At 51.6% G+C, this 61,145-nt stretch overlaps 4 protein-coding genes, 1 long non-coding RNA gene and 3 other non-coding genes across 9 annotated transcripts in view; 6 read left to right on the forward strand and 2 right to left on the reverse strand.

Moving 5' to 3' along the window:
- The window catches only part of PLXDC1 (plexin domain containing 1), a 22,693-nt gene extending 22,517 nt beyond the window's left edge, over window positions 1-176 (forward strand). Inside the window, exon 13 of the mRNA XM_041462946.1 lies at window positions 1-176. Within this exon, the coding sequence (XP_041318880.1) occupies window positions 1-176 (176 nt within the window).
- An 11,991-nt stretch (window positions 177-12,167) lies between these two features.
- On the forward strand, window positions 12,168-24,789 carry FBXO47 (F-box protein 47). Its single transcript, XM_041463016.1, has 10 exons — window positions 12,168-12,339; window positions 12,786-12,953; window positions 17,944-18,020; window positions 19,273-19,350; window positions 20,214-20,322; window positions 21,040-21,216; window positions 21,975-22,121; window positions 23,122-23,264; window positions 24,169-24,328; window positions 24,671-24,789. Exons 1-10 carry the CDS (start codon window positions 12,168-12,170, stop codon window positions 24,787-24,789), a joined length of 1,350 nt encoding a protein of 449 aa, XP_041318950.1.
- Window positions 24,790-28,116: 3,327 nt separating this feature from the next.
- LOC121351124 lies at window positions 28,117-29,744 on the reverse strand. Its single transcript, XR_005954759.1, has 3 exons — window positions 29,628-29,744; window positions 29,111-29,386; window positions 28,117-28,509 (listed from the first exon to the last, which is right to left on the reverse strand). It is a non-coding gene; the product is annotated as an uncharacterized LOC121351124 (long non-coding RNA).
- Window positions 29,745-29,996: 252 nt separating this feature from the next.
- Window positions 29,997-54,315, reverse strand: LASP1 (LIM and SH3 protein 1). Of its 2 annotated transcripts, XM_041462948.1 has the most exons (7): window positions 54,159-54,315; window positions 48,342-48,436; window positions 39,363-39,447; window positions 35,583-35,690; window positions 33,261-33,411; window positions 32,744-32,841; window positions 29,997-32,235 (listed from the first exon to the last, which is right to left on the reverse strand). In XM_041462948.1, exons 1-7 carry the CDS (start codon window positions 54,225-54,227, stop codon window positions 32,062-32,064), a joined length of 780 nt encoding a protein of 259 aa, XP_041318882.1. In that variant the 5' UTR covers window positions 54,228-54,315; the 3' UTR covers window positions 29,997-32,061. The 2 variants fall into 2 exon arrangements, with proteins under 2 accessions (XP_041318882.1, XP_041318883.1); XM_041462949.1 differs by lacking the exons at window positions 39,363-39,447; window positions 54,159-54,315 and having other exon boundaries at window positions 48,342-48,422.
- A 301-nt stretch (window positions 54,316-54,616) lies between these two features.
- On the forward strand, window positions 54,617-54,688 carry TRNAC-GCA. The gene has a single exon. It is a non-coding gene; the product is annotated as a tRNA-Cys (tRNA).
- Window positions 54,689-54,873: 185 nt separating this feature from the next.
- TRNAC-GCA lies at window positions 54,874-54,945 on the forward strand. Its single transcript has one exon. It is a non-coding gene; the product is annotated as a tRNA-Cys (tRNA).
- Window positions 54,946-55,114: 169 nt separating this feature from the next.
- RPL23 (ribosomal protein L23) lies at window positions 55,115-57,572 on the forward strand. The gene is made up of 5 exons (XM_041462950.1): window positions 55,115-55,268; window positions 55,487-55,570; window positions 55,859-55,987; window positions 56,803-56,916; window positions 57,439-57,572. The coding sequence occupies exons 1-5, from the start codon at window positions 55,256-55,258 to the stop codon at window positions 57,519-57,521; spliced, it is 423 nt and encodes a 140-aa protein (XP_041318884.1). The 5' UTR covers window positions 55,115-55,255; the 3' UTR covers window positions 57,522-57,572.
- Window positions 57,573-59,681: 2,109 nt separating this feature from the next.
- On the forward strand, window positions 59,682-59,753 carry TRNAC-GCA. The gene has a single exon. It is a non-coding gene; the product is annotated as a tRNA-Cys (tRNA).
- The last annotated feature ends 1,392 nt before the right edge of the window (window positions 59,754-61,145 follow it).

A 61,145-nucleotide genomic window follows, 5' to 3' on the forward strand; every position in this document is an offset into this window, starting at 1 on the left:
GAATTGGGGCACAGGGCCCTGTCCCAGCCGCTCACCTCCTCTGTTTGTGTCCCCAGCGGAGGCCGCACCGCTGGCCTGCCATGAAATTCCGCAACCACGGCAACCACGCCTCGTACGCCGAGGTGGAGGCGGCCAGCCAGGAAAAGGAGGGATTTGTGGAGGCCGAGCAGTGCTGAGCGCTTCTCCCGAGGGATCCCGAGGAATCCATCTCAAGGAATCCCTAGGAATTTATCCCGAGGAATCCCGAGAAATCCATCCCGAGGGATCCCGAGGAATCCATCTCAAGGAATCCTGATGAATCCCACAGAACCCATCCCAAGGAATCCATCCTGATGAATCCTGAGGAATCCATCTCAAGGAATCCATCCTGATGAATCCCGAGGAATCCATCCTGAGAATCCATCCTGATGAATCCCGAGGAATCCATCCTGAAGGGGATCCTAGGAATTTATCCGAGGAATCCCGAGAAATCCATCCTGAGGGATCCCGAGGAATCCATCTCAAGGAATCCATCCTGATGAATCCCGAGGAATCCATCCTGAGGAATTCTGAGGAATCCATCCTGAGGAATCCATCCCAACAATCCCAAGGAATCCATCCCAAGGAATCCCAAGGAATCCATCCAGAGGGATCCCGAAGAATCCATCCCGAGGGATCCCCAGGAATCCATCTCAAGGAATCCCGAGGAATCCATCCCAAGGAATTCCGAGGAATCCATCCCAAGGAATCCTGATGAATCCCAAAGAACCCATCCCAAGGAATCCATCCTGATGAATCCCGAGGAATCCATCCCGAGGAATCCATCCTGATGAATCCCGAGGAATCCATCCTGAAGAATCCATCCCAAGGAATCTCAAGGAATCCTGAGGAATCCATCCCAAGGAATCCCAAGAAATCCCAAGGAATCCCAAAGAATCCTTCCCGAGGAATCCATCCCAAAGAATCCCGAGGACAAAACCCTGCAGAGGATTCACCTCCAGGATCTGTGTGGCCCCATGAATCCCGAGGAATCCATCCCGAGGAATCCATCCTGATGAATCCCGAGGAATCCATCCTGAAGGATCCATCCCAAGGAATCTCAAGGAATCCTGAGGAATCCATCCCAAGGAATCCCAAGAAATCCCAAAGAATCCATCCTGAGGAATCCCAAGGAATGCTGAGCAATCCATCCCGAGGAATCCCAAAGAATCCTTCCTGAGGAATCCATCCCAAAGAATCCCGAGGACAAAACCCTGCAGAGGATTCACCTCCAGGATCTGTGTGGCCCCACGACTTTGCTGCTCTTTTGGGCGATTAATTAGTTTGCTAAATTGCTAATTGTGACTTTTGGCCCTGAAGGAGACAGAGAGAGGGGGGAAATAAATCTGAATTTCCACCAAAATTCGTCCTCTGCTGGCCAGTGGGAACAGAGAGGGGTTTAGGGACAAAACTCTGGGATAAATCCTGGACTAATCCAGGATTCAGATCCACGAGGAGCACCTGGACGTCACAGGAAACTTCAGAATCACCCCTTAACCTCATTATTTTTAGTTTTTTGCTAATTTTGCTTCCATTCCCCCCTGTCTGGGATGAGTCCCTGGCTTTGGATGGATATTGGGATACCCCAACACCAAGGGAGGCTTTGACTCGGGACCTCTCAGCGTTTTCTACTCCTTCTGTGCCATCAAAATTCAGGATTCACCTGCAAAATAATCCCACAAATCGAGCCCTAAACTAAGGGAAAAATAAATCCCAAATCCAGCAGGAGGTAAATTTTCATTCCCCCACCACAAATGCTGTTGGATTATGGATTTCACACCCCCCCCTTATTTTTAATTTTCTCCTGCTCTTCAGCTATTTATTCTGATAATCAAATTTTGGGTGTATTTTATCCCCTGGCTGGCTCAGCTGTCACTGCTGGTGATTAGTGCCAAAGGCAGGGTCTGTCTAATTAATATTTTCCTTCTCATCTGCTGAATTTATGGAACAATTACAGATAAGTATGGATGTTTGGTGGCACTCAGACCCCAAATTCGACTTTCTTTCAGCCCCTGGGGAGTTTTTTTGGCTGCATTTTTTGGCATAAAAGCACCAAAATGCTCGAGCTGAATCGTGGTCGTACCCCAGATTTGGAAGTTTTATTCCCAAATCAAGAATTTCCCTAAAAATTGGTTCTTTCCCCCAAGTGGGAAGAAAAAGGGAATTTATCATCCAGTTTTTACCCCAAGTCTGATCTCCTTTGTCATGGTGATGAGTTAATGTGGGTTTTTCTCTGGATTTCACTTTTTTCCAATGGTTAAATTTTGAATTATTAATTCCAATCATTTTAGGCCTGGTTTTTTTCCTGTTTTTCTGCACATGGGGACAGCAAGATTTTGGGTCCTTCTCTTCCCCCGCAGCCCCTGGAACTGCTGGGAAACATCCAAGAGTTCTGAAATGCCACAGATTTAAAGAAAAGTACATTTTAAAGAGCAAGAATTGCACCAAGCCCTGGGGTTTTGTGCTGCAGCTGGGATTTTGGGAGAAAATCCGGATTTAGGGAAGGATTCAGGTGAGGAATCCTTCAAATATAAAAAAAATCATTTCAAGGTCATTCATAATATGAGACCTCAGGGCATAATTTCACATCCAGGCTTCCTTTTCTTTTATCTGTTTATTCCCATTAGAAAAGTAAATAATAAATCCATTTTTTCCCATTTTCCCTTTCACCCTTTTCATCCCTTTTTTTCCTTCAGGCTGGGAGAAACTGTGCTAACAATACAAACAGGTAGGAGTTAATTTAATTTAATTTAATCAGGATTAAAGAATTCTCCCATCCTGGTGCCTTGTTCTATTTCTCTGAGTGGAGAAGCAGCAGATCTGCAATTAAAGATAGAAATATTCCATTTTTATATCAATATTCCATTTTTTTCAGTATATTCCATTAATATACACACTCCTAAATCACCAATTTTAATGGAAAATAAAGAACAAATTTTAAAGCTGTCAAAAAATTATTTCCACACCAAACAACACCCCCCAAAACAGGGGGAAAATCACCTCAGCCATGCAAATAAACACAGATTTTTACCCTGGAAATGCAACCCCAGGCCCAAAGCAGCATCTTGAGCCATAATTAACAGCACTGACAGCAAGGAGGGAGCAGATTGCTCCAGCAGGGCCCGTGGGTGGAGGAATAAAACCTCAAATAGATGCTCTGAATCTGCATTTTCCAGGCAGAATTCAGCTCTGGGTGCAAGTGGGAGCGGAGAATTTGGGTATTAAATGGATTTATTGTGCCTCACTCAGCAGGGAGGGATGGGAATGGTTTCATTTCTCGCAAAGAACCTGGGAATTCACTATTTTTGGGGGGATATTTGCAGGGAAAAGGTGTTTTTAAGGCAGGGTGGAATCACCTGGAGCTGCTTTTTCCCCTCCCAAAATGAAGGAATGGGATGAGGAGAGGGCAGAATCCCAGGGTGGGATAATTACCAACACAATCTCCCCCCAAAAAAAATGATTTAAAGGAGCAAGAAACACCTGCACATTTCCCTTCAGCTGCCACCAGAGGATCCTGAAATCACCTTCATCTCCCCCCACAACTTTCCCATTAAAAAAGCTGAGGAAAAACCCAATTCTGAACATTTTTCATTTATTTTTCTTCCTTTCCCCCTTTATTTTTCTTCCCTTTTCTCTTTTTTCACCCTGCAAATCCTATTGTTTAGCAAGTAGGTCAGGCCAGGCAGCAATTTCCCCCCATTTCCAGGAAAACTGAGCTAAATTTTCCTGGTCCCTTCCTCGATTTTCAGTCATCAAACATTGCCAGGTGGTTTTGCTAATTTTTAAAAAAAGCTGACAAAAATCTCCAGCGTGTGCTGGCAGAACTCATGTAAACCCTTTTTTTCCTCTGCAAAGGGATGACATCACCGAGGGAAAAGGAGGAAAAAAACCTTTGAAATTCGCTTTTTTAAGGGCTGCAAGGAGCAGGTTTGGAAGGATAATTGTGGGTTTGGTGCTCCGTGAGGAGCTGCAGGCAGGTTCCTCCCCGGAGCTGCCCTTGAGGGTTTTTTCCACGATTCCTCCTGGTTGATGGAGGATTTTTAACTTCTCCAGCTGAGGAAGGGACTTCCAGAATAAAGAGAAAACCCAGAATTCCAGAATAATGAGAAAACCCAGAATTCCAGAATAATTCAAAAAAATGGGTGAGGATTTCTGAGCTCCTTCACCTTTCCCAGCTGGAGGAGGTGAGGAAAAAAAATCAAAGGAACATCCAGGAGAAAATGAGGATCTGAGATGGCTTCTGGAAGGGTCTGACATCAAAAGAGGCACAAGTTTGGGTGGGATCCATGAAAAACAGAGGATTTGGCACTGGGAATTTGGGATTGCTGGGCAGGGGGCAGCAGGAGTGGGACCTTCATGACCTGGAGGGGCTGGAGCAGCAGGAATGGAGCTGGGAAGGGTTTGAAGCAGCGGGAATGGAGCTGGGAAGGGTTTGGAGCAGTGGGAATGGATCTGGGAAGGGTTTGGAGCAGTGGGAATGGATCTGGGAAGGGTTTGGAGCAGTGGGAATGGGGCCATCGGTGAGCGCTGGACTTCAGCACTGCTTTGACCTGGATTTGTTGTTTCAAAGCTCTTTTCCAGCCCAAACAATTCCATGATTCAACGATTCCATGATTCCAAACCAAAATCTTGAAGCAATTATCAGATTAATTCCGATTTTTTTTTTGCTTTTTTGGCATTTCCATAGCGCTGACCAGGCCGTTTTCCCTCCCTGACCACCACAGCAACTTCGGGAAGAATTTAACCCCTACCAAAACCAGGATTTCCAGGGTGCTTTTTCCAAGGGAAAATCTTTTCCAGGGAAGCTGAGAAGATCATAAAGCAGAGCTTCCCGTGGCTCCAGTGGGTGATTATCCCGTGCTGTGCTGACAGCTTCCCATCTGTTTGGGGCTGGATGCTGCATCTTAAAAAGCAGGAGAAAGGAAAGGCAGCAATTCCAGCAGGAGAAGATGGGCTTGGGATGCTCATGGATTGTCAGGAATAAACTGGTTTTTGGGGGGTCGGTCTCTGTTTGTGTGCACAGCTGGAATTGTCGGGAACACACTGATATTTTTGGGGGGCTAATCTCTGCAGATCTGGAATTCCCAGGAATACACTGATTTTTTGGGCGCTGATCTCTATAGAGCTGGAATTCCCAGGAATACACTGATTTTTTGGGGGGTGATCTCTATGTGCAAAGCTGGAATTCTCAGGAATACACTGATTTTTGGGGCTGATCTCTGTATAGAGCTGGAATTCTCAGGAAATCACTGATTTTTGGGGGACTGATCTCTGTAGAGCTGGAATTCTCAGGAAATCACTGATTTTTGGGGGACTGATCTCTGTAGAGCTGGAATTCTCAGGAAATCACTGATTTTTGGGGGACTGATCTCTGTAGAGCTGGAATTCTCAGGAAATCACTGATTTTTGGGGGACTGATCTCTGTAGAGCTGGAATTCTCAGGAAATCACTGATTTTTGGGGGACTGATCTCTGTAGAGCTGGAATTCTCAGGAAATCACTGATTTTTGGGGGACTGATCTCTGTAGAGCTGGAATTCTCAGGAAATCACTGATTTTTGGGGGACTGATCTCTGTAGAGCTGGAATTCTCAGGAAATCACTGATTTTTGGGGGACTGATCTCTGTAGAGCTGGAATTCTCAGGAAATCACTGATTTTTGGGGGACTGATCTCTGTAGAGCTGGAATTCTCAGGAAATCACTGATTTTTGGGGGACTGATCTCTGTAGAGCTGGAATTCTCAGGAATACACTGATTTTTGGGGCTGATCTCTGCAGAGCAGTAATTCTCAGGAAATCACAGATTTTTTGGGGCTGGAATTGTCCAAGTCCAGGTTGGACATTGGGGCTTGGAGCCACCTGGGATGGTGGGAGGTGGCACCAGATGAGATTTTGAGTTCCTCCCCAACCCAAACCATTCCAAGATTTTATTATTTAACCCCTCTCACCCCTCCTGGCGGTGGCAGCTGCACCAAAAATGGGAATTTCCAGCAGAACTCCGAGCTGCTCCCGGGGGTGGATGAGACAAAGGAGTCCCCAAAACCTCAGAATTTGGGACAATTCGGTTTTGTGCCTTTTCCCCTCAGCCCAGCTCACAAACCCTGACTGGATTAAAAAGCAGAAAACCAAACTCCAGCCGTGACTCCTTCACACAAACACCAGGTAACGGTGTCACCCCTCCGACGCAATTAACCCGTGCTGTTAATTACCCCAATCACTGCAGTGTTGGTGTAGGTCCAGCTCTGGGTGTTAAACACAGGGTGAAAACTCAGGAAATCATTAAAATTCTCTCTGCTGTCCCAGGATACTCCAGGACATCTCTGTTTATTTGATTTTTTTTTAAATTGTTCCCCCCAATGGAATTTCTGGTGATTTCTAGAAATTACCGAATTTCTAGAAATTTCTATCATTGTAAATAAGCAATCTGGAATTCTCTGGGGATTTTTTTTTCGGGGTGGAATGAACCCAACAGGATTTATGGAGGTGGGATGCAATTCCAGGGAAATATTCAGTCCAATCCAAGATTCAGGGAAATGTTCAGTCCAATTTCCTCCTCCCAGGAGGAAAAAAAACCCAGGAACAGCCTCACTGAGGCTCTGCCTGCCCTGTGCTGCTCTGCTCCAAAGCACATTATTTTTGTGCATTTATCTAATTTAACTTTTCAGCAAAAATGTTGCAGTCATGGTAATGTCATCATGTTGTTAATTTAAGGAGCTGTTCTCAGACGATGCCATCTGAGGGTGATTTTTGTTTTGTTTCTATTTCAGCTTCTCTGAAGAGAGGTCTTTTAGTGAAATTACAAGGGAAAAAAAAAAGGAAAATTAAAAAAAAAACAAACAGCCAAGAATGAAAACAAACCTTGGGGGAAAAATAAAAATACTGAGGAAAAATTAAAATACTGGGGGAAAAAAATTAAAATACTGGGGAAAAAATTAAAATGCTGGGGAAAAAATAAAAATGCTGGAGAAAAAATAAAAATACTGCAGAAAAAAATAAAAATACTGGGCAAAAATTCCTTCAGAGCAGCTGCAGGCCTCTGCTGCCATCGTATGGGAGCTGCCTTTGGAGCAGCAAGGAAGGAAAGCTCTCCCAGGAGCTCCAGCTGCTGTCCTGGGAGAGCTCTGCAGTTACTCCGAGTCAGTCGCTCCCGCAGCAGAATTGATAAAAAAAGGCATTTTAGAGTTGTTTTAAGGGAAGTCTGAGCAGGAATGGGGGGATCTGGCAGAGGAACCTCAACGTGGTTTTCCTGAGATGGTGATCAGGATTCCTTCTAACAGCTGAGAGGGGACAATTCCACAAGCCTGGAATGGTTTGGGGTGGAAAGGTCCTTAAAGGTCCTCCCATTCCACCTCTTCCACCATCACAGGGTGCTCCAAACCCCGTCCAAGCTGGGCTCGGGCACTGCCAGGGATCCAGGGGCAGCCACAGCTGCTCTGGGAAGGATGAAAATTGGAGATGAAGGTTGGAGATGAGGGGTGGAGATGAGGGATGGAGATGAGGGATGGAGATGAAGGATGGATGAGGGGTGGGGATGAAGGTTGGAGATGAGGGTTGCAGATGAGGGATGGTGATGAGGGATGGAGATGAAGGCTGGAGATGAAGGTTGAAGATGAAGGCTGGAGATGAAGGTTGAAGATGAATGATGGAGATGAAGGTTGAAGATGAAGGATGGAGATGAAGGGTGGAGATGAAGGATGGGGATGAAGGCTGGAGATGAAGGCTGGAGATGAAGGATGAAGATGAAGGATGGAGATGAGGGGTGGAGATGAGGGTTGGTGATGAAGGTTGAAGATGAAGGATGGAGATGAGGGGTGGAGATGAGGGTTGCAGGTGAAGGTTGGTGATGAAGACTGAAGATGAGGGATGGAGATGGGTTTGGTGGCTCTGGGCTGAGGCAGAACCACGGTGCAGGATGTGGGGTTTTAGGTCCACAGGTTGGGGCCCTACAGAGAAACCCAGAGCCCTGCAGGTGCCTGGTGCTCCCATCCTAGAGTGACGCTCCTGTGGGATCACACCCCAAAACCCAGTGACACCCCAAAACCCAGTGACACCCCACACACAAGTGACACCCCAAAACCCAGTGACACCCCACAACCCAGTGACACCCCAAAACCCAGTGACGCCCCACACACCTGTGGAACCCCACACCTGTGGAACTCCATTCTGGCAGCACCCACACCTGTGGCACCCCATCCCTGCCGTACCCCACATCCGAGCTACCCCACACCTGTGGCACCCCACACACCTGAGCCTCCCCACCCCACGTCCCACGCCCTTGGGACCCCCGATGTCCCCTAGCCCCGCCGGACCCTCCCGCCAAATCGCAACAGATCCCTCATTGATTATTCATGTAGGGCGTGGCCACACGGGCGGGACAGCCTTCCTGTTATGGTGAGGGGGGCATGATTAATTTAAATATTCATGAGATGGGCGGGGACAGCGCGGGCGGGAAAAGCCGCTCTCGAGCCGCTCGCACCCCGCCCCCCTCCCCCTCGCGCCCAAAGGGGCCGCGGGCGAAAAGGCGGGAAAAATCGTTATTAGCCAAAATTCGCATAAATTCACTTAAAAAAAGGGCCGGAGTCGCCAATAACACGAAGGAAACACCGCTGAAGGAGCACGCTGTTGTTGGCTGTGGTCATTTCCTCCCTCCAAAACGTCTGAAAGCTACCAAATCGAAACTTACTGTGTTGGTTTTTAATATTTGCCAACATTTCTGCTCCCGGCTGAGGCTCCCAAACACAGCTGTGCTGCCTGTACACACCCGCCTCTGCTCCTGGGACCACAACCCCTTTTAACCCCAATAGGTAGCCACATCTGGCTGAACTAAGGTTTTGAAGAGCTGAATTTAAATAATTGTAATTTAAAAACGGCGGTTTGGGGTTTCTTTCCCCCTCAGGGACACGAGGTTCGGTGACCCCCCACACCCCCTGCTGCTCCCTCAGCTCGCTGTGGGCGCCGGGCTCTGTGGAGAGGGGGTTTCCCTGAGGTGAAAAACGGCTGATAAAGTGTTTTATGTGAGTACCATCACCTGTGAGACATCCTCTGTTAATTTTATGTAGGTTTTGGGGTGCAGATCCCCCATTTCAGCTCTTTAGCCATGAAGTTTGGTAGCTTTGGGGGAGAGGGGTCATGGCGGAGGACACAGCCTGGCCCATCCTTTGGCCTAAAGGTCATAGCCTGCCCAAATCTGACCCAAAACCACAGATAAAAGGCCAAAAATAAGCACAAATAACCCGTTTAATCAAATATTGAAGCCCGAGGAGCAAATCCAGGCTGGAGTGAGGGAAAAAGAGGCCATTTTTAGGGTTTTCCCCTCTGTTGGGAGCCAGTCCCCTCACACCACAACCCGGCCACCATCAACAAGGCCAGGAGCCCTCAGCTCTGCTTTATACTCACATTATTCTCCAGTTTAGGAGATTTTAGGACCAATTTGCACCATCAATCTTACATAGAGCCTTTATCATAAATAAACCCACTCTTTTTAAACAAAAATTTTCAGTGTGGGTTAGGTGTAACAAGGTAACTCCATGGGTGCACTCGGTGTTCTAAGGTTTGTCACCCTCCGCTTCAGTTTATGCTTGAAAATGATTCTTTTATTCACTTTTCTTCCACTCTATTTTATTTCCTTTTTATACCACAAAAGGCAAGAAAAAATCAGGAAAAACAAATGAAAACCCCCATGGAGTTAATATTCAAAGCCCCTGGGTTTATGCTCGTGGTGATGAGGAAGGGAAAGGGAAACATCCCAAACCAATCTCCAGAGTAAACACCTTTTTTGCAATAAATGTTTGCCAAATGCTAACACAGGGCTCCGAGAAATATCAGGACTAAAGTACATCCATTAGCAGGAGTTTAGCAACTGCTTAAGGCCAACATGGGTGGAAGTTGATGCATTCTGCCTTGTAAACAAATTAGTTTATAGCCACAAATAGGATGACCCTTCTTAGCTAATATTATGAGTTTAGCTTGTTAAATATTTAACATTTACCTTTCAATTTCCAGCGTGGATTAAGTAGTTCTCCAAACACTGGTGTCCCAGCAGCAGATGGAGATGCACAACCCATTGCCCCACTCTGGCTCAACTCCCTTAGAAATAAAAAAAAAACCACGTTAAGTCAAAGAGGAAGCAAATGGGAGCTTTCAGGAAAGGCTTTAAAACTGGCTGTTTGCACTCATTTTTATTTACATTAATTTTATCTAGCTCTGCTCCGCATTAAAACAACGATAATCAATTTAACTTTGACCAGATCGGACAGAAACAGGCAAATATTAGACAAACTCTTGCCAAAAACCTCTCTGGTGGCAAAGTATTTTTTCCTTCCACAACTGGAGAGCCAAGGTAAGATTTTTAAAAAATCACTGAAAGATCCCACAAATCCCCACAGCTCCAGACAGAAAGGAGAGTGGGAAGAGAAGAAAGTATCTTAGGATTGCAACTTTATTTCTAAAGCCTGGATCAGAAATCTGCACCAGATTTAGCCAAATTTAGTGGTGCCTGGTCATAAACAGGGAATAAGTTGATTTTTATATGGTACACAGGGGATTAATATGGAATCCACAATTCTTTGTGTAAAAATCTTTCCTTTTAGAAGATAAGCATTTTTAATATAATTTTAACTATAGGTGATTTTTCTTAAGGGTGTTTTGTCAATTTTCCCTCCTAAAATCCTAAACCCACTCATTTTAGCAGCAGTCACATTTCCTCCCAAGCCCTGTGAAAGTTTTCAGCTGCTTCAGCAAGCCAAAAATATCCCACAGCTAAATTAAAAACGTTCCCAGAGACATAAAAAATTCCTTAAATGCCCAATTCCCAGTCTCCCCAGATCCAAAATTCCCAAAATTCCCCCATTTCTCAGCACAAACAGAGCCCCCATTGTGCACAGGGACATTTCCCCTCGGGATATTAGAGAGTCTGGCTGGAGCTGTTTGATAATAAACAGGGAGGATGTTTGGAGTTTGTTGTCTGTCATTTTGTACATTTTTAATCCCGGGAACAATGGGGTCTGTTCTCTCTGCTGGTGGCTGGGATGTGGCACTGCAGCTTGGACAGGATCCAGGGATATTCCTGGAATCAGGGACCAGTGGGAAAAGTCTCAGAACAGAAATTTAAGACGCAGCAATTCCCAGTGTTGCCTGATATTGTCAAGTGTGGCTAGACACTCAAAACCCAGAAGGTGAAGCAAATAATCTCATTTATTGATCCTTTCCGAGCTCGTTTTCAGCCCTTCATGATTTTGGAAAAGCCTGAGGCACTGACATTTTCTCGGGGCATCGTCGCATCATTTATTTTTATATCATGTGTATAATTATTTTTACGTTATGTATTTTTATACATTATATTAAATTAAGCCTTGCACCGACTGGGTGTGCAGGAAAAGGAGAGTTTGAAGCATCACTTTGGTGCTTTTAACCTTTGGTTTGCTCCTGCACAATCAGTAATTATCACTCGAAAGGAACGGTGATCGTCCTTTCAATAACAGCCCTGGAATTTTGGTGTTCTGTTGATTAATGAGTGTGACAAATGAAAGCGATGTTGTTAATTACTGTAGCTTGTAGCCTCACATGGAATTCCCCAAGAATTCCCTTCCAGAGCTGTTTTCCTCAATTTCTGTGCCCTCAGAAATTGTCTCTTCCTCCCCCAAAATCAGCTGAGCCCTCCATTCCCCCAGACCTTATTTACACATTTCAACACACTAAATTATTATTCTAAAAAATTATTTTATATTTCATATAACTTATAATAGAATGTAATATACATTTACTACCTATTATTATTTAGGATATTATGCATTTGTGGTATCTATGCAATATATTATTATATATTATTGTGTTTTATATTATTTATACAAAAATATATTTGTTATTTATTAAATTATATATTTAAACATTCTTATTCTATATTATTATAAATTATTATTATTATAAATTAGTCAGAACATATTTTATTCTTTATGTACTAAAAGTTATTTCGCAAATTACTTTGAAAGCATCCAAGCTGTTTATCCCACACACAGACGAGATTTTCACTCTCTGTCTCCAAGGCAGTAACTCCCCCATTCTGGGAGCCTTTTCCTCCTCAGAAAACCAGACTTTAATATATATTTTTTTTGTTTTTTTTTTCTCCAGGTTAGGTTTATGGGAACACGGGGACAATGACCTCGGGCTCCGGGAGCAGCCGCACCTCGGTCCCCAGGCAGAAGCAGAGGCGGAGCCGCCGCCGCCCCGGCCACACCCCGGGCAGGGATTCCCCGGCCCTGTCAGCGCTGGGCTATTTCCAAACCCTTCCCTTAGAGATCTTCCAGATGGTGTTGAATTATCTCTCAGGTGAGGACCTGATCAGAAACGTCAATATCTGAAAATCACCACATATATGTCTTTTATTTTAAAATTTACGAAGCGTTATTATTTAAAATTTTGTCCCTTTTAAGTAGTTAAAATAATTTTGTGTGACTTCAGCTCTGAATTTTCAGCTTTTTAAGTACGGAAAAACAACTGACCAAAATTGCAATGATATTTGAACAATATATATTTGACAATCTATTTGAAGTTATTTTCTGCCTATCAAATGTGAAAATTATTCCTTAGATCTGCCAGTTTCTAATTACTCCAGTTCGCTGGCAAAGCAGATCAACATTAATTAATTTCTGTTTTATTTATAAATCTCATTTCTTGGCCTTGTTCTTTTGAAGCCAGAAGCAGCCATTGACTGGTGATCAGCATTTTTCCCTTGCAGAGGGGATTTAGGAGTGTCCTGGGCTTTGCTTTTGCAGTGAAGGACATCAGCATGCTGAGCATGGTGTCCAAAACCATCAGCGGCCGCCTGATTAATTACATCTCCACCTCATCAGGGAGCCGCCGGCTGCTGCTGCAGGACTTCCACCAGGAGCTCCCTGCCAGGAGAGAGGGAGCCTCCATCCTGGAGCACTACAGAGCTCTAGGTGAGAGCAAAACTCACTCCAGATCTGTCTCCTGGCATGTGTGTTAACAGGGGAATGCCAAAAAAATAGAGGGGCTAAAGAGTCGCTTCTAGTACCGAGGAATTTTGTGGAATTCTGCTGAAATTTCTGATTTATGGGGAAAAAAAAACCAAAAAACCTGCTTGTACTGCCTTCTCCAGGTGTCCCAAAAATTCTGATTTATGGAAAAAAAATACTGTGTGTTCCACCTCTTCTGGGCATCCCAAAATTTCTGAGTTATGAAAAAAAAACCCAAAAAACCACTGTGTGTCCTGCCTCTTCTGGGCATCCTAAAATTTCTGATTTATGGAAAAATATCCTGCTTGTCCTGCCTTCTCTAGGTGTCCCAAAATTTCTGATTTGTGGAAAACCGTGTGTGTCCCCCCTCATCTGGGCATCCCAAAATTTCTGATTTATGGGAAAAAAACCCCATGTGTCCCTCCTTCTCCAGGTGTCCCAAAACCTCTGAGTTAGGGAAAAAAATCCTGCCTGTCCTGCCTCTTCTGGGCATCCCAAAATTTCTGATTTATGGAAAAAAAAAAAAAAAAAAAAAATCCTGTGTGTCCTGCCGCTTCTGGGCATCCCAAAATCTCTGAGTTTTGGGAAAAAAAACAAAACCCTTTGTGTCCTGCCTCTTCTGGGAACCCCAAAATCTCTGAGTTTTGGGAAAAAGTCCCTGTGTGTTCCCCTTCTCTGGGTGTCCCAAAATTTCTGATTTATGGGAAAAAAAAATCTGTGTGTCCTACCTCCTCTGGGCATCCCAAAATCTCTGATTTATAGAAAAAAATCCTGCATGTCCTGCCTCTTCTGGGAACCCCAAAATCTCTGAGTTTTGGGAAAAAGTCTCTGTGTGTTCCCCTTCTCTGGGTGTCCCAAAATTTCTGAATTATGGAAAAAAACTCTGTGTGGTCCTGCCTCCTCTGGGTGTCTCAAAATTTCTGAGTTATGGAACCTGCTTGTCCTGCCCTTCTGGGCATCCCAAAACCTCAGAGTTTTGGAAAAAACCCTGCTTGTCCTGCTCTTCTGGGCATCCCAAAATTTCTGAATTATGGAAAAAAACTCTGTGTGGTCCTGCCTCCTCTGGGTGTCTCACAATTTCTGAGTTATGGAAAAAACCCTGCTTGTCCTGCTCTTCTGGGCATCCCAAAACCTCAGAGTTTTGGAAAAAACCCTGCGCGTCCCGCCCTCTTCTGGGCGTCCTTTTTCCCGGGAAGAGGCAGAGGATCAGCTCGCAGGAGGATGTTTTTTTCCAAATTCCCTCTTTTTTTTTGGAGCCCGGCGCTGGAAGTGCAGCGGGAACCGAGGCTCGCAGGCCCCGGGCAGCCGAGGGAAAGCCTAACTTAAGCCCGGCCTAACTCCGGGGAGGCCAGCACCGCCTGCCCTGCTGGTTTTTAAACCAGCTCCACGGCGTGATTTGCTCCACATCGTTCTGTGAGAGGAGGAAATGAAATTAAAACGTCATTGGGTCAGTTTTTACTGTTCCCTGTCTGGTAGAAAAATCTGTATTTGACAGAGAAATAAATGCCAGGGTTAGATGGAGAATTGTAAATAGGGGTTGAACTGCAGACATTAAGTAAAGCCATTAAATACAGTAAGTAAAGGCATTAAAGACATTAAATAAAAGCATTGAATCCATTAAATAAAGGCACTAAATACATTAAATAAAAGCACCAAAGACATTAAATAAAAGCATTGAATCCATTAAATAAAGGCACTAAATACATTAAATAAAAGCACCAAAGACATTAAATAAAGGTGTTAAAATCCATTAAATAAAGGCATTAAATACATTAAATAAAAGCACCAAAGGCATTAAATAAAGATGTTAAAATATGTTAAATAGAGGCATTAAATACATTAAATAAAAGCACCAAAGACATTAAATAAAGGTGTTAAAATCCATTAAATAAAGGTGTTAAATACATTAAGTAAAGGCACTAAAGACATTAAATAAAGACATTAAATACATTAAAGACATTAAATCACACAAGGAAAAGGAAAGCTGTTCAAACCATTTAGAATAAAAACCTATTGTAAGCAAACCATGGAGGTTTTGAGGTATCTTAAAATACATTTTAAAATTAATCTGAGCATTTCCTCTTCAAAACAAGGCCTGAAACCTTGTAATTCTTTAAAAGAAATCAGCATTGCTTTGGGTTTTGTAGTAATCTCACCCAAAATGGCACCTTGTTATTTAAATGTACGTGAGAGCCCACCCCTGCAGGAGCTGTAGGAGTAAAACACAAACCACATATTTTAAAAAATAAAATAAAAAAATAAATAAATAAAATAAAATAAATAAAATCCTTTGCTGTGTCACAGTGGGAGGCTCAGGGGAAGGTTCCTGGCAGGGCTGGCTGCAAAATCAATATTTACATTGCAACAGGAATAACCTGCAGGCAAAAATCACCTTTTGCTCAACCCTTTTTTTTTTCCTCCACCCATTTTCCCCTCATGGGTAGCTCCATCCTGGTGTGGAGCTGAGCTGTCCTAACAGCTGCTCCTCGGGGAGTGCTCTCCAAAGCCTGACCTAGTCAATAAAAAATGGGCTTGGCTGAGCTTTGGGGTAGATTTGAGGCTGATGAATAAATGATGGCTGTCTGCAGGAATGCTGACACGCTCTGAGCCAGGCAAGAGTCACTTCAGAACCACAGCAAATCCACTAAGTACTTTCTGACCTTGGGAAAAAAGGAGGTGTGTATAGGATTTTTTTTTTTTTTCTGGAGAAAAATTTCTTTTTTTTTTTTTGTTTCTTTCCCCTGGGAAACTCCAAGCTTTTCAGTGGATGCCTTGATTAATTAACAAGCAGTATATATGTTTTTTATTCTGGTGAAAGGCTTTGAGTGCAAGCTGTTAACCCACTTTCTGTCAGGAGTGTGGAAGAAATTCTGCTCAACAACCAGCTGTTCCTCAGGATAATGAGCTCCAGACTCTGACATCCCAAACATGAGAATAAATTTCCCTCTCTGCTATGTTTTACATTAAGGAATTTCAGAATATTTGCTTTTTAGAACATGTGGCTACCCTGAAAAAAAACTGGGGGATGATGTAAGGGGAAAACCAGCATTGAGGTGCAACAAGTTAACATTTCTGTCCAACATTTTGAACAGCTGTAATTCCCAAACCAAGGCAGGAATTTTAACACAGCTCCAACTGTGAGTAACAGGGGCTTTAAACACCACCATAAACAACTCAGAGTGTGTGCAGGGAGCTGGGAACTCCCTGAAAATATTCCTTTGGGAAAAGATGGCCCTGCTACCCCTGCTGGAAACACAAACCCCTGCTCCTTTCACCTCCTGTTGGGAAAGATGAGAGTTTGACAAGAGTTTCACAGATACGTGTGGTGTGGGTGCTCTGCTTCCTTTTTGTACCTCTGTTGGGGTAGGGATTGATTCAGACTCAAATGTTTATGTTTATTATCAATGTTACAGTCTCACAGCAGTGAGTTCTTCAGTCTCTCCTTAACAAGACACAAAATATCTAACTATCTCTTGTTACAAGGTATTTTAAGGCTAAACTATCCAATTAAGAAATGACAACTAAATTATTTTCCCTGTTAACCCAGTAACTGATCACTCAAAGTCTGCAATGTGGACTTTTCTGTCCAGTTCGAAAACACCACCCAAATCCATGAAGAAGAAGGAAGAAGAACAACCTGTCTCTGCCCTAAAACCTCCATCTTGCTTCATATTTATTTCTATATTCTAAAACCCCAAACTCTAATTTTCCACCCTGTGATGTTACACACTTCTAACCAACTCCACCCCCACAATCCCCGTGCTATCAATCAATTCTGGAAACCTTCTCCACAGCCTCAGGTCAAATGCAGTGTTCTCTTGTCTGTGCCTTTCAGTTTAAAGTTTAAAAGTTTAAAATTCTCAGCACCCAGAGTTCTAACAGTATGGCAGAAAGGTCTCTGAATGTAGAACCTGAAAATTGAATAGAGATGGAAGCAAGTTTTGATACAGAAGAACAATAAATTGATAATTGCTAAGCCAGTCTTGCTGGACAACTAAGAAAGCAAAGCTTAAGTTGAGCTGGAAGGAGGTTTCATGAGTAGAGCAAAGGATACGTTGACCAAAACCAAAAAATATGTTTTTATCAAGCAGAAGCAGGTCTTAGGAAAAGCAGAAAATACCACAAGCAAACAAACATGTTGATGTGGCAAGTAGAAAAAAGGTCTAAGAATTTTCCACTGCGAGAAAACTGAAAAACAACTTGAAGTTTAAACTGCAACATACTAACTTTTAGTGATTGCACAGTAATGACCATAATATGGTAATGAGAGTAGTTATGACAGGCTGTAGGTAATAATAAAGGTATTGATATGTATTTAGATGCTCAGCAAAGAAAAATATATAATGGGTTGTAACCAGAACTAAAGGGTCTTCAGGCTTGCCTATAACTGCAGCTACTTATATATATAAGTAGCCTATAGTTATATACAGGCAAGTTTATATAAAGTTATATATATAAAACTATATATCTATATATATATAGTTATATAAGGGTTTTTCCTCCCTGAAAATTTGGGCTTCCTCCCTGAAAATTGGGCTTTTTCCTCCCTGAAAAGTGGGGCTTTTCCTTCCTGAAAATTGGGCTTTTTCCTCCCTAAAAATTGGGGTTTCCTTCCTGAAAATTGGGCTTTTTCCTCCCTAAAAATTGGGATTTTCTCCCTGAAAATTGGGCTTTTTCCTCCCTGAAAAGTGGGGCTTTTCCTCCCTGAAAATGAGGTTTTTCCTCCCTGAAAATTTGTCTATAACTGCAGCCACGACACACGGCTGCTTTAACATCTTATACACAACAAACAGATTTTGAAGAGCCACCTGGAGTCCCACATCTCTCCTCAAAGGCTCTTACAGCCTCAGAGCAGCAGCTTTTTCTCTGTGCCTGCATTTTTTTTTTCCCTGAGGATGCTCCAGCGGTGTGTGAGCACCCCCAGAGCTGTGTGTGTTGCCCCCCTCTGGCACAGGGCTGCTGCTCAAGAGGTGCACCCTGCTGCTGCCCACCAGGGACAGGCTCAAGTACGTGCACAAGGTGCTCTCAGGGGTAAGTCTGATGGCAAAATGATCCTTTTTTTGCCTTTTCTTTTATATACCTTTCATAGAACTTTTATTATTAATTGATATTAATATTTATTTTATTAATTTTTAAATTAAATCTTGTTATTTAAAAGCTCTTTTAAATGTAAAATTTTTTTAAATTTCTATTGTATTAATTATATTTTTATATGTACATTAATATTTATATCACATTTTAAATTTTAATATTATTATTATAATTTTAATAAATATTTTCTTTTTATTCTTTATAGAACTCTTATTATTATCTTTATAGAACTCTTAAGTATTCTTAACATGCATGCTTGTAATTCCTTAAGCCTGATAACTCAGTTTAGTGCTGGTATTGGGTTAGGCCAGAACAGCAAACATCCTAAAGGCTGGAAAACCCTAAACTATCTTGGAAAACCAAGGTCCTGTCTAGAACACATCCTGCAAAGTAAAGATTTGGCCCATCCAGGGGGGAATTCCATGGATTATCCACGAGATATCCATGGATTATTTGGCCCATCCAGGGGGAATTCCATGGATTATCCACGAGATATCCATGGATTATTTGGCCCATCCAGGGGGAATTCCATGGATTATCCACGAGATATCCATGGATTATTTGGCCCATCCAGGGGGAATTCCATGGATTATCCACGAGATATCCATGGATTATTTGGCCCATCCGGGGGGAATTCCATGGATTATCCACGAGATATCCATGGATTATTTGGCCCATCCAGGGGGGAATTCCATGGATTATCCACGAGATATCCATGGATTATTTGGCCATTCTGGGGGGAATATCACCCCATTCACCCAGGCCTCCCATTGGGGCATCCTTGTTAAACCTGTTAATTTGTAAGGTCTATAAATTTTATACTCCATCGATGGTGTGTGTGCACTGTGGGGCATTCCACCTTGGTGAAGTCCTTGATGAACAATAAGAATCCTTTAAAAAATCCTTACAGGATATTTCCTGAGGTAAAAATCCCTTAACCACGTCTGGCTCTTGATTTTTTTTCCTCCCTGAAAATTGGGGTTTTCTTCCCCAAATCCTTCTTTACACCCCCAGTTTTGACTCAAAACCTTAAAGCAGCTGCCATAACCCGTTGCAACAACTCATTTCCACATAACTCACACGAAGAGAGAATCCTTCTTCACCTCTCTGAATTGAGGAGCACAGAGAATTTCCAATCACAGCAATTAAATATTGGCTAATTAGGACAAACAACTGCTGTTTGCACTTGCAGGTTTCCTGTTTCAAGCTGAATGGTTGTGCCAGTCCCCTGCACTGCCTGGGGCTGCAGTGCTATGGGGTCTTCTTACAGGTACAGTATTCCCATGCACACAAGGCAAGTAGCATGAATAAAAAAAGAAAATTCAGGCATTTGTCTAAATTAACTTGCGTTTTGCAAGATTTTTTAAAGTATAAACTGGTTTTTTTGGAGTGGTTTGGGGTGGTGTTTATTCATACAGTTGTCTGGGTTTTCTTTCTGGTGCTGGAAGTTGCTGATTTGACTGCTGAGGATTTCTTGGCCTGGATTTCACTCCCAGCCAGTCTGGGTTTTTTAAATTAGCAATTTATTACCTAAGAAGACAGGGGAGAAAGGGAGAATTTTATCACACAGCTCCAAATTCACAGGTCAAGAGCAGAAATGCTTTAATTTCCAGGGAAATGGCTCCACACATCAAAGGTCAGAATACTTTCTGTTTGTGGTAGCTTAAAATGAATGTAAACCAAATATAAAAATTAAAATCCTGTCTTAGAAGAGCAGGTGATTATTAGTGCTGGGACATTTTATAACAAATCCCTTCCACATCACAGCCACAAATCAGATTTTGGGACATTCTCAGCAGTTTTTGATTCTGGGAGTCATCAGGCTGATAAATCCCTGCTTTCTAATATTTCAAATCATGTCAGAAAGTTTATTTTCTGGCCAATTTCACTATCAAGGCCTTAAACACCACCTGATGAATCCCTGCTTTCTACTGCTTCAAATCATGTTTAAAAAGTTTATTTTCTGGCCAATTTCAGTACAAGTCCTTAAGCACCTCCACTCAGCTATGACCCTTCCCTCCCTCTCCCGAGAGACTGCAGGATAAAATTGTGTTTATCTGCTGGAAAGTTGGCATTGGGAACCGAATTTCTCCTCATCCTCCTCATTTTCAGCCCATTTCCCCTCCCCTCCAGATCCTGACCGCGGGCTGGGATGAGCTCGAGTGCCACCGGGTGTTCAACTTCCTCTGGGAGCTCAGCAATTTAGCCCGGAAGGTGCAGACGGTTGTCAGCAGCAAACCAGGTAACTCCGAGCAGCCCCCAAACCCCAAAAAGTCCCAGCACAGCTCCAAAAACCCAAAAGTACCAGCCAGGAATGTGGGATTCAGGGTGGTTTGGCTCAGCTCCTGGCTCTGCTGGGAGTTCTGGGGGCATCTACAGCAGTTTTGGGCTTCACCTGATGGACACACCTCCTCAAAAGCAGAGAGAAAGGCTTTTGTCTCTGAAATTGTCTGTTTTGAGAGGTCTTTAGGGATTTTAAATCCTGCCATTATCAATCCAAAGCATCACTTGTGTCTACACATCAATTGTGGATTTGAGTCTTTCCTACCCTACAACAATGAAGTCGATGGGAAAGGAATTAGAGATAAAAATTAGGAATAAAATGAAGCAGTAAAAAGTGAGGTTTAACGTTCCTGAACCCCAGCACCGATGGGACAAACGCCTCTCAAGAAATTCTCCCATTTCTCTCGAAAATTTCTCTAAATTCTCCCATTCCCCAGAACAAGGAATTTCTGAGGAACATTCCCTCCACATCACCCTTCCTCCCATCGCCAAACCCCAGAGGCTGCACCCACACATCCCACGACCTGAATCAGTGGAAAACACCAAAACTCAGGAATCAAGAGACAAACCCCGAATTAAACCCGTTACAAAACCCCCTCCTTCCCCTCCCTACGAAGACGCGGTGCTTTGCAGGGAGCCGGGCTGGGGAATTGCTGAGCCCGGCCGCTTTTGGCAGGCAGCGCCCGGAGGCTGGAGCTGCGGATCCGCCTGTTCTGCCGGGGGGTGCTGCTGTCTCCCGGGAGCCGCCGCAGCGACTCCGCCTTCTGGCTCACCCGCATCCTCAAGCCCTGGCCCATGGTGAACCAGGCCCGCCTGCTCTACATCATCTTCGGGCCCGTGTCCTCCCGCGATGGTGAGCAAAGGGTGTGCCCCCGGGGGGAGATCTTCTGGCAGGAAAGCCCAAAAAATGGGATTGTGTTGGTGTCGTGGAGTCATGGAATGGGTGTGGGTGGAAGGGACATTAAAGCTCATCCGGTGCCAGCCCTGCCATGGGCAGGGACACCTCCCACTGTTCCAAACCAGTGTGGGGTGCTCCAAACCCCATCCAGCCTGGCCTGGGACACTTCCAAGGATGGGGCAGGGAAATCCATTGCAGCCTCTCACCACCCTCACAGGATCCTCCCAGGAGGAAGGAAGAGAAGGAATTCCTTCCCAAGACCCAATCTGAACCTGCCCTCTGTCCATCTGAAGCCATTGGAGCCATTGCATTGCCTGGGAAAAAGAATTGCTCTGCTCAACCAGGCATCACTAACATACAGAAAATATATAAATTATACACACAAACACACGTGTAAGTTACAATTCAGTGAAGAAATTAAACTACATCTCTGTTCTTCTATTCTCCCCTGCTTGGGGAGACTTAACTCAAATCCATCTCAAAGAAGCATCCATTTCCCTGCAGCAAAACATGTTTCTCACTTAATTATTAAACCTGGGTTTCTTAAAGTTTGACTCACTATCCCTGCTGAAATGACTGATGGAAAATAACCACAAAGCCTCAGTGGTGTCACCTGAATTCCTCTCCTCTGCCTCTGCTGTGAGGCTCAGCTTAGCACCTTCCTTGTTTAAAAACTGTCACTTACTAGCAGTTGTGATTGATATATCACCCAGGACACGTGGTCTGGCAGAAAATGATAGAAGGACCAACAGATGAGACCAGTCTGAAGGGTTTAGCTGATGCAATTAAGCTGCTGTATGGTACAGAAGCTAGAGAATGGACAGCAGATGATGTTATCAGTCTTGTGGATGAGCTGTCAGGTGTGTTTTTGCCTTTATCATTAATCCCTGGGATTATGGATCCTCACATCCTCCAAACCCAGCTGTGTGCTGCAAAATTCCTCTCAGTAGCTGTGGCTTAGGTGAAAAGCCATCACACTGGAAGTCAGGCTAGGACGAGACAAACCCAGTTTGTTTTACACATCCAGGCTGTCTTTCCCCATGGAGAAATCTTTTAAGAACCCATGCAGACCTTTAAAACTCAAGTCTTGCCTTGAATTATTCAGGAAACATTGTCCAAACGTGGAATTTGCTCAGGCAAAATTCTCCTGAGCATTTTTACCAGCTGCACTGAGAGCTCTGGCTGAGGTTGTGTCCCAGAGTTGGTGTGGAGAGCTCCAACCATCACTGGTAGGGATTATTGGTGCAATTTCACTGCTCCCTTTCTGCCCAGAGGTTGTTGGACTATACCCTTTTCTGACCCAGAGATGGGGCAACTGAGAGGTGTTTTAAAACCTTTTTATTCTATTTTTGCTTTCATGAGAAGGGTGAGACAATACAGATGTTATAATTCATGTTATCACAATCAGAAGCCAACTATTTCTCAATTACAATACACTATAAGTGTTTTTGGCCTATCAGCTTTAGTCACACTATGTTGTAAATGTCTTAAAGCTAATTATCTAAAATTACTCCTTGTAGGTCTTGGTACAATACATCTTTCATAGTTCTATTTCTCTAAAATATTTAGTTTTATTTATAAGACCATCCCTTAAAACTTATTTCTAGTTCAATATCTCTCTCAACAACGCCTGTCTCATTCTATAGAATATAGAATATAGAATATTATATTCTATAGAATATATTATTCCATAGAATAATTCTATAGAATAAGGGTGCTTCCCTGCCCTAAGTTAACATTTCTTATCTCAAAGTTTACGTACAAACACACACTATGCAAACCTTCTGTCAAGTTCTGAGAGTTTTCTATAAATCCATTTCCCACGAGAGGTGACTGAAATCCTCTCTCCCCGTTCTGAAGTGGTTCCCCAGGAGTGGCTGATGGAGAACAACGCTCGGCTGCTGCTCCTGAGTGGGAACAGCATCTGCTTCACCTTCCTGGCCAGCAAAGCTGTCAATGGCAGAGCTGTGGAGCTGGCCAGGCTCATGGTCTTCATGGTTCTGGTGAGTACAGCTCAGCCTCTTTGCCCCACATTTGCTGCCTCAGGCTGGGAAAGTTTTTCCCCACACGCCAGGAATAAATCCAGCCAGGAGCTGGGAGCTCTTCCACCTCTCTGCTCCCTGTCCTGCACATCCCTGAGGAGAAGCACCACCAGCAAAAGGGTCATGTTGGAGCCCAGGGCACAGGGAGTATTTCTCTGCCTGTCCTGAGAAGTCCTGACCCCCAGGGGAACACTGCTTTTAACCTTCATCCATGGAGAAAGCTTCCAAGACTTTGGGATGAATTGGAATCTACCATGTGTGAAATAGATAGTGGGGTAGTTTATCACAGGGTGAAAAACTCAGAGTTTTGGGGTTTTAGTATGGAGGTGGATAGAAGACAAGGTGGAGGATTTTGGGCCTTGTCTGATCTCCTTCTTGTTCTTAATCTGCTCCATTTTCTGCAGTGTTGGTGGCACTGAAAGAGCTGCAATGCAGACAAATAATTATTGGTAGAAATAAAATATGTTCTAAGAGTTAATTGGACAAAACAGCTTTAAAAGACCTTGAACCTGTGTGTCTGGTGACCTTTGGTGCCTTCTCTTTGTACTGTGAGATGTAGACAGAGTGCTGAACTCTTGATTAGAGAAAAACAAACAGCAACCTGAAAACCAAAAAAAACCCAAAAGTCCCGTTCATCTCTCAATCCTGGCACAGAACTTTTTAGGGGTCTCCCCATCAGGGGGATCCACAGGGAGGGTTTCCACATGTTCAGAATTCCCTTTGTGCCAGCAAGAACAACCTCTGTGTCCTCATCACAGCCCCTGGTCTTCCAGGCCTTGGCACAACAGATCCAGAACCAAGAGCAAACGCTAAGATTTGATCTTGCGTCATAAAAACTGCTTTAAATCCTTCCTCTGCCCTCCAGGTGTGTGAGAAGGACCTGTACTGCATGGACTGGGCAGTGAAGATGATGCAGAAGGTCTGCAAGGTTTTCAGCACTCCCTGGGAGAGAAACAACTTCCTGCAGTGCCTGGAGAACTCCTTTGCCCGCATGCTCATGGACATGCTGCAGGCAGTGCTGGCTGGTAAGGCTGGGTCTGGGGGCCTGGGCCAGCTCCTGGAGCCAGCCTTGGCATCCAGAACAGCCTGGCCTTCCCTCCCTCCCCAGGCAGGGCAGTCCTGCAGAGCCTCAGGGGTCTGAGAACATAAAATCACAGATTTCCAGAATTTCAGAATGGTTTGGGTGGGAAGGGACCTTGAAGTTCATCCAGTGCCACCCCTGCCATGGGGCAGAGGCTGAGGATAAACCCCAGCACAAAGCTCAGGCTGCTGCCTCCCTCTGCTCAGAGCTCTGCCTCAGGGGGATTCACCTCCTGAGCTTAGCTGGGTGAATTCCTTCATTTCACTCCTTTTTTGTGCCCTGCCAGGGGAGAGGGATGAGGAGGACAGCAGCTTCCTGAACCTGTTCCACCTGATGAATGCACAGGCCAACTTCCACAAGGAAATCCTCTACATGGCCATGGGCAGCACCAGCAGCACCTCCTGAGTTCCACAGAGCCCTCCCTGTCCCTGCTGGATTCCTCTTTCTTTTCCTTTGAACTTTTACAAAGAAGTCTCAGATTATTTCTGAAATTTGCATCCCAGTAAGAGCTGGGGTGGCAGAAGTTGGGCCCATCCCTGCCAGGCCAGCTGAGTGAGCTCATGGAGGGCTTGGGGAGTGGAATTCCATTCCATGTGCTCTGCTCCTCCAGGGAAGAGGGCTGGGAACACAAACTGCATTCTTTTCCCACTGTGCATGTTTGCACACACAATAAAAATGACATGGTTTCCATAGCTGGTGTGCAGACACCAACTGAAGCTCGTGTTGTCTTAGCCCAGAACCCAAAACATTCTGAGCTCTTAAATTTGTTTTCTCTTGGGAATCTGAGGAGAAAGGGAGGGATGAGATTTGAGGAGCTGCATTTTTCCAGCTTGCCAAGGTCTCTAACTCAGGCTCTGTGACAGAAATGCTCCACAGTTTGTACATTCAGCTTTAGGGAAAGGTGATTTCTGAAAGCAATTCCAGTGCTTTGATCAACCAAGGCATTTCTCCCTCAATCTCCAGGTTTTATAAAGCAAAAGAAACTTCAGATCTCTCCCCCTGCCCCAGGTAGCAACTGTTGAAGTGTTTTAGGATTTAGCCAAGTTGAAGACACCCATTAAACACATTAAATTAGAACACTGGTTCATTAAATGGATAAATTTAAATATTTAAATGGATAAATGTTTGCTGCTCAGAGTTGACTTTCTGCTCTGTTGCCTTCCAGACCAACCCTGTGGTGGCAATAAAAGGCACTCACACTCTCTGTGCTGTTTGCAACCTCCAGGTTCCTGAAGAGCCGCTTCCCCCACCCGAATATTCCCTTCCCAAACCTCCCCTCAGCACCAACTTTTCCCCCATTTAGCTCGGGAATTTTGGGAACAGCTGCAGCGGGACCGATTTATCTCAGCTGCCTCCACCTGCTCCCATCAGCCGCAACCTGGGAGCAGCTCGGGAAAGTTTGTGCGCCCAAAATCCTGGCGGCGTTTGTGGAATCCACAATTCCAGGCAGGATCTGCCTCCGGGACATCCGCTGGCGGTGGTGCCGGTAGATGGCAGAGGTGAAACCTTTCCTGAGCGCGGCAGCTGCTGGAAAACGCTGGGAACATCCCCTTTTTCCCCCCTGGCTGCTCGAAGGTGGCGTTTTAAGGGCGCTGCAACGCGTGATTTCTGAAGGGAGAGAAATTCCATGTTCTTCTTTCCACTCCGGGAACCGAACGTGTCCGGAGCGAACCCGAAATTTGAGGAGAAAACAGCCTCGATGTGAGAACAGCGACGGGAAAACGCCACCAGGAATCCCCAGCCCAGGTCCTTGTCTGTCCCTTTATCCTCAGGAGCTGCTCCTGATCGATAATCCCGAGCAGGAGAAGGGAGCGGAGCCCGGCCCTTTGTGTGTCCCCGTCCCGCCGTGTCCCGGCTCATTCCCGGCCGGGAGCAGCCAGAAATTCCAGCCGGGCACAAGGGGAGCCTTTATGAGAGCTCAGCCAAGGGAAAAGGGAGCTCTTTGATTCCCTGGAGCAGCCGGCGGGGCTGGAATGTCAGCCCGGCGCTGCTCCTGGTGAATTATTGATGGCTTTATTAATTGTCATTAACTGCTCGGCTCTGGCACTCCCAGCGCCTCAGGGAGTGCTTGGGCTGCCTTGGAAGGGACATTAAAGCCCATCCAATGCCACCCCTGCCACCCCACTGTCCCTGGGTGCTCCAAGCCCTGTCCAGGCTGGCCTGGGACACTTCAGGGATGGGACATCCCTGGTGGCAGATTCGTGCCACATTTCCACCAAACAGGACTTTCCTCCCAAAGGAATGAAGCCGATCCCGCTTCCCTGCCCAGTTTGGGGTGAGCTGGGAAATGCCACCAGCTCTGCTCCCTCCTTTTCCAGCTCAAACACTGACATGGTCCAGCTCCAGACCAGCTGGGGACTTGAGAAAAAGTGATTTTTTTCCTTTTGCTGCCAAATTTTAACAGCTGCAGTGGAGAGTGGGTAAAAGCCAGGCCCAGGAGCAAATCCCCCACGCCAGGGTGGCAGGGCTGGATCCTGGCTGCAGCCGGAGGTGAGGACGGGCACTGTCCCTGCCCTCTGTGCCCCTCTGGCTGCCTGCAAACCCCTCTCCTGCCCTGCTTCCCTTTTCCCACCCCTCCCCACCTTCCAGCACGGGGCTGGGGCCTGCAGGAAGGGATTTCTCTGCAGAGCTGGCAGCTCTGTGAGGCCTGGGAGCCAGAGGAAAGGATCGTTCCTGGTTTCACACTCAGCTGAGTTTCCATTCCACGCATTCCTCTTTACTCACTCTGCCCTCATCCCTGCAGATGTCGGCTCCACACACGGCCTGAGGGAGGGGAGGTTATTGAGAACACGACTTGTGCCTGCAGAAATTCCTCCCGGAATATTTCAGGCTCCTGATTCCCGGCTATATTTGGTGCTGGAGAGAGGGAGCAGCGTTTCCTCACCTCGGGGGCTCAGCGGGAGGGATCGCCCTGGGCGGCTCCAGGAACGCCCCGAGGTGAAATCCCCAGCCTGGAGTTTCTCTCGGGAAGTTTTACTGACAGGAAATTGCAGAGTCGCTGGCAGCACTGACCACATCCAGCATTCCCAGGCTCTGAAATCTCTCTTTTTTCCCCCCTCCTGAAAGTCACAGCAGCCCATTCCAACATTTCCTGGGCCCCTGCTCCCCCTGGATCCCCTTCTCTCACACGCTTGTGTGGTGCTTCCAGGCATAGCTGAAGGGGCACAAAGTTTTCCCCATTATGGATATTTCAGGTGTTTATTGCTTAAAAAAAAAAAAAATACAAAACTCTGTGAGACACCAGGAATGTGAAAATTTTGCCTCCTAAGAGGGTGAAACTTTCAGTCTTTGCCCATGAGTGGCAGTGGGAGGGCAGGGATGGATGCAGGGCTTCAAAAAAGGACAGGAAAAATCCTCCTGATGCCCCAAACACCTCCCCAGGCATCTCCAAGCGGGGGGAAAATGAAGCTCTGAAATGTTCTTTCCATCCCACAGAAATTTCCATTGTGTTAAAAGCGTTCCTTTTCCTATCCAAGGCCTCCTGGAGCTTCCCCAAACACCAGAGAGGGACCCGAGTGAGGGGTGGGGACACCCAGGGAGGGGACACGCTGGTGGGGACCCCTCCCCAGGGACAGCTGCTCGTGCTGGGGCACACAGAGGTGCCTCAGGCTGGATTTCCGATCTCTGGCATTCCCGGGAATCCCTGGATCCCTCTGCACTGCCGGGGTTTGTCCCTGGAGCCGCGTGTCCCCCACCCCCATCCCTGCAGTGACACCAGAGCCATCTTCCCTCTCCTGTGTCATTCCTCTTTATTCCACTCCCTGAACATCGCTCATCAAAAATAGAAGCCAGTTCCTAAAATTAAGCCCAGATGAGCGCCTCGGGCCGAGGGGACACGACACAAGGAGGGGACAGGACCCTTCTCATGCCCCTGGGGACACCGCGTGCGTCACCGGGAGCATCCCAGGTCCCGGCAGCGGGAAGGACACGGGTCCTGACAGGGGGAAGGACACAGGTCCTGACAGGGGGATTAGCCGGGTCCCGGCAGCGGGACAGCCCCTCGGAGCCCCCTCCCGTGTCCCCCCATTCCCGTCCCCGGCTCCGTGACCGCTCCGTGCTCCGCGCCGGGCTCGCAGAGGTTAACGCTGTTCCAGAAGGCTCCGAGGGACGCGCACCGGGCGGAGGCTGCGGAGAGAAGGAGAAAGGAGAGGCCGGTGTGAGCCGGGCCCGGAGCTGCGGGAGAAGAGGGGATGGAGCAGCTCCGTGTGAGAGAACAGGGGATGGATGGAACAGCTCCGTGTGAGAGAAGAGGGGATGGAGCAGCTCCGTGTGAGAGAACAGGGGATGGATGGAGCAGCTCCGTGTGAGAGAACAGGGGATGGAGCAGCTCCGTGTGAGAGAACAGGGGATGGATGGAGCAGCTCCGTGCGGGAGCAGCCGCCCCCGGCCCCGGGAGCCTCCTTTGGCTCCTTAGGATGACGCAGCCGGGATCCCGCCCGGCTTCTCCCGGAGCTGCTCCATTTCTCCCCCGCTCGGGAACAAAAGCCACCGGGCCGTGCTGCAGGAGCGCCTTTCCCAAGCGGGCTGATGGAGAACCCGGCAGGGAGAACCCGGCAGCAGCTGCGCAGCGCCCGGGGCTGAGCGGCCTGGGCTGGAAAATCACCCCCGGGCCCCCTTCCAGCCCAGGCGGCCAAATCCAACAGCACCGACCCCCAAACTGCCCCCTGTCCCCCCTCCCGGCACAATCCTCCCCTGGAACTCGCACCTGGAGGGGCTCGGAGCTCACCTGGCCGCCGCTCGGCTGGCGAGGCCGCTGCTGAGCCGCATCTTCGGCGGCGGCGGCTCTTTAGAGCATGTAAATGATGTAGGACAGGACCACCAGGCCGATGATGGCGAAAAACATCAGGATGAAAATGTCCAGCATGGTGAGGGAGGGAGGAGGCGGCGGGGCCGGGGCTGCGGGGCTCCGGGCAGGGCTGCTGGGCAGAGCCGCCCCTGCGTCCTCCCCTCCCCGCTCCGCTCAGGATGCAGAGCCGATGCCGGAGCTGATGGAGCCGCTTTCCTGCGGGAGATAAAGGGATAAACCCCGGCGGGCAGCCGGGCTCAGCCCAGCCCTGGCGCCCGGGGCCGTCTGTCCCCGCGGGGGTTGTTCTGTCCCTGCTCCATCCTTCCCAAAGCGCTCCCCACTTCGGGGGGAGCCCACGGGGATGTGCCCCCACCCCGTCCGCAGCTGGAAACGGACCCATTCTTTGAGGAAAAGAAGGAAAATGAGAAAATGAGCGCGGCCCCCACCCTGAAGTCACCTCGGCTGGTGCTCCTGGGGTGCCCCAGCACCGCGCTTCGCTTCCCTGGCAGCGCCGCTTTGTTTTCCTCGCTGTTTTTACTGCTGATAAACAACACCGGTCCCTACACAGCCGCCAGATGTTTATTAAACCCCGCTGGAAATGCCACCTGCATTCCCAGGGCTCCAGGGAAAGCCCTCGGCTGAGGCGGGGCTCCAAAACACAAAACACCTCCCTGGGCTTTCCAAAGGCAGGGGATGAGCAGCCCAGGAGGATCCCCAGGGATCGGGGGAGATGAAAACCGCAGCTCTGGAAGCCTCCCCTTGTCCCAGCCAAGCAGGAAAAACGGCCGGAAAAGCGGCCACAATCAGAGCCAGCACAATCAGCAGGTAAAAATTAAACTTTTATTTTCAATCCGAGTAAACCGGCAAGAGAATTGGTCGGGTTGTTCCATTCCGTGGGTTTTATTTTTTTTTGGATAAAAAGGCCAAATAACTTTTTAAAATTTTTTTTTTTTTTACTGGTGGGTGCTCAACCCAGGAAGGACACAAGGACAAAACCCCAATTAAGCGACGGATCCCGAGGAAAACACGTTCTAAGCTCAGCACTGAGACACAACCAGGGAAGCTGGGATGGATGAGGTCTATTTTACACGTGATGAGAAGCAATTATTCAGCTTTTTAATTGTTCTTCTTCCTTGTGATTTTTTTTTTACTCTTTTATTTATTTATTTATTTTAAATACAGGTTTAGGTGCTTTTCAGCTATGAAAAAAAAAGGCAAAAAAGTGCATAAAGTTGAGAGAAAAGGCAGAAATCAAGCAGTAAGAGGTTTGTTTCCCATGGTGGGGGTGAAAGGGGCATGGGAGAGGAGAATTTAGGGACAACAGTTTTGAGGGAGGATTAAAAAAAGATCTGTATCCCAAAAGGGAATTTCCTGTGTTATTTGGTCCATTAAAAAAGGGTTTATTCACATTGATGCTCCCCCGCCCCCCCAATTCCCAGACAAGAACGTGATTAAGAAGAGGATTTAGCAGGGAGAGGAGCCTCCCCCTGCCCTTGTGCTCCCTGTTTTAGCACCAGCCAGGATTCCCACCCCGGGCAGCCTGTCCTGGCTGCTCCTGCCCTGCTGTCACCCCAGATCCCTGTCCCCGTCCCACTGCAGCCAGAATTCCCTTTTCCTGGAGGGTTTCTGCCCCCAGTCCCAGCTCCTGAGGGAGGTGTCCCCAGCAGCACCAAGGAATGTCTCATTTGGCCACTTTGGTCCCTTATTCCCGATTTTCCTGTGGGAATAACAGTGGAGCCAGCATGGGGACACTCCTGCTGTCCCCAGGTCCTGGCACAGAGACACTCCTGCTGTCCCCAGGTCCCCTACAGAGGTTCCCACTCCTCCCTCTCTGTTCATTTCCAGTTTTACCCACCCTGACCCTCCCCAGGATCTCCTGAGCCCGGAGGAGAAGGGGACAGGGATGCTTTGGTCCATGACACGATCCCAAAGTGGTCCCAAAAAGCTGCCATCAGAGCTGGGAATGAGAGGTGTGGGGTGGCTCGGGGTGTCACACCACCCAGGGGACAGTGACCCGGGATGGTCCCAGAGGGGTGGCAGCACTCAGCAGCAGCAGGAGAAAAGCAGGAAAATTCTGAGTAGGGGTAAAGGCTCCCCAGGGGACCCCCAGAGCAAGCTGGAGCTCTGGGGGGCTCATCCCAGTCCAGGGGGCTCATCCCAGTCCAGGAGGATTCATCCCAATTTGGGGGGCTCATCCCAGTCCAGGGGGATTCATCCCTGCACCAGGGGGCTCATCCCAATCTGGGGGGCTCACCCCAGCCTGTGGGGCTCAACCTAGTCCAGGAGGATTCATCCCAATTTGGGGGGTTCATCCCAGCTCCAGGGGGGCTCATCCCAGCCCAGCCTGAGGCAGAGGCAGCCAGAGCCGCCTGCAGGGCTGCCCAGAGCTCGGAACTCCAAGCAGAGAGGTTTTGTTGGAGATTTGAGCTGAAAACTTTCCTGCTCTGGGCACTGAAGGGAGCGAGGATTGAGGGGAAGCAGCACAGGGCAGCCAGGAGCAGGATGAGCTGAGCAGGGGGAGCTGCCAGCCCACCCTGAGGCCAGGGCACCCCTGGCTGAGCCCCCCTCGCCTCTCCCACCCCACAGCAGGAATTTGGTCCTGACTTGGCCTCTCCCTCCCTTTCCTGACACCCCGGTGGCTCTGGAGGCTTCTCCCGCCGGGAGGGCAGGACAGGAGGGACAGGAGGGACAGCAGGGACAGGAGCAGAAACGCTCTGGGACTTTGATCCCCACCTCACACTGCCCCACAGCCCCCACGGGGCCAGCACGGAGCAGAAGTGGCGAGAGACACCACACCCAGAGGGGACACGGGGACACGGCTCCGAGGGCGGGGAGGGGACAAGAGACGCACACACGGGGAGGGGACACGGGGCAGGGCCGTGTCCCCGGGCTCAGATGGCCTCCACGTAGTTGGCAGGGAGCATGCCCGTGTCCCCCGTGCGCTCCACCGTGCCGTACATCCAGCCATCATCGATCTGCTGCACGTTGATGATGGTGTCCCCGTCCTGGAAGGACACCTCGTCCTCGTCCGCCGCGTTGTAGTCATAGACGGCACGGAAACGCTTCTGTGGGGACACGGGGACATTGTCACAGCCCGAGGGGACATGGAACAGCCCCAGGGGACGTGGAACAGCCCCAGGGGACGTGGAACAGCCCCAGGGGACGCGGGGGTGGGTCACTGTCACAGCCCCAGGGGGCATTGTCACAGCCTGAGATGACATTGTCACAGCCCCAGGGGACACTGGGGTGAGTCACTGTCACAACTCCAGGGGACATTGTCACAGCCCCAGGGCACACGGGGTCATTGTCACACCCCCAGGGGACACGAGGGGCATGGCATGGCCACAGGGGACATGAGGATCATGGCATAGCCCCTCCCTGGAGACAGAGGGGTCACAGCCCCGCCGCAGGGAGCTGGATCCAGGTGTTTCTCACTGCCCAAACCGAGCATCCAACCCCCCAAAACGGCTTCTCCTGGGGCTGAGGGAGCACAGGGACCCCCGGGGTGAGAATGGGGGGCTGAGGGAGCATGGGGACCCCCGGGGTGGGAATGGGGGGCTGGGCTGGACTCACCCCCCCTCCAGCCGGGGCGTTGCGCTGTGAGGAGGCCGGGGCTGGCTCCTTGTAGCCGTAGGACTGGGATGGAGGCGGCTGCTGCTGCTGCTGGTAAACTGGGGAGGGAAAGGGGAGTGAACTGGGATGGGGAGGGAATGGGGAGTGAACTGGGATGGGGAGGGAATGGGGAGTGAACTGGGATGGGGAAGGAATGCTGGATCCATTAACTGGGATGTGAGTAGATCCTGCACTGGGATGTGAGTAGATCCATGAACTGGGATTTGGGCAGATCCTGCACTGGGATTTGAGTGGATCCTTCAATGGGATGAGTGGATCCATGAACTGGGATGCGGGTGGATCCTGCACTGGGATGTGGCTGGATCCTGCACTGGGATTTGGGCAGATCCTGCACTGGGATTTGGGCAGATCCTGCACTGGGATTTGGGCATATCCTACACTGGGATTTGGGCAGATCCTGCACTGGGATTTTGGGATGTGGGGGATGCAGAGGAGCCCCGGGGCTGTCCCCACCCACCTGTGGCTCCGGGCTGGCCGTGGTGCTGCTGCTGCTGCTGCTCTGCTCTCCGGTAGCCGCCGCTCTCCTGGGAATTCCGGCGCTCCGGCTCCGAGCCCTCGCTGGGGCTGGGGCCCATCCGGCTCCGCTCGAACTCCTCGTGGTACTTGATCTGCAGGGGGATGGGACAGCTCAGAGCTCGGCCCTGCTGCAGCAGCTTCTCCCAGGGAAGAAGGGCTGGGACCAGGAAATGGCCTGGGGGCAGGTTCGGATTGGGAATTTGGGAGAATTCCTTCAGAAAAGGGAGTCACCGTCCCCAGAAGGGTTAAAAGCCCATGGGTTGCTGGTGAGGCAGTGCTGGGTTAATGCTGGACTTTCCCAGCTTGAAGGATTCAGGATCCTTGCCCTCATCCCAGCTCGGCTGTTTCTGCCACCCAGCAAATCCCGGGGGCTCCTTCCCCACCCCCCCAGCACAGGGACACCTGCTCAGAGCAGTTCCAGGCACACAGGGACAGGAGGAGCTTCCCAGGAGGAATTGTTTCAGGATGAGACTCAGCCCCAGATGCACCTCCCAAACCACAGGAACACCGAGCAAAATCCCCTTCAGGAATTCTGGTGTGCAAGCCCCAGTGCCAGGGGGACACAGGAGGGAAGGGTTAACCCAGCCATGGGGGCGTGAGGGTAAAAATTACCAATTAACTCATTGCTGTTAATGAGTGCATTCCCACCGGGAAGCAGCTGGAGCCTGGGAATGTGCCCTGGTTAAACAGTGATGGACTGGAGGGCACTGGGGCTGGGCACGGGCATGGCTGGGACATCCCAGGGACAGGGACAGCCTGGGGATCAGGGACAGCCCCAGGAACAGCCTCGGGAAGAGCCTTGGGAACACGAGGGTCAGCCCCAGGAGCAGGGACATCCTCAGGAACAGCCCTAGGACAGATTTGGGAACAGGGACAGCCTCAGGAACAGCCCCCAGGATGGGCTCAGGGACAGGAACAGCCCCAGGACAGTTTCAGGATCAGGGACAGCCCCAGGAGCAGGGACATCCTCGGGAACAGCCCCAGAAGCAGGGACAGCCTCAAGAACAGCCCCAGGAGCAGGGACATCCTTGGGAACAGCCCCAGGAAAGGTTCAGGAGCAGGAACAGCCCCCAGAACAGCCCCAGGAGCAGGGACATCCTTGGGAACAGCCCCAGAAGAGCCCCAGGACAGGTTCAGGATCAGGGACAGCCTCAGGAACAGCCTCAGAGCAGCCCCAGGAGCAGGAACAGCCCCAGGAACAGCTCTCAGGAGCAGGAGGAGCCCCAGGATGGGCTCAGGCCATGCCCAGCCCCATTCCCAGGGGTTTTCCCCACCCCGAGGCCGTTTTGGGGCACGGCCAGGCTGGCCCCCCCTTCCCTGGCCCTGTTCCTGCCCCTGGAACGGGAGGGCCCGGCGGGGACAGGGCTGCTGGCTGTGTCTCTCCTAAGTGGGTCACGGCCACCCCAGGCTGGCAGCCAGGCAAGGGAAGCTGCTGGAAATGCTGGCAGAGGGTGAGGGGCTGGGCAGAGCCACCAGGGCTGGGCTCAAGACAGCTCTCTGCTGTCATTTCATGTCCCCAAACCCCCCTGGATCTGCCCCAAACCCAGCCCCCAGCCCCACTGTGGGGGGGCTGCCAGCTCAGAGCTGCCCCAGGGAAAATCCTCCAGCTTGGAGCCCATTCCCTGCCTGGGGTTTGGTGAATCCATCACATCCTGGGGGTGCTGCACAATGAGAGCAGAAAAAGAGGGAATAAAAATCCCCCTGGGTTTTTGTGGGAGCTCCTGCTGTGGCAGCATCTCCCTGCATCCCAAACCCCTTCCCCTGGCACCATCCCCCTGCATTCCAAACCCCTTCCCCTGGCACCATCTCCCTGCATTCCAAACCCCTTCCTGGGCTCCAGGAGCAGCCAGCAGCTCCCAGGCAGGCTCTGTGTCCCCAGGGCAGGGAGTCTTGGGGATGGAAAAGCAGGAGCAGCTCAGGCACCACCCAAGAGGCTAGGATTTTAACCTAAGCATTGTAGTAAACATTACTAGTCTCCCTAAAATGACTATTAAGTAATTAACAGTGTCCCTAAAATGACTATTAAGCCTCCCTAAAACTACCATTAATGCTTAATTTCTACAAGTGTTTGTATCCCACAATAAAATCGGATTCTGATCACTGAATCAGCCTCCCCTCTCTTCCTCACAGAGGATGATTAGTGCCAGGATTGCAGGGATCTGTGACCCCGGGGCTGTTTGTCGGCAGCTGTCCCCTCCCCGCTCCCCCTGGAGGTCACAGCGGTGTCACAGCCGTGTCACAGCAGGGAGGAGAGGCCACTCACGTTGCTGATCTGATCCTGAGTCTTCTTGATCCTCTGCAGCTCCGGGGTGTCGGCCACCACGCTGAAGCCCTTCCCCTTGTTCTTCTCGAACTCCTCCTTGTAGCGGATCTGGGGGGAGGCAGGAAAAGGGGCTGGGACAGGGCAGAGGTGGGACAGGGCAGAGCTGGGCCTGCCCAGCCCCTGACTGTGACCCACGGCTTCCCCAGGGCAGCAGCTCCTGTGCCAGGGCTCCTGCCTCACCCAGGGGCACCCCCTGAGCATCCCAGTGCATCCCTGAGCATCCCTGCACATCCCCATACATCCCTGAGCATCCTTGAACCTCCCAGTGCATCCTGAGCATCCCTGAACATTCCTGAGCATCCCTGTTCATCCATGCTCATCTCAGTGCATCCCCATACATCCCTGAGCCTCCTAGAGCGTCCCAGTGCATCCCTGAGTATCCCAGTGTATCCCTGAACATCCCCATACATCCCTGAGCATCCCAGTGCATCCCTGAGCATCCCAGTGTATCCCTGCACATCCCCATACATCTGAGCCTCCCACAGTGCATCCCTCAGCAGCATCCCAGTGCATCCCTGCACATCCCCATACATCCCTGAGCCTCCTTGAACCTCCCAGTGTATCCCTGAGCATCCCTGAGCAGCATCCCAGTGCATCCCTGTTCATCCCTGAACCTCCCAGTGCATCCCTGAGCCTCCTTGAGCCTCCCAGTGTACCCCTGAACATCTCTGAGCATCCCAGTGCATCCCCATATATCCCTGAGCATCCTTGAACCTCCCACTGCATCCCTGTTCATCCCAGTGCATCCCTGAGCCTCCTTGAGCCTCCCAGTGTACCCCTGAACATCTCTGAGCATCCCAGTGCATCCCTGAGTCTCCCTGCACATCCCTGAGCCTCCCTGAACACCCCACACATCCCTGAGCATCTCTCAACATCCCTGCACATCCCTGAGCCTCCCCAGGGATGCACAGAGGTTTCCAGGAGCTCCAACACCAAACCATTCCCCTGAGCCCACAGGTCCCGTTCCTCTTGGGGCAGGAAGGGTCTCCCCTCTCTCTTTGGGGTCACCCAGGTTTGGTTTCAGTTTCCTGTGGGGCACCCAGCTCAGAGCAGCTGCTCAGTGACCTGCAGCCCTCCAAGGGCACCTCCAGCCACCCCTGGGAGGGTGACACAGAGCTGGTGACACAGGCACAGGCTCAGGAGGGGCTGGGGGAGCCCTCTGGAGCTGCTCTGGAGCCACCAGCCCCAGTTTGCCCAGTTTGCCCAGCTGGGTTGTGGTTTGCCCTCCGTCCATGGTGCTTTCCATGAAGGATGCTTCCCTCTGGAGTGTGGGATGCTGTCCCCATGCTGCCCAGGACAGGGGACAGGGCACCCACAGAGCTGCTGAGCTGGGAGAATTCCAGGCTGGAAAGACAAATCCCTGAGCATCCCAGTGCATCCCCATATATCCCTGAGCATCCTTGAACCTCCCACTGCATCCCTGTTCATCCCAGTGCATCCCTGAGCCTCCTTGAGCCTCCCAGTGTACCCCTGAACATCTCTGAGCATCCCAGTGCATCCCTGAGTCTCCCTGCACATCCCTGAGCCTCCCTGAACACCCCAGTGAATGCCTGAGCATCCCTGCACATCCCTGAGCCTCCCTGTGCACCCCTGAGCCTCCCCAGGGATGCCAAACAGAGGTTTCCAGGAGCTCCAACACCAAACCATTCCCCTGAGCCCACAGGTCCCGTTCCTCTTGGGGCAGGAAGGGTCTCCCCTCTCTCTTTGGGGTCACCCAGGTCTGGTTTCAGTTTCCTGTGGGGCACCAGCCCCGGGCATCCAGCTCAGAGCAGCTGCTCAGTGACCTGCAGCCCTCCAAGGGCACCTCCAGCCACCCCTGGGAGGGTGACACAGAGCTGGTGACACAGGCACAGGCTCAGGAGGGGCTGGGGGAGCCCTCTGGAGCTGCTCTGGAGCCACCAGCCCCAGTTTGCCCAGTTTGCCCAGCTGGGTTGTGGTTTGCCCTCCGTCCATGGTGCTTTCCATGAAGGATGCTTCCCTCTGGAGTGTGGGATGCTGTCCCCATGCTGCCCAGGACAGGGGACAGGGCACCCACAGAGCTGCTGAGCTGGGAGAATTCCAGGCTGGAAAGACAAGGAATCACTGAGCAAGAAGCCAGTCCCAAGGGAGGGCAGATCCTCTGATAAATCCTGTATTTTTACCCTCCTAAATCCCACCCTGCTCCATCTCCCTTGGTTTTTCACCCTGCTGATGTTCAGGACACAGGAATTCAGCCCTAAAAAACCACCTGGCAGCACCCCATGATGATGATGATGAGAACGATTTAACAAATTAATTAACCCCACAATTAATTTTCCTGTGGAGGAGCTGCTCCCTCCATGCTGTGACTCCGAGTGCATCCATGAGTTATCCAAAGGGAGCCAGAAAAAACCCTTCACACATCAAACCCTCCCCTTTTTGTCACCAGCACCGAGGTGACACTGCTCCCAGAGGGGCTGGCACAGCAGGACAGGAGTGGCACTGCCACCCCCACACAGGACCCTCGGGCAGGAAGGGCTGTGCCCAAATTCCCCCCTGGAAAGGCTCAGAAAAGGAGCCCCAGGATGGGAACCTGCAATTTCCCTGCCACACGTGGGCTGGGAAAAGCAGCCTGTGGGCAGCAGGGTGGCACTTTGGGGACACTTTTGGCCTCACAGGACGTGATTATCCAGCAGCTTCCCGTGAGCGGAACGGGAGGCGCCTCCTCGGGGACACAAATAGAGGGGACAGAGGAGTGACAAGGGACTGCTGTGGCCTGGCCCTGCCACCCACCCTGTCCCTGGCACCCTGCCCCTGCAGGTGTCCAGTGTCCCATCCCTGATACCCTGTCCCTGTCACCCATCCCTGTCACTCCATCCCTGACACCCTGTCCCTGTCACCCATCCTTGCAGCTCCTTGTCCTTGTCACCCCATCCCTGTCACCCCACCCTTGCAGGTGCCCAGTGTCCCATCCCTGTCATCCCCATCCCTGTGGGTGTTCAGGACCCTGTCCCTGCCACCCCATCCCTGCAGGTGCCCAGCACATTGTCCCATTATTGTCACCCCAGCCCTGTAGGTGGTGAGCACCCTGTCCCTGTCACCCCCACCCAGCTCCTCATCCTTGTCACCCTGCCCCTGTCACCCCAGTGTCCCTGAGCCTGGCAGGCCCCAGGAGCTGGGCACACCTGGCACAGGGGACAGAGGCTGAGCTGTGGTGACCAATTCAGGGAAGAAGAGCCCCCCTCCCTTCAGGGCTGTCCCCCCCCAGCTCCCGAGGGGCTGCGAGTCCCCTCTGGGCTCAGGAGAGCCCAGGCAGAGCTCAACCCCCTCCCCTGGCTCTGCTTTCATCAACAACAACCCAGGAGAAGCCTGGAGACTCCAGCAGCAGCAGCAGCAGCTCCGTTGTTGCCATGGAAAAGCCACGGTGTCCCCTTGTCCCTGTCATCCCCCTGTCCCTGTCATCGCTGCGTGGACACAAATCCAGCCCCAGGCTGGGCTCAGCTCTGAGCCTGAGCCAGGGATCTGCTGGGCTGCTCCCAGGGGGAAGGGCTGGGAGAAAAGCTGAGCTTTGGGGACAAAAGCTGAGCTTGGGGGACCCACAGTGGCCCTGGTCCTGCAGGTGAGGCTCCCCCATCCTCCCCCTCCTCCTGGATGCATTTCAGCTCCCCAGCTCCTGGCACTCTCAGGCTGATGGGAAGAGAAGGAAGAAGGTCAGAGCATCCTTCAGAGCAGGGCAGGCAGGGATCTGATGCCAAGGCTCACCTGGCTCTGGAGCTCACTCTGCTGCTTTAGGCGCAGGTTCTCGGGCGTGTCTGCCACCATGGTGAAGGATTGCTTCGGGTAGTGTCTGCCAAGGGAAGGACAGGGTTAATGCCACTGTCCCCTGCCCTGTTAATGCCACCATCCCTGTCCCCACCTGCCCAGGTGCTCCAGCACAGCAGAGCAATTCCCACCATGGAATCCTGGAGTCATTCAGGCTGGAAAAGCCCTCCAGGATCATCGAGCCCAAACCCGTGTCCCCAAGGGCCACACCCGAGTGTTGAGAACATTCCAGGGGTTTTGTCCCTCTCCAGGAGCCAGAGCTGGGGACACAGCCACAGGGCTTGGCAGCTGCCATGTGGGATTGCCCAGACAATGGGGTTTCTCCAACAATGGGGTTTCTCCCTGTGCACTCTCCCCCAGCCAACACTTTTCCCCCATGGCTCTCTCCCAGTGTCACATTTATCACAAAAGAGCAAAAGCAGTGTTTTTCCCTCGGGGACAAAGTCATTCCAGGCCTGTGCAGAGTTTCAGGACAGACTTTTCCCTGTCCCCAAACAGCCCCCAGGGCCCTGTTAGCCCAGGAAAAGCTGCTGGCTCTGCTCCCAGTGCCTCTGCAGGGCCCAGGCTGAGCCTGAGCTCTCCCTGCAGAGCTTCCAGCTGCAGTAGCCCCACACTGGGGTTTCCTGGTGCTGCAGAACGTCCCAGTCCTGGCACAAACCACGGGGACAACACACAGGAACGGGGTCAGGAACTCGGAAAGAGACCCAGGGAGGGTTCTGGGAGAAAGGAAATATCCAGTGCTCCAGCTGGAGGCTGCTGGCAGCACTGTCCCAGCCTCCCGTGGCCATTCCCACCTTGGAATGACACAGAAAAGAGCAGGAATCCCTGGGTAACAGGGAGTGTTCAAGAGGGTCAGGATTTGGCAATTTCAGCTGGATTTGGGGTCTCTCAGCTGCCAAGAAGGGGAAGAGTCAGTCCCAGCTATGGAACTTCACCCCCAGGCCCTGCATCCCCAAGGATGCTCCCGATGGATCCAGTCCCACAGCTCTGCCTGGAGCAAGAGGAGCATTTCTAGCCTGGCACAGCCCTCCACACACCGGAATTCCCAGGAAAAGCCCTGGAAGGAAACCCAGCCCAGAGGAGAACTGGGAGATCCCAGATCACGAATTGCCCCTGGGAATCCCAGAGCATTCCCAGCTCTGTGAGGTGATTCCCAGCACCTCTGCCTGGGGTTTTTAAAAACTCAGAGGTTTCTCCCTTGTGGATCAGCAGCGCTTTTATCCAACATGTGAACACCCCAACATCCCCCAGGAGAGGGACATGGCCCAGGCAAGGGCAGAATCTCCTCTGGAACCAGAGCCCACAGAATTCACAGAATAACAAAATTACTGGGTTGGAAGTTGAAGAGACCTCCAAGATCACCGAGTCCAACCCAGCCTCAACACCTCAACTGAACCCTGGCACCCAGTGCCACATCCAGGCTTTGTTAAACACACCCAGGGATGGTGACTGCACCACCTCTCTGGGCAGATCATTCCAGAGCTTTATCACCTTTCTGTAAAAAACTTTTTCTTGATATCCAACCTAAATTTCCCTTGGTGTGCTCTGGTTCTGTCAGTGCTGCCTGGAGAAAGAGCCCCACTCCAGCTGAGCACAGGCACCTTTCAGGGGGGTGTAGAGTGTGATGAGGGCACCCCTGAGTCTCCTTTTCTCCAGGCTGAGCACCCCCAGCTCCCTCAGCTGCTCCTCACAGGGTTTGTGCTCCAGACCCCTCCCCAGCCTCCTTGCCTCCTCTGGACACGCTCCAGCCCCTCCTAAATTGGGGGATGGCCTCACCAGTGACAAGTCAAGGGGAAGAATGACCCCCCCTGCTCCTGCTGGCCACACCATCCCTGATCCATCCCTGCCCTGCCAGCCGGGATCTCCCATTGCCATGGCAACCGCATCCCTGCCCCGGGCACTGATAACACCGGGAGGAGATCAGGCCCCAGCAGCCACCGCTGGCCAGCAGGGCTGGGAAAGGCAGAAATCCATCCCTGTGGAGCTCAGGAGAAGGGGAAAACCGCGGGAGAAGGAGGGAATTAAAAATAACCCGGAAAACAACGAGATGGATTGAATGCAGCGCTGTGTCCTGCTCCAGCCCAGCCTGGGGGAGCAGCAGACAGCCAGGGATGAAGCTGGGATTAGGTTTCCTTTGGATTTTGAGGAAATCTGGCAAGGATTTGAGGCAGCTTTTGCTCAGCCCTGAGTTAGCAGGCAGGAGGGATCTGTCTGTGCCGGGTGTGGGATGAACAAAATTCGGGATCCTCTCCCAGGACTAGGCACCACTTTTTCCCCAGCTCCTGGGAGCTGCTCCCTGGGGATGAGGCACTTCAGCCCTTCAGGAATTTGGGAACCTCACCCGGGATTGGGCACCACCTTTTCCCCCCAGTTCCCTCGGGAGGAGTTTCAGTCCTTCAGGGATTTAAGGCTGGAGGAGGAGGTGTGCTCCCTGCTGGAGGGGGATCCAGGATGGGATCTGGGATAAGACCCAGGTTTTGGTGGGTGTTGGGAGTGCTGGGTTGGTGCTGCTGTGGGTGCTGCAGTGCCCAGGGTGGGAGTGAGGAGCCCCAGCACTGGCCAGACATGGATTATCCCAGGGATTGATGGAGAGGAGCTGGGAGATCTTAGGAATGGAGCCAACAGGCTGCCAGGGGGGATTGGGCAGGGAACCTTGGGGTCTCTCCTCACTGCTGGCATCCCTCCATCCCTATCTCCCTGCCTGCAGTCTGCACACAATTCCCTGCTGGAATTGCTGTCCCAGGCACACACAGGCATGGAGGAGCTGCTCCGCAGGAGGGGGAGCAGGAAAACCCTCCCTGAGCTCACCAGAAGCCCAGGTGGAAACCTAAGGAAAAGCCACCTCTGGATGCAGCTGGAGAAGTGAGGGGAGACTCCTCAGGGGCTGCAGCTCCTCATGGAAGGGCAGCTCTGATCTCGGGGACAGGGACAGCACAAGGCAGTGGCTGGAGCTGTTCAGGCTGGATTTTGGGGAAGGATTTTCCCCTCAGAGGGTGCTCAGGCACTGGAACAGCTCCCCAGGGGATGGGCACGGCCCTGAGGCTGCCAAAGCTCCAGGAGGGTTTGGACATTGCTCTCAGGGACAGGCGGGGATTTTTGGGGGGTCTGTGCAGGGCCTGGGGTTGCATTGATGCTCCCTGTGGGTCCCAGAGCTCCAGGAATGTTTGGGCAACACCCTGAAACAGGCTGGGATTGTTCTCATGATCCTTGGCAGTCCCTTAAACTCAGGATATTCCAGGATTCCACACAGAACAGCGCAGGGCATGGCAGGGACCCCAAACACCTCGCAGGCAGCACCCCCACAGCGGGAGGGACCCCTTTCCACCCTCAAAACCCCAAAAAACCCCCCAAAACAACGGCTCCTGCTCCAGAGGAGCCCCGGGAGGCTGTGGCAGCCCAGACGAGGCGGCTTTTGTGGCGCTGCTAAATCAGGTCAGAGGAGTCTCCCCGGGCAGAGCTCCCGTCTGGCACCCGCATTAGGGGTGGGCTGAGCCCGGCAATTCCCGGGGATGGAAATTCATCCCTCTGAGCCCGGCAATTCCCAGGGGATGGAAGTTCATCCCTCTGAGCCTGGCAATTCCCGGGGAATGGAAATTCCATCCCTCTGAGCCTGGCAATTCCCGGGGATGGAAATTCCATCCCTCCAGGAGAAGGAGGGGGCTGAGCACAGCAATTCCTGAGGGATGGAAGTTCATCCCTCTGAGCCCGGCAATTCCCAGGGGATGGAAGTTCATCCCTCCTGCATTAGGAGCACAGCCATTCCAGTGGATGGAAATTCATCCCTCTTGGCAATTCCCGGGGAATGGAAGCTCATCCCCCCGGGAGAAGGAGGGGGCTGAGCATGGCAAATCCCGAGGGATGGAAGTTCATCCCTCCCACATTGGGAGCATGACAATTCCCAGGGGATGGGAATTCATCCCTCTGAGCACAGCCATTCCCAGGGAATGGAAGTTCATGCCTCCAGGAGAAGGATCCTGCTCCCAGCAGCCCCATGGCCACCGAGTGATAAAGGGCTCCTATGGAGGCCACCAGCAATTCCTGCACCTCCCCAGGCAGGGAGGAAACTTCCACAGGGATGTCGGGAAGTGAATCCAGACATTCCTTCCCACAGCAGCACCGTGCCTGGTTTCCATGGGATCTGTATTCCCCGTATTTCCCACCTTCCGAACTCCACAGCAGGAGAGGGGGTTGGAGCAATCCCACTTCCAGACTGAGGTGAATCTCCCACCCCACTCCATCCCAGTCCTGCCCTAAGAGCAGCATTTCCCCCCCAAACCTCCCGTCCCAAGCAGCAGCACTTGAGCTGCTGCCTTTGGAGCTTTTCCCAAGCTGGAAATGAGGATAAATCCTGGAACACCACTAAAAACTCCTGGGAGTGCATCCTGGCATGCCCCAGCTGCTCTCCAGAGACAACTGATGGAATTTGGGAGCCCCAGGAGCAGACCCTGCATCCCCAACCCTGAGTTTGATCCCAAAAAACACACAGATGATGTGAGAGCCGCCAGTGTTTGGAAAAACCTCGGGAGCTCCGAGTGTTGCTTATATTGAGGCTTTAAAGCAGATTTTGGCAGATGGATCCATCAAGGAGCAGCCCCAGATGCAAACATTCCCTGTCCCTGCAGCTCTCAGGGGTGACAGCCACCCCCCAGCTGGGTCAGGGATTTGGGAAGGATTTGGGGAAGATTCAGCAGAGTTAAACAAAGGAAGCCATTGGCTGTGCTCTGCCAGGAGGCTCCGAGGTCACATCCTGCCTTTCAAAGGGCTGCTGCTTCTGGGGACGGGCTTAAAAAATAAACTGAGCCTTTGTCAGCACCGAAATCAGCCCCAGTCTGCAGAGATCCCACCGGGAATGGGCACAGGGGAGGGCTGGGATCCTCCCAGGGTTTCCAGGGAAAAGCTGCCAGGATGGCTGGGCCAGCCCTCCATGTGCAGCTGCTCCCAGCCCAAGAGCCCAGCACCACTGTGGAGAGCAGCATTTCTCCAGGACTTGTCCCAATGTCCTGGTGCCAGGGCTGGAGGGGGCAGGAGAGGCCAATCCCATGGCCAGGCCCATCCCAGGGCTGTTTTGGGGCCAGCAATGGGAACGGGGATTTGCTCACCAGCTCTGCTCTTTGTGAGTGCAGCAGGATCCATCCCATCCCATATCCCCAATCCCACCCCCAATTTCCAGCAGGGAAACAACCCCAATCCCAAATCCAGGAACAGCAGCAGATCCCTGGGATCCCAAATCCCAGCTCCAGGAACAGCAAATCCCTCTGATCCAGCAGGGAAGGAATCCCAATTCCAAATCCAGGAGCAGGAACAGCAGCCCTCTGATCCAGCAGGGAAACAACCCCAATCCCAAAGCTGGGCACAGCAGATCCCTGTGATCCAGCAAGGAAAAAAACCCAATCCCAAATCCAGGAGCAGCAGCAGACCCCTCTGATCCAGCAGGAAAAAAAACCAAACCCAATCCCAGCCCTGGGAGCAGATCCCTGTGATCCAGCAGGAAAAAAACCCAAACCAATCCCAGCCCTGGGAGCAGATCCCTGTGATCCAGCAGGAAAAAAAAAAAAACCCAAACCAATCCCAGCCCTGGGAGCAGATCCCTGTGATCCAGCAGGAAAAAAACCCAAACCAATCTCAGTCCTGGGAGCAGATCCCTGTGATCCAGCAGATCCCTGTGATCCAGCAGCCAGAGCAGGCCCTTGGACAGGGCTGCATCCTGCAGGAATTGTTTGTCCCCAGCAAGAATCCCAAAAAGACAAAGCCTGGCCTTGGGCTGGCCCCAAGCACCAGGAGCAGCTGATCCCAGTGGCCCAGGGAGCAGGGAAGGAGCTCCTTGCCCAGGATCCTGCTCCTCTCCCCATCCCAGGCAGCTCCACCACCCAGGGGTGGCTCTGGACTGAATATTCAGTGCAGAGAATATCAGACTGAATATTCACCCAGACTGAATATTCACCTTTGAGCCCTCCCCCAGGATTTTCCAGGTGGGATTTGTGCTGCACAGGGGGATCTCCCTGATCCCTCACCCTCAGCACAACAAGTTTAATACATACATAAAAAAATTATATATGAAAAATTATATATATAATAAACAGATAAAATTTTTTATATATTTATAAAATATTTAATATAAAAATCTCTATAAAAATGTGTGTTTGGGAGCAGCTGGAGCCTGGAACTCCACCCTTGCCTGTCTCTTGTATCCAGCTTCCCACTACTTTTCATGTGGAAAAGTCTCAGACTTCCCTGGATTTTCCCTTCTCCCACTTTTAGCCCCAAGTGCTCAGGCCAGGAGTCACTGAATGTCACTTCCAGTGAGCCACCAGTCCCTCCCAGTGCCCAGCTGGAGCCAAGGAGGGGACAGGGAGGGGGGTGGGGACCGTCCCATCTGCCACCAAGCCATTCCCACATTCTGCCACCAGCGGCCCCAAAGATTCCTGCCGGATTTATGGCTGGGGGAATGGCAGGGCTGGAGGAAGCCCAGCCCTCTTCCTCCTGCTCTCCCAGAAGAAAGAAACTCAGGAATTTGGCAGGGAGCCACGGGCTCGAACAGAGAGGACCCTGTTTGGAACAGCAGCTTCTTCCCTGCCAGGATAAACGTTGCTTTTCCACCCCCTTCTCCCGGGACAGAGGACCTTGTCCCTCCAAATCCAGGAAATTTGGGAATGCTGGGCTCCTCCTGGGATGTCCCCAGCCAGGCACAGCGCTCCTGGAGTTTCTGCTGTCCCAGGATACTCCTGGGAGCAGCTTAGAAGGAAGAAACCCCAAATCCAAGCCTGGAGTTTTCCCTTTTTTCCACATCTCAACCCCCTGGAAAATCCTGCAGCAACTCCCAGCTGCTCCCTTTGCTTTTAGAGAGGGAAAATGGGAAGAACAAAGGATTTTGGGGGCAGTTTCTGTGCTCAGTGCCGGGCTGGGAAGGGTTAAAGCAGCAGCAGCATCAAAGGGAGCCCCCAGAGAGGGGGGTGAGAACCCGAGGTTGCGCAGACTCCTTGGAATGTCAGGAATTTCCCATTATTATCCCACTTCCCTAGCAGGGAGAGCACAAGAACAGGACCCTAAGCCTGGGGATGGGCAAATCCCACGGGCCAGGGGGGAAAGTTTTGGGTCAGGACACTCAGAACAGCTCGGGGGGGCTCAGCTCTGCCAGGCCAGACCCTCCCTGTGAGGTCTCTGCACACCCCAAAATCATCCCCCACCAAAGACAGAGCCCACCTGCCTCAGCACACACATGCCCCCCAAAAAGACCCCAAAATTTCCCGCTTTTCCCCCAAAAAACTGGAGCTCCAACAGTGCTGTTCCCCCACAAATAAATAAATAAATTTATTTTCAACCAGTTATTTGCATTGTCACTCTGGTGAGACCCCAAGAAATGCCACTTCCCTGCCCAAACTGGAATTTAACAAATTTCCTCCCAGCCCAGCTGAATTCCTGGATTTTGGACAAGCTACAGCCAACCCAGCACCCAACCCCATCAAAAAACACCCAAAAAAACCCACGGAAATGGGAGGGCCTGGCCAAGCTCTGCTCTCACCACTTCTCCTTTCAGTGTAACTCAGAAGAGTAAATTTAAATAGTAAATGTAAAAACTTAAAGAGTAAAATCAGGAATATTGGGAAAAAATTAATACATTAATTATGTTCCCTAATTTTCCTTCTAAGGACTGCCAGTGTATAAGGAGCAGCTACAAAAATCAGATTTTCAAGCTGCCTTTTAGATATTAAGAAGCATTTTGGGTCCACAGGGTTCTTCTGGATAAGGGCAAAAAAAAAAAAGGTTGGAAGGGAACATCCAGTGCTCAGGAACAGGTGGAAAGGGCCAGAAAAAAAAAAGGGCCAGAGGAAAAAAATAAAAAGAAAAGGGAAAGAGGAGGGAAAAAAAAAAAAAAGGGCCAGAGGAAAAAGGGCTCAAGGAAAAAAAGAGGCCCAAGACAAAAAAAAGGATCCAGAAAAAAAAAAAAAAAAAAAAAAAAAAAAAATAAAAAAGGGCCCAGGAAAAGGGGCCCAGAGGAAAAAAAAAAGGGAAGAAAAAAAAAAAAAGGGCCCTGAGCTCTTGCTCCACCCTGCCCTGCCTCCATCCCCCACACCAAGGATTTCACCTCCCAGGTTTATTTACCTTGGGATTCTTTCCCTGCCAGGAAATTCAGGTGGCTGCACCCAGCCCAGCCCGGTGAGCCCTGCACAAAGGGAATTTCTGGGTCTGTTCCCTGCACAAAGGGAATTTCTGGGTCTGTTCCCTGCACACAAAGAGAATTTCTGCCCTCCCCACACCTGCAGGGCACCAACACCTGAGAGCTCCTCCTGGGGTCAGCTCAGCCCAGCCTGCTCTGGGGTTTTAGTCCCTTTTTCCTGCTCAGGCTGGGCCTGGAGAGCAGCCCCCAGCTGGCACTGAGACCTGGAAAAGCCTGGTTTAATACTGGTACTAAATGGTTTAATATCAGTACTAACTGGGGGTGTTTAACACCAGTGTTAACTAGCTTAATATCAGTATTAGCTGGTTTAATACCAGTGTTAACTGGGGTGTAACCCTGGTTTAACATCAGTATTAACTGAGACCCCTCCATCCAAGGCTTCCCTTCCTTCCCAGAAATTCGGCAGATCAGCAGGGAAGGAGCTCCTGGAGAGCTTGGGGTGTCCCACAGAGCCTGCTCCAGGGTGAGGGCTGCAGGCCCCACCACAGTGATCCCCACAGAAATCCCACAGCAGGGATCCCCAGAAAATCCTCCAGCAGTCCCCACCACAGTGATCCCCACAGAAATCCCACAGCAGGGATCCCCAGAAAATGCTCCAGCAGGCCCCACAGCAGGGATCCCCACAGAAAATCCCACAGCAGGGATCCCCCACAGCAGGATCCCCCAGAAAAATCCCACAGTAGGCCCCACAGCAGGGACCCCCACAGAAAATCCCCCAGCAGCCCCTGGCAGCGAGCACTCACGCGTTGCAGTACGGCTTCTTCTCGTAGCCCTTGTAGTTCTTCATGTTCAGGGTCATCTTGCAGGTCTCGCAGTGGAAACATGATTTGTGCCAGAACTGCAACACAAAACCCAAACCATCAGCACCAGGGATCCCAAAACCCCGCTGGAATCCCACAGTTCCCACCCAGCATGGTGGCCACGCCACCTGTGACCCCAGGAAAAGCAAATTTTCCTTCTAAGAACTGCCAGTGCATAAGGAGCAGCTACAAAAATGGGATTTCCCAGCTCTTTTTTAGATATTAAGAAATGTTTTGGCTCCACAGAGCTCAAGAGCAGCCAGGAAAGGGGAGCACAACTCAGGGTCCTTCTGGATAAAGAAAAAAAGTTTGGTTAAAGGGAATATCCTGGTTAATTTAGGATCAAATCCAGTCTCTCCTGATCTTCCCAATGCATTTATCCCAGCCAGGGGAGGTTTTTTCCTTCCATAAATCCAGGAATTCATGGATAGGAAAAGCTCCTTCTGGAAGTGACACCTCAGCAGAGGGAACAGCTGTGTTTGAAGGTTCAAAGCTGCTGCTTTGGTTTTATTTTTTAATTTTTTTAACATTTTATTATTGCTGTTTGCCTGGTGCCAGCCAGAAGAGCAGGTCAGGTGAGGCTGCACGAGCCAAGCAGGAAAAGGTTCTCATGGGAAGCAGACACAGATCCAAGGTGAAAGACATAACCCCAAAAAATCCAGACCCTGACCCCACACCCTGGGCTGTGACAAATCCTAAAGGGGAGTTTAAAGGTTCTTTTTTAGGGCTGCTCCTAAAGAAATTATTCCCGCCTGGCTCTGAGCTGGGACAGGTTGGGAGGAGCCTGAGGCAAACAGCTCAGAGCTGGAGTTAAAGGTTGGATTTGATCATCTGGGAGTAAAATTATTCTGATTTTGTGATTCTGAGGTCACACAGACCAAGTTCGAAGTCCTGCCAGAGTCCAGACTCCACTTTTCCACGGAGATTTGTGGGGTCTGGTGGGAATTCCCAGGGCCCAGAGAGGAATGGGAATTTCCTCCTGGAGCAAGGAAGGCACAGCCTGGAGCAAAACCTTCACCCCTGACAGCCAGCTCTGCCAGTCCTGCCCTAGGGCAACCCCCCAAAAAACCAGGGAAAACTCCACCAAAAGCCCAATTAGCAGCTCCAAGCACTAACTGGAGGACAGGCAAGTGTCCTTTAACACTCAGCCACCACAGCCAGAGTGCCCAGCTGCTGCTTCTTGCTGGGATTTCCACTCTAAAACCTTCAAGAAGCCGATTCCCCTCTCCAAGCCCAGCCTGGATCTGTGTCCCCGCAGGGAGCCAAGCCCTGCTGTCACCTCTCCTGGTGCCACACCCCGTGCACAAACACTGCCAGGCTCTGGGGACATGACTCAGCCCTGGAGAGGACAATTTTCCTCCTTTTAATTGCTCTCAGAAATGGATTTGTTCCTCCCCTCCGTTCCAGCTCCTCCAGCTGCAGGGGCTTTGCTCCTCCATCCTTTCCCAGGGTGGTTTTGCCCCTTCCCAGCTTTTGGGCTCCTGCAGGATGGATCAGCAGCTGGATCCTGAGTTTTTGGGGCTCTCCTGGGGGGTGAAGGGCCCTTTCCAAGCCCTTCCCAGCAGCAGCTGGCAGGTATGGCACCATGGATCTGTAGGGGTGAACTGAGAGGCAGCACAGCTCCAGAGTCTTCTCTTCAAGTAATATCCCAGCTCCCAGGAGGATCTGGCACAGCCAGCAGATCCCTGGGATCCAGCAGGGAACCCCAATCCCAGAACCAGGAACAGCAACAGATCCCGCTATCCATCAGGGAAACAACCCCAGTCCCAAATCCAGGAACAGCAGCAAATCCCTCTGATCCCAATCCCAGCTCCAGGAACAGCAGCAGCTCCCTGGGATCCAGCAGATCCCTCTGATCCCAATCCCAGCTCCAGGAACAGCAGCAGCTCCCTGGGATCCAGCAGATCCCTCTGATCCCAATCCCAGCCCCAGCAGGACAATGCTCCCAGGCAGGCTCTGCTCCCATCCCAGAGCATTCCCAGCACATTCCCACCAGGGATTGCTCAGCAGGGCCATTCCCAGCCCAAGGCTCTCCCAAAGGATCTGGGAAGAGATCTAGGATCGGGGATCCCTTGGGAAGTGCCCATGGAGCACTTTTGCCTGTCCTCAGCCTCGCTGCCGCCGCTCTGTCTCACAAACGGAGTGGAATTAATGCTGGATCCACAAAATCTGAGGCAGCACTAAAAGGAGGCTGGAGCACGGCTGGACACAGGGGAGCAGGAGTTATTTTGGCTTCCAGGAACATTCTGCTCGCCCTGGAGAAAGAGGACAGGATCCAAATGGGGTTTTGGAGGAGGATGAACTCCCTGTGCTTCCCAATCCTGAGCCTGGAGGTGATCCCAGGTGCTCCCACATCCCAGCAGGCTGGACAGGATTTATTTCTAAGTGTGAACACACATTTTGGAAACTCTTCTGACCAACATAACCTCAGTGGAAAATCACAAATTTAAAGGAAAACAGCTGTAAAACTTTCCAGGTTATCCAGGTGAGTGGGTCAGAGATAATCCATGCTGGAGAAGTGAAGGATGCCTTGGATTTATAATCATGGAATGGACCTTCAACTCATCCAGTGCCACCTCCTGCCATGGGCAGGGACATCTCCCACTGTCCCAGGGTGCTCCAAGCCCTGTCCACCTAAAACAGCTGTAAAACTTTCCAGCTTATCCAGGTGAGCGGGTCAGAAATAATCCATGCTGGAGAAATGAAGGATTCCTTGGATTTATAATCATGGAACGGACCTTCAACTCATCCAGTACCACCTCCTGCCATGGGCAGGGACATCTCCCACTGTCCCAGGGTGCTCCAAGCCCTGTCCAGCCTGGTTTTGGACACATCCAGGGGCAGCCACAGCTGCTCTGGGTCCCACCAGGCAAAGCTTTTGCACCACACCTGGAGTAAACCCCACAACCTGGGGAGAAAACCCCACAACCTGGAATAAACCCCACAACCTGGGGACCCCAGAACATGAGGACAACACCCAGAGGAACCCCCTGGGCTGGAGGAGACGAGCCCTGGGTGAGGCTCAGGGCTCTGCTCAGCTCGGGGTGAGCCCAGCCCAGCCCTCGGGTGTCACTTCCCCTGCGGAAACCAGAGCCAGCAGTGGCACTGTCCCCGTGGGGGGGCAGGGACAGCGATGTCCCCAAAGCTGTCCCCAAAGCCACTCGGGGCATGTCAGGGCTGCGGGGAGGTGGTCACGCTCTGGGTTTTCCATCAATCCCAAAGGGAAGTGGAGTTTCCCTGGTTCTGGAAGCAAAGCCACATCCCAGACACCCCCAGTTTGGGGCTGTCCCCTCCTCCTGCCAGCATGGCCTGGCTGTCCTTTGGACTCTGCCCGGGAAGGCAGGGACAGGGAGAGGGGACAGGGAGAGTGGCTCCAGGGGCTGGAAAAAGCAGGGACAGAGAGGGGAACTCCAAGCAGGGATAGAGGCGCTCCAAAGGCTGGGAAAAGCAGGGCCAGAGGCACTCCAAGGGTCAGGAAAAGCAGGGCCAGAGGAATTCCAAGGGTCAGGGAAAAGCAGGGCCAGAGGAATTCCAAGGGTCAGGGAAAAGCAGGGCCAGAGGAATTCCAAGAGCCAGGAAAAGCAGGGACAGAGGAATTCCAAGCAGGGACAGAGGCACTCCAAGGCCTGCCCACGGTTTTATGGGAACTGGGGCAGCGTTCCGGGAAAAGGGCAGCCGGAGGCGCTCCGGGGCGGGGTGAGCAGCACCACGAGCGGCCGAGCCTCGGCTCTTAGGAAGAGGAAGTGGGTGAGGAGCCCGAGGAGGACAAGATGGTGACTGCGGGCTCCTGCCTGCCCCCCACAGCTGGAACAGACCCTCCCCTGCTCCCCACAGCTGGAACAGACCCTCCCCTGCCCCCCATAGCTGGAACAGACCCTCCCCTGCCCCCCACAGCGCGCAGGAGCACCACCCTGCCCCCCACAGCCCCCCACAGCTGGAACAGACCCTCCCCTGGAGTTCACAGAGCCCAGGAGCACCAGGGAGCCAGGGCTCATCCCCTTCCCTGCCGGCAATCCTGGGATCCCCCTTCCCTCCCAATCAGCCTCAATGCCGACACTCCCCTTCCCTTCCAGTCGTCCCCAATCCCAGCACCCCTTTCCCCTTCCTGTTAGCCCCAAACCCTTCCCTTCTAAATATCCACAACCTCCAAACCTTTCCCTTCCAAATTTTCACAATCCCCCAAACCCCTTTTCCTTCCAAATATCCCCAACCCCAGCATTCCTTTTCCTTTACAGTTATCCACAATCCCCACCCTCCCTTGAAATATCCACAAACCTCAAACTCCTCTTCCCTTCATTTTATCCACATCCCCCAAACCCCCTTCCCTCCCAAATATCCACACCCCCAGCACTCCTTTTCCCTTCCAGTTATCCCCAAACCCTTCCCTTCTAAATATCCACAATCTCCAAACCCTTTTCCCGTCCAAATAACCACAAATCCCAAACACCTTTCTCCTCCAAATAGCCACAATCCCAAACCCCCTCTTCCTTTCCAAAAATCTACCACCACCAAACCTTTTTCCCTTCTAAATAGCCACAAACTCCAAACCCTTCCCTTCCTTTTATCCACGTCCCCCAAACCCCCCTTCCCTGCAGTTATCCCCCAACCCCTTTTCCCTTCCTATCATCCCCAATCCCAACAGCCAGCAGCCCCTGGAGGCTCCCAGGGCCCAGAGCCACTCACAGCCCCAAATCCCAGGATTTGGGGGTGATAGTTCAGCCCCGAGCCATTCCCAGCCTCAGGAAGAAGCATCATCCCTTAAAAATGCGAGCAACAGGGTCTGCCGGAGCTCAGGAATGCCGCTGGAGAGCGGAGCGTTCTTCCCAGTTACTTTTTTTAGTCCCTAAACTGGTTGTCCCAGAAGCCTGGGAGAGGAGGGGGAGGAGAGTAAAGGAAACCCCATGGGAAGAGCAGCGAGAATGGAGCCCCAACATCACCTTCCCCACCTCCAGCTTCCACCAGAGCTTTGGTTTCGAGGGGAAAATACTCCAAAAAAATATTCCAGGTTAAGGGAGGCAGCCCCGGAGTGTAAGGATGGGATTTTGGAACAGAGAAGTAGCAACTGGGATGGAAGATTTGGAAAAAAAAAAAAAAAAAAGGAAAAAAAAAAAAGGGGAAAAAGCTCGATAATGGAAACCAGATGAGGTTCCCGGCTTCAGGGAAGCGTTAACTGTTGCTTTCCTTGGGCCTCCACACGGATGTGCTGCCTTTGAATGGGAGATATTCCAATAAATAGAAATATTTGCTATGGAAGGAAGAGCTGGGGATGCTCTAGAGCCTCCAGGGCAAAGAGCTCCATCCCTGTCCCCTCCCTGGGGCTCCCTACGGGACCCTCGGGACACCGGGGGCTCCTGGGACCCCCAGGACACGGGGTGAGGGGAGCGTGGAAATACCCCCAGGAAAGGGGGGTGGGAGGAACACAGATCCCCTGGGGTCCCCCAGGACAATGGGGTCCCACTGCGAGGGGATCCAGCGTGGAAATATCCCCGGGAAAAGCGGGGTTGGGAGTGGGAAGCGTGGAAATATTCCCGGGAATAGGGCGGGGGGAGAGCCGTGTCCATAAGGAAGTGCCACCCGCGGGGGGGGGGGGGGGGGGGGCTGGAATGCTGCCGGAGACCCCCCCAAAAAACCCCAGAATCCCGTAGAAAACCCCCCAGGAATAGGGGTGAGGAGAAAAACCATCGCATCCGGAGGCGATCCTATGGGGAAAAAACCCCAAATCCTTGTCCCACTCCCCACGTGCGACCCCGCGGAGCTCACCTTATCCAAGCAGTTCACCTTCTCCGTGGGATACACGATCTTCCCGCAGCGAGCACAGTTGGGATTCATGGCGGAAAACTCGCGTGGAGGGAGGGGGGAAAGAAAAAAAAAAAAATCACACCCACCCTCCTCCGCCGCCTTCTTCTTCCACTGAGCCGCCGCCCGCGATGTCGCGACTTTAAATAGTCGGGAAGGGGAGGAGGCGGCGGGGAAAAGGGGAGGGGAGGGACCGCGGGGGTGGGGCGCGCACCTGCGCGTGCGTGCACACGTATCGCGCGTGCGAGCGGGGCGCACACCCCTGGGAAGGCAGCGCCGAGCCGAAACACCCCTAAAAAGGGCTAAAACACGGCAAAAAAAATTACAAGAAATTTACGTTGAGGGCGCGGCGGGATTCGAACCGGGGGGCTTTGGGTCTGCGGCGCCGGTAGAGGGGACTCCGGGCGGCGCACGCGGCGGGCGGGGGTATAGCTCAGTGGTAGAGCATTTGACTGCAGATCAAGAGGTCCCTGGTTCAAATCCGGGTGCCCCCTCAGAGAGTGTTTTTAATATTTTTACGCTTTTTTCCCGTTTTTTGTCGTTATTTCCGGGGGATGGGGGTGTTTGGGGCGGGCAGGCCGCATTTGCGCGCGCAGTCCCCGATCCATGCACAGAACAGGGAACTACGCAGGCGCGGGGTGAGCTCTAAATTATCACCCAGTGGCCGCCTTGTATCAGTGGGGGTATAGCTCAGTGGTAGAGCATTTGACTGCAGATCAAGAGGTCCCCGGTTCAAATCCGGGTGCCCCCTCAGAGAGTGTTTTTAATATTTTTACGCTTTTTTCCCGTTTTTTTGTCGTTATTTCCGGGGGATGGGGGTGTTTGGGGCGGGCAGGCCGCATTTGCGCGCGCAGTCCCCGATCCATGCACAGAACTCCCTTTATCCCAGCTTTTCTCACCCGAATTATCCCTGCTCGCTCTTTCCGTCCCCGCCGCCCCCTCCCGGTGCTCCCGGTACCGGTGAGGGTGTCGCGTTTCCCGCCGCCGCTAGGGGGCGCCGCGCGCGGAGCGAGGCGGGGCGGGCGCGTCACGCGACATCCGCCGCCTCTTCCGGCGCCAAGATGTCGAAGCGAGGTGAGGCGGGCGCCGCTCTCCGCCACCATCCGGCTCCATCCGCCGCCATCCGGTGTCCCCGTGGCCGTCCCGGCGCAGCGGGGACCCGGCGAGAGGCGCCTGAGCCCGGGCGGGAGCGGATACCACCGGTGATGTCGCCGTCGCCCTCCCCCTCCCCGTGAGGCCGCGGCCGCTCCGTGAGGCGGTACCGGGCTCTTAACGCTCTTCTCGACCCGCAGGACGCGGAGGTTCGTCCGGGGCCAAGTTCCGCATCTCCTTGGGTCTCCCGGTGGGGGCCGTGATCAACTGCGCCGACAACACCGGTGAGTGCGGGGCTGGAGCCGCGGGGCGGCGGGAGGGACGGCCCGGGAACCGGGAGAGCCCCTCGGGAACCGGGAGAGCCCCTCGGGAAAGGCCCCCTCAGTAACCCGAGGGTGAGGTGTTCCCTGAATTCCCAAACCTCCGTTTTCCTTCGGGAATCTCTCGCTGGGCCCGTGGTAGTGGCAGCGCTGTGGGGTGTCCCTGCAGTGGGACGTGTCCCCGGCTGTCCCGGGATCACGGCGGTGCCGCTCCCCGGTATCCCGGGATAACGGCGGCGCTGCTCTCCGCAGGGGCCAAGAACCTCTACATCATCTCCGTGAAGGGCATCAAGGGCCGCCTGAACCGGCTGCCGGCGGCCGGCGTGGGTGACATGGTGATGGCCACGGTGAAGAAGGGCAAGCCTGAGCTGAGGAAGAAGGGTGAGTGGCGCCGTTGCTGTCCCGAATTGTCGCGGGAGTCGGGGACAGAGTCCCCGGAGAGTCACCGAGTCATCCCCCCCTTCTCTAAAGCACTCGTTGGGTCCGTGCCGTGGCTCAGGGAGTTGTCGTGGAAGGGCAGAGCAAAGGCGCCGCTTTTGGGTGAAGTGGCAGCTGCTGGTGCTGTTGATTTCAATCAGCGGTGGGACAGAGGGTTTGGGAATCCTGGAATGGGCTGGGTGGGAAGGGACCTTCCATGCCATCCGTGGGCAGGGACCCCTTCCACTGCCCCAGGTGGCTCCAAGGCCTGCCCAGCCTGGCTTTGGACACTTTCAGGGATCCAGGGACAGCCACAGCTGCTCTGGGTAACCTGTGCCAGGGAGGAATTCCTTCCCTAAATCCCCTCCTGAGTCCAGCTGTCCATCAGTAATAGGGGAGTGATGTCACATGGATCTGTGAACTTAAAAATTATGGAATGATTTGGGTGGGAAGGAACCTTAAATCTCATCCAGGTCCACCCCCTGCCATGGATTTGCTCCTGCTCCAGAGGAGTTCTTGCTGAATATTGTTTGTGAATTGATTCCTTCAAAATAAAGGTGCATAAGTGGGAAAACCTTGGATTTTCCAAGTGTAGATGCAGCTACAGATATTTCATGGTCAGTTTTAAGGAGAGTGTTGACTGTAAAATGTAACTTTTTAGTAAAACACCGCAAATACAAGGTGCAAAACAAAACCCACCCGGAATCTGGGTTTGATTCCTGTGGGATCTGTGTGGAATGTGTGTTTATCCTGAGGGCTGTGACACTTTTTCCTCCCAGTGCACCCAGCGGTGGTGATCAGGCAGCGGAAATCCTACAGGAGAAAAGATGGGGTGTTCCTGTACTTCGAGGACAACGCAGGAGTGATTGTAAATAACAAAGGGGAAATGAAAGGTGAGCCTGGGAATTGTCCCCCACGGGGGGTTGGCACTGCCACAGTGGGGAAAGGACTCAAGATTCCCCTCAGAGAGTGGAATTTTGGCTGGGAAATGCTGCCCTGAACCATCTGTGAGCTCTAAATCACGGAATTCCAGAATGGTTTGGTTGGAAGGAAGATCGAAGCTCATCCCAGGGACATCTCCACTATCCCAGGGTGCTCCAGCCTGGCCCTGGATGTTCCCGATGCCGTTTGTGCCATTCCCAATGTTCCTGTGCCATCCCTGATGCCTTTTGTGCCATTCCTGATGTTTCTGTGCCACTCCCGATGCCTTTTGTGCCATTCCCGATGTTCCTGTGCCATCCCTGATGCCTTCTGTGCCACTCTCCATGATTTTGTGCCACTCCGGATGTTCCTATGCTATTCCTGATGTTCCTATGCCATCCCTGATGCCTTTTGTGCCGTTCCCGATGCCTTTTGTGCCACATCATCTCAGCGGCCAGCCTCACTGTCCCTGTGGTGTTGTCCCTGTTTTCCAGGCTCAGCCATCACAGGCCCCGTGGCCAAGGAATGTGCAGATCTGTGGCCCAGGATCGCCTCCAACGCCGGGAGCATCGCCTGATCCCGATCCTGCCCCTGGCCAGGGACACAAAATAAAACTCCTTGTACCAACTCCGTGGTGTTTTCATTCCAAACAGGAGCAGGGTTGTGCTGGGGGGTGTTTTTATGGAGCTCCAGCTGGAAAATGGGATTGGGGGATTTAACAGTTGTTTTTCAGGCAGGTTCCTGAAGAATCCCTGGGGTGGCTCAGATTTTAGTGATCCTGAATTGATGAGGGGAGCTGGGAGGGGTCTGTGCCTTTGTGCTGAAGCTCCCAGAATTGGAGAATTCCCAGAATTTTCTTCCAGAATGAGCAGTTTAACTGTTCAGAGTGAAAGTGCCTGAGGCTGAGCTGCAGGACAGAGGCACCTGAGGGATGTCCCTTGGGCTGGGGACATGGAGGGGCCACTGCTGTCACCTGGGGAGTGGCTGGAGCTGAAGCCTCGGGGTCAGCTGGGAACCTGCAGAGCAGAGTGGGAAGGGATGTCCAGGGAAGAGCTTGGGCTGTTTGTGGTGTTCTGGAGCAAAAGGAGGAATGGTCTGGGTGGGAGCTGTGACTTCCTGGCCCGCAGGTGGGGGAACCTCATCCCCGAGCCCACAGGTGACAGTGGGGTGGCTTTGGGGCCTGGAATGCCTGACCCCCAATCAAGGGGCAGGAAAAGGGGGCAATTCCCACCTCCAGCTGGCACCGAGCTGTTCCCTGCTGCACTTCTGGGGATTCCTGATGATTCCGTGCCGTTCCTGATGCCTTCTGTGCCACTCCCGATGAATTGGTGCCACTCCTGATGTTCCTGTGCCATTCCCGATGTTCCTGTGCCATCCCTGATGTTTCTGTGCCACTCCCGATGCCTTTTGTGCCATTCCCGATGTTCCTGTGCCATCCCTGATGCCTTCTGTGCCACTCTCCATGATTTTGTGCCACTCCGGATGTTCCTATGCTATTCCTGATGTTCCTATGCCATCCCTGATGCCTTTTGTGCCGTTCCCGATGCCTTTTGTGCCATTCCCGATGCCGTTTGTGCCATTCCCGATGCCGTTTGTGCCATTCCCGATGCCGTTTGTGCCATTCCCGATGCCGTTTGTGCCATTCCCGATGCCGTTTGTGCCATTCCCGATGTTCCTGTGCCGTTCTCGATGCCTTTTGTGCCATTCCCGATGTTTCCGTGCCATTCCCGATGCCGTTTGTGCCATTCCCGACATTCCTGTGCCATTCCCGACGTTTCCGTGCCGCGGTCACAGCGGGAAGGCAGCGACACCTCCTGGATTCAGCAGCACCATCCAAGGGAAGGCTGCACAAACCCCCGGCCCTGCTTTGGGCGAGGCTTTTAAACCTCTCTGACCCCTCCCAGCAGATTCCTAGATATTTCTGGATATTCCTAGATATTCCAGAGCCGGGTACAGGCAGCAGAAGCAAACTTGGCCAAGGATTTGCACATCCCGAGGGTCGCTCCCTCTGTTCTCCACAGGGTTTTGGAGCAGGAGAGGGCCTGTGGATCATTCCCTGGAGCCCTGGAAGGGTCCAGCACTGCTCTGGGTGTGATCCCAACATCCCAAACCTGCAGCTGGAGGGGATTTCTGTCTTCCCAAGCAGTGACCATCATTCCAGAGGTGGAGGTGATGCCTCAGGTTTTAATAATTTTTAGATTCTGTAGTTCTGGCCTCAGTTCTAGCTCAGCCTTCTCAAGGCATCACAAGGACCTGCTCTGTGTAAGGAACCACCCCAATAAAGCCCCCAATAAAACCCCAATAAATCTGCTCAGTTTTGACATTCCTGCTTTGTGAAGGATTTCTCCACCGCTTCCAGAACTGGATTAAACATTTTGGCGGGGGGGGGGAAATTTTGGTGATCCAGTAATTCCTGAGCCAGGCTGGGCACACCCTGAGACCAAACAGAGCCTGTGGTGACGTTTTGAAGTCAGTGCTGGAAATGTTCCTTTCCTTTGGCCACATTTGGGGTTTTTTTTAGATGGACTCAGGTGGGAATTCATTACCTGCCTTACCAGGAGCGTGGTGAGAGCCCTGGAGGGAGGGCTGGGTGTGCCAGGCAGGGCTGAGAGCAGCTGGGATGTGACAGCCAGCCCTGGAATGTGACAGAGCCACATCAGTGGCCACAAGGAGCCTCACCTGGCCACAAGGAGCCTCACCTGGCCATAAGGAGCTCACCTGGCTCACCTGGCCAGGTGGGGGTATAGCTCAGGGGCAGAGCATTTGACTGCAGATCAAGAGGTCCCCGGTTCAAATCCGGGTGCCCCCTCTCTTTTCTGTCTTTTTATCCCCAAAAATGTGGTTGGGAGCCCGGAATTCCCAGGTTTTCCCCCCCATGAGCTATGTGCAGGCCTCAGTTCCCAGCAGAGCAGAGCAGCATCAAGGGATGTTGGTGAGAAAAGGGAGGAGGATTTTGGGAGGATGTGGATTTTGTCCACATGGGTGTTAATTAGCAGAGCTAATGGGGTTAATTAGCAGAGCTTTGCTGGGATGGTAATGAGCAGGGAATTCCTGCTGGGAATGCCCATGGAAAGCAGGGCGTGTAGCTCAGAGGGAGAGGAGAGCATTTGTAGATCAAGAGGTCCCTGGTTCACCCCCTCTTTTCTCTTCCTTTTCCTCTTCCTCCAACCTTCCTGCTGCCCAAATCCTTTGGGGGAAGGTTGGGAAGCTGCTGTGGGATGTTGTGCTGGGCAGGGAATGTGGGGTGGGAGCTTCGGTGGGACCACCAAGGCCTGGAAAAGTGCAGGGGCTGTGCACTGGGCGAGGAACCACTCACAGGAACTCCTCACGGGAAATCTGGGGCTGCCTGAGCCTCCCCTGGGCTGAATTCTCTATAGGGAGAAATTCTGGGAATAACGGGGAAAACTGAACCTGGATCCGGGTTGGAATCCGGGATGGGGGAAAACCAGGACTGGATCCAGGCTGGAATCCGGAATGGGGGAAAACCAGGACTGGATCCAGGCTGGAATCTGGAATGGGGAAAACCAGGACTGGATCCAGGCTGGAATCCGGAATGTGGGAAAACCAGGACTGGATCCAGGCTGGAATCTGGGATGTGGGAAAACCAGGACTGGATCCAGGCTGGAATCTGGAATGTGGGAAAACCAGGACTGGATCCAGGCTGTAATTCAAAATGGGGGAAAACCGGGAGTCCTAAAAAAGTCCTTGTGGATATTTTTCATCCCACCATGTCGGTCTGTTTTACGCATCCTTTGTTTCTTCTTGGCATCTGTGTGTGATCCATCCCTGAGTTTATCATCATAAAGAGAATCTCTTGTATGCAACACACAGAAGTCAGACATGCCATCCAAAAATTGCTCTCCTGTGGTGCATGGAATCAGAAATATCCCCTGAGAGGTAACTTTGCCTTCCCTAGGATGCTTTTAGAATTCTTGTGTGGCAAAATATCTCCTTGAACGCGACGTAGCAAAGGGTGTTCAAAGCACCACTTTATGACTTGCCCAGTTTTATTTTAGGAATAAACACTGTAAAATCCAGCTAAGAGCTACGGAAACGGGATGGTTTCAGCCTTGTCAGGCCCTCTAGAATTGACATGTATATAAAATGTCATATCAGGTAACGGGTATGAGATCCATGACCCCGTTTGCAAGGGTGGCCTAAAGCAAGAGCCAACAGTGCTGCACACACTGCCTGCTGAAAT

This window comes from Pyrgilauda ruficollis, unplaced genomic scaffold (genome assembly GCF_017590135.1).
Source record: "Pyrgilauda ruficollis isolate IOZ18807 unplaced genomic scaffold, ASM1759013v1 scaffold161, whole genome shotgun sequence".
Classification (NCBI taxonomy): domain Eukaryota; kingdom Metazoa; phylum Chordata; class Aves; order Passeriformes; family Passeridae; genus Pyrgilauda; species Pyrgilauda ruficollis.

What these genes read in the sequence shown, in the direction of transcription:
- LASP1 (XM_041462948.1), bottom strand. Translation starts at nt 54,227, where the DNA reads ATGAATCCCAACTGTGCTCGCTGCGGGAAGATCGTGTATCCCACGGAG. An exon ending in AAGAAGCCGTACTGCAACGC is followed by an intron (nt 39,448 to 48,341) that starts GTGAGTGCTCGC and finishes TTCCCTTGGCAG; the next exon opens with ACACTACCCGAAGCAATCCT. An exon ending in AGAGTGAGCTCCAGAGCCAG is followed by an intron (nt 35,691 to 39,362) that starts GTGAGCCTTGGC and finishes GCCTCCCCCCAG; the next exon opens with ATCCGCTACAAGGAGGAGTT.
- FBXO47 (XM_041463016.1), top strand. Translation starts at nt 12,168, where the DNA reads ATGACCTCGGGCTCCGGGAGCAGCCGCACCTCGGTCCCCAGGCAGAAG. An exon ending in GCCCGTGTCCTCCCGCGATG is followed by an intron (nt 21,217 to 21,974) that starts GTGAGCAAAGGG and finishes TATATCACCCAG; the next exon opens with GACACGTGGTCTGGCAGAAA. An exon ending in TCTTGTGGATGAGCTGTCAG is followed by an intron (nt 22,122 to 23,121) that starts GTGTGTTTTTGC and finishes CCCGTTCTGAAG; the next exon opens with TGGTTCCCCAGGAGTGGCTG.
- RPL23 (XM_041462950.1), top strand. An exon ending in CAACTGCGCCGACAACACCG is followed by an intron (nt 55,571 to 55,858) that starts GTGAGTGCGGGG and finishes TGCTCTCCGCAG; the next exon opens with GGGCCAAGAACCTCTACATC. An exon ending in TAACAAAGGGGAAATGAAAG is followed by an intron (nt 56,917 to 57,438) that starts GTGAGCCTGGGA and finishes CCTGTTTTCCAG; the next exon opens with GCTCAGCCATCACAGGCCCC.